Consider the following 55,704-nt stretch of genomic DNA (forward strand, 5'->3'; position numbering starts at 1 on the left):
ATTCTTTCCACTTCATGACCTCCTTCATGCAGTTTCTGGAGAGAGATAAAAAAAATAATACGATTTTTAGAGATTTTTTTATCCTTTTTATATATTCCATAGCAACAGATGTGCTCTTGTTTAATAATGCAATCCCTCTCTGACCCATAGCAACCAATACAAAGTCATTAGTCACTTCCTCACATACAATTATTTCATTGGCTTATTAAACCTGCCTGTCTATAAATAGAAAGGACATTGCACTCCGGCATACTGTACATGTCACCGACACAATTCACTTACGTCAGTGACAAATTCGCAATCACAATCTAACAGGTGAGATTAAATGTTGCAATAGCAGCGCGTCAGCGCATAATTTAAAACCTGCTTCTAAAAACAGACTCTGACCCTGTAAAGGCATGCAAATATTTCTTTAGGGACTTAGCAATTTTAACAGCGAACATAAAACATTTTTTTTTTCTCTTTTTCAATGTTTGATTTTTGACTCACCCCAAATGCATCTATGGAGGAGATTTACTAAAACTGGTGCAGCTGTGCATCGTAACCAATCAGCTTCTAACTTCAGCTTGTTCAGTTAAGCTTTGACAATAAAACCTGGAAGCTGATAGGTTACAATGCACAGCAGCACCAGTTTTCGTAAATCTAGGTTTGCATGATATTTGAACACAATAGGCAAGCGATCTCCGAATGGGCGACCTCTTGGCTTACCTGTGACCGTCTTTCTTTTTGTAAAAGCTGGATGGGACCAGCTTGTGCCCAACGTCCACTTTGTGAATTAGGGTGCTGATCGATGATCGCAGGTCCTTGGCTTTGTCACACAAAAAGGCGTCAGTATTGAGGGAATTCAGATACATCATTGTTTTTGCGCGGAGTCCTATGCTGTCCGGCGTGCCTGCCCAGTTGGTAAGCGGCGAAAGTTTTTCAATAGGTTTCCTTGCCGAGCGGACGGCTTTATCGTTCCAAGAGAGAACAATGGAAGTCTGCTAGTCCTTTGTGCAGGCTTTTTGAAACTGGTTCCAGAATCTGGCAGCCTGCCTTTTATCTGAGAGCGTGGAGATTAGTTCAGCCTCCCTAGGAGGAGGATCATAACGTGACATCCATGGGAGGAAAAAAAAGGGACAAGAGGAGTAAACCTCCTCCAAAGCCAGCTGTGCCAGTGCAGACTGTGCCGCGTTATTATGTGACCAGCTGACATTCAACTCTTCTCACATGTTGTAGATCTATTGTGTGCGCATAATAAGAGGAGCACAGCGAAACCGAATGGAGCCCACTGCTGACAAATAAAGATATGTAGACGCAATCACCTTACCGCTCAACAAAGAGGGACATTCATCCAAGGAGCAGAACAATCCCGAAAACTCAAATGTCATTATACAGTATAGACTCTGATAACAGGGAGTTAATGTGGCTGATTGCTCAGCTTTCTGCATTTTAACTCTTTGATCTTTAAAGGGAAACTATTTAATAATTGATTTGTTTGTTTTTTAGTTTGGTTTTTATTTTTTGTTTGTTTTTTTCATTGTTTTTTTTTTTTTAGCTCTACATCTGAAAAATCCCTGCAACTCAAATGTCATTATACAGTATTTCTATTTACCTGCTGAGACTCAGAATAATCAGCTACATTAAAGGGGTTGTAAAGGTTTGTTTTTTATTTTCTAAATAGGTTCCTTTAAGCTAGTGCATTGTTGGTTCACTTACCTTTTCCTTCAATTTCCCTTCTAAGGGGTAGATTCACGTACATCGGCGCATTAATCCGCCGGGCGTAGCGTATATAAGATACACTACACCGCCGTAACTTATCTTTTTTTTTTTCGAATCCTCAAAGAATTCGCGCCGTAAGTTACGGCGGCGTAGTGTATCTTTGGCGGCGTAATGGCGCGGCATTCAAATCTCTGTGATGGGGGCGTGTTTTATGTAAATGCGTCGTGACCCGACGTAAACAACGTTTTTTTTTTAACTGCGCATGCGCCGTCCGTGGGGGTATCCCAGTGCGCATGCTCGAAATGAATCCGGAACAAGCCAATGTTTACGACGAGTGACGTCATTCTACGCAAGTCCCTATTCGCGAACGACTTACGCAAACGACGTAAAAAATTCAAAATGCGAGGCGGGAACGACGGCCATACTTAACATTGAGTACGCCTCATAATAGCAGGTTTAACTATACGCCGGAAAAAGCCGAACGCAAACGACGTAAAAAATTGCGCCGGACGTACGTTTCTTGGATCGCCGTAACTAGCTAATTTGCATACTCAAAGCGGAATTCAACGGAAACGGCACCTAGCGGCCGCCGAAAAATTGCACCTAAGATCCGACGGCGTACGAACACGTACGCCTGTCGGATCCATCCGAGATGCCGTCGTATCTTGTTTTGTAGATACAAAACAAAGATACGACGCGCAAAATTTGAAATTACGCGGCGTATCAAGAGATACGCCGGCGTAATTCTTTTGTGGATCTGGCCCTAAATGTTTTTTCTCTTTGTCTGAATTTCTCACTTCCTGTTTCTCCTCAGTAAGCTGTTCTGTCTGACTAACCCCCAGCCAGATGATGGGGGCAAGCTTACAGGAAGTGAGAAATTCAGACAAATAAAAAAAACATTTAGAAGGGAAATTGAAGGAAAAGATAAGTGAACCAACAATGCATTAGCTTAAAGGAACCTATTTAGAAAATAAAAAACGAACCTTTACAACCCCTTTAACTTCCTACTATCATTTAGCTTTCTGCTTTTTTTTTAACAGAGAAGAGAAAGATTTCTGCTTTTTAACTATTTTATCTTTAAAGGGAAAATATTTAGAAATTGATTTGTTTATTTTTTATTATTATTTTTATTGTCTTTTAGCTCTACAGCTGAACAATCCTTACAACTCAAATTATACAGAATTTCTCTTTAACCTGCTCAGACTCTGATAACATTTAGTTAATAGAGCTGATTATTTGATCAGCTTTCTCCATTTTAACTGTTTTATCTTTAAAGTGAAACTATTTAATAATTGATTTGTTTGTTTTTTACATTGTTTTTTTTTTCTAGCTCTACATCTGAACAATCCCTACAACCCAAATGTCATTATACAGCATTTCTCTTTACCTGCTGAGACTCTGATAACAGGACTTTAATGTGTCTGATTATTCTATGAGCTTTCTGCATTTTAACTCTTTGATCTTTAAAGGGAAACTATTTGTTTGTTTTTTAGCTTTTTTTTTTCTTTTTTTAGATCTCCACGTGAACCGTCTTAACTTGATAGAAATAATTGGATCATTGGGGGTGATTTCATTTACTAAAATTGGAGTACTCAGAATCGGATGCAGCTCTGTATGGCAATCAATCAGTTACCAGTCAGCCTCTTCAATTAAGCTTTGACAATGAAGACTGGACGCTGATTGGTTTCTATGCAGAGCGGCATCAGATTTTTTCACGCTCCAGTTTTAGTAAATATCCCATGTGTACTTGTGTTTTAAAACCTATTTTCTATATACTGTTTGTAATTATAAAAGTACAGGAGAGCATCTATAGTTACTCTTTATACATACTGGCTTTTCTTCTTTGTTAAAGTGAAATGTAGGCTAGGTTCACATCTATGCGTTTTTTTTTCAGTAATACAATTCATTCATCCTTCTTTCTTATGGGTCTCGCTGAAATCTGTGCAGTTTCCTGCAATGTGTTTTTTTGGAAAGATGCCGGGACTTTTTTTACACGCAGCATGGTGCGTTTTTGGATCCTTTGATATCAATAGAATCACAGCAAAAATGCATGTATATCCATTTTTTATGCATTTTTACTGTTTTTTTTTTCATGACAACAGACTTCTCTTAGCAACACAAACACATAGGGGTTGATTTACTAACTGGAGAGTGCAAAATATGGTGCAGCTGTGCATAGTAACCAATCAGCTTCTAACTTTAAGGCTGGGTTCACACTACTACACTACTTTCATCCTACTTTGCGCTGTGTTCAATGTTTCCCTATGAGAGCGTCTTGTAGCGTCCTACACAAGTCGGTCCGACTTTGAAAATGCTCCCTGTACTACTTTTGGTCCTACATTGATCCTACTTCAGGCCCATTGAATAGCATTGAAGTCGGACTAAAGTAGTATCCTGTTCATGAAAGTAGGATGGATGTAGGTCCAATGTAGGATAAATGTAGGACCAATGTAGCAGAGCAAAGTAGGATGAAAGTAGTGTAGTAGTGTGAACCCAGCCTAAAGGGGTTGTAAAGGTACAATTTTTTTTTCCTGAGAAATCCTCACTTCCTGTTCTTCTGTCTGCAACTCCACACCATAATGCAAGGCTTTCTCCCTGGTGTGGAGTGTCGTGCTCGCCCCCTCCCTTGCACTACAGGAGAGTCAGGACGCTCTACGTTGCAGATAGGGAAAGGAGCTGTGTGTTAGTGGGCGTCCTGACTACTCTGTAGTCCAAGGGTGGGGGCGAGCACGACACTCCACACCAGGGAGAAAGCCTCGCATTACTGTGTGGAGTTACAGACAGAAGAACAGGAAGTGAGGATTTCTCACAAGAAATAAGGACATTTAAAAGCAAAATGGAAGGATGAGGTAAGTGAAGGAGGACTAGTACAGTGATGTACGTGATGGGTCACTATAGAAACAGCTCTTGTGAACATATGTACTAGCGTGATGCTATGTGCATATGCTGTGCCATCAAAAATAAATAAATGAATAAATAAATAAATAGATAAATATGGCTACCCCAAAGCCATATTTATCTATTTATTTATTTATTCATTTATTTATTTTTGATGGCACAGCATATGCACATAGCATCACGCTAGTACATATGTTCACAAGAGCTGTTTCTATAGTGACCCATCACGTACATCACTGTACTGGATCTAGCACTATATCACTATAGGGGTCAAATAGAAAAATTTTTTTTTGGGGTAAACTAAAAAAAAAAAAAATTTCTAAAAAAAATTTTTTTTTTTGATATCACATTATTATACCAGCGCAGTACCAACACCTTTTTAATTTTTTCACCTAAACCTCATAGAAGCACTGCAGCAGGTCAATATAGTATTATTTAGAACTTATTTTTGCGCCGGTGACAATCACTTTTCCTAAGTGAAGGAGGACTGCACTAAGGTAAAGGAAGCTATTTAGGAAAAAAATTGTACCTTTACAACCCCTTTAAGTGATATTAAAGCTTTTGTTTCCCCAACACTTCACATTCCTGATACGTGTCTGCTGTACCATGTACTTCTATGAGAAAATATACATTTTTTTTGTATTGCTTCCATTGTGTGAAATCTCTGGTTCTGCCAGTCCCTCTGCTTTCCTTCAAAACTGACCACACTAAGCAGGATAACACACTGTGGTCAGTTCTCTAGCTATGCTGGGAACTCAGTGTACTCTCCTCCAATAACACGCCCCTGCTGCATAGCTATACACTGGGAAGCTCAGTGTACTGCTGGTTCTCCTCCCCCTAGCTCTTATACAGCTGCGAACAGAGGGAATGTGATCACTTATATAAAAAGGGAAAAAAGATATTTATATATTTTTGTTATATCTATACAAAAATATTTTGCCTTTCATTTCTATTTTAAACTGAATGGGTTGTTTTACAAGGTGATCATTTACAATCTCTTTAAAGTGGTTGTAAACACTTTTGGACTACTACTACCTATAGGTAAGCCTAGAATAAGGCTTACCTATAGGTAGTGGAAATATCTCCTAAACGTGTGCCGTTTAGGAGATATTTCACTTGTAGTCCGCCGAAAATCCCCACGGCGCATGCGCGGGGAAGAAACAAAACTAAGTGCCGTTTCTTCCCCAGCCTGTGCCGTGTATTACGGCTCTCGTACGCATGCGCGGGAGTGACGTCACGCAGCTCCGGCGAATCACAGCGCTGGAGTCCACAGCCCGGAAAGAAGAGAAGACAGAAGATGGACGGTTCCTGCAGCTGGGACATCGCTGGATTCTTTTGCAGGTAAGTGTCACATAATGGGCTAATATGCGATGCATACTAGCCCTTTATGATTTACATTTGCAGGCTGTTCATGGGGCAAAAGAGGAAGTAAAATCCATCAGGGTTTACTTCCTCTTTAAAGCTCCATGCATGCTCCATGCGTTTTTTTAAAGGAGAAGTCCAGCCTGAGCTTGTTTGGCTGTACTTCTCCTTTGGGTCATAGTAGTGAAATTTGTTTTGCACTCCTGTGACCCGTTTTCTGCTGACGTCACACAGATCAGTCCAGGAACCGCGTCATCCCGACTCTGGAAGTCTGGATCCGTCAGGTGCCTGGACTGATAGCTGTCTCGGCCTCTCAGCGAGCCACTGAGATTCCGCTCCCCGCCCCTCCACAGCTCAGCTCTCCAATGAGCTTGGAGGAGCAGAGCAGGAAAGCTGCCGATTGACAGTCAGCAGCTCTCTGTTGGGGAGGTGAAAGAACCGAGTCATCGGTGATGTTCGGTGGCTCGATCCTCAGTGCAGAGGCGGCGGGGGACAGATGCTGCATCCACCTAGGTAAGTATGAATATGGGGGGAAAAAAATCTGATACTTCTCTTTTAGGCTCCTAGAAGCTGTTATTTGCATTTTTTTTCTAATCCTAGAAGCTAAATAGTGTTATCCTATCTGTCCATGCACACTACTTTGGGCTATTAGCAGTAGAGTTTATGGAGTGTTTTTCCACCAGAAAAAAATGCTGCAAAGTTATTCTAAACACTACTAAACACTACTATAAAATCCAGTATCATTCTACTACAAAAAAAAGCATCAGCATGAAAAATGTGTCAAAAATGCTCAAAGTTGCACTATAAAACATACGGAAAAACGCATCACCATGCAGCAGCTCTAGTGTAAACCTAAGCTAAACTACAGTATATACTCGAGTATAAGCCGAGGCACCAAATTTTTTCACAAAAAAAGGGAAAAATTATTGACTCGAGTATAAGCCTAGAGTGTCCATCTGCTTGCCTCACTGTGCCTCACTTTGCCTCACTGTGACCATGTGCATGCCTCACTGTGTCCATGCCTCACTGTGCCCATGCCTCACTGTGCCCATTTCTCACTGTGCCCATGCCTCACTGTGCCCATGCCTCACTGTGTCCATGCCTCACTGTGTCCATGCCTCACTGTGTCCATGCCTCACTGTGTCAATGCCTCACTGTGTCAATGCCTCACTGTGCCTATCCCTCACTGTGTCCATGCCTCACTGTGTCCATGTGCATGCCTCACTGTGTCCATGCCTCACTTTGCCCATGCCTCACTGTGCCCATTCCTCACTGTGCCCATGCCTCACTGTGCCCATGCCTCACTGTGCCCATGCCTCACTGTGCCCATGCCTCACTGTGTCCATGCCTCACTGTGTCAATGCCTCACTGTGTCAATGCCTCACTGTGCCTATCCCTCACTGTGTCCATGCCTCACTGTGCCCATCCCTCACTGTGTCCGTGCCTCACTGTGCCCATGCCTCACTGTGTCCATGACTACTAGACTGACGTTTAACATAGGAGTCTATAGAAGGGGTGCCCGGATTTGAAAAATCGGAGCTCCCCAGCCATAGGTCCCCCAGACAACAAACTTTGAATGGGGCTACTTGTGTGCCAAGTTCCTGGTCCAGGGGACCTACGACTGGCCGGTACCGGGTCCCCAAATTCACCAGAGAAATGACCGTTTAACATGGGAGTCTAACATGGGAGCCCGGCTTTGAAAAAACGGTTGTAGGTTCCCCAGATAACAAATTTTGCACATTTGTAGAGGAAGAGTGGGGCTACATGTGTGCCAAGTTTACCAGGTGTACCGTGTCCCCAAGTCCGGAAGATCAGACGCAAAAAGGTGACTCGAATATAAATATGAGGGGGGCATTTTCAGCACAAAAAAATGTGCTGCAAAACTCGACGTATACTCGAGTATATACGGTATATCTATATTTTCCACAAATAGTCCATACACATCCACTACTTAAAAAAGTATGGGAATACGTTTTTTTTTTTTTCACACTTACCTAGCTAGATGCAGCATCAGTCCTATGCTGCATCTGTCCCCCACCAGCTCTCAAGCCTCGTACACACGGCCGAGGAACTCGACGTGCCAAACACATCGAGTTCCTCGGCCAGTTCAGCACTGAAGCCGCCGAGGAGCTCGGCGGGACGAGAGCTCCCATAGAACAACGAGGAAATAGAGAACATGAGAACATGAGAACATTTCCTCGCCGAGGTCCTCGTCGGCTTCCTCGGCCGAAAGTGTACACACGACCAGTTTCCTCGGCAGAATTCAGCCAGAAACTCGGTCGGAAGCTGAATTCTGCCGAGGAAACTGGTCGTGTGTACGAGGCCTAAGGCTCGATTCACACCTATGCATGTTGCTTTTGAGTGTTTTTGCAGTGCTTTTTGCGGTGCTTGCTGCGTTTTTTGACTTGCGTTTTTACCGCAATTTTCCCACGATTTGCGTTTTAATTTTTTTTTTTACATCAATTAGAATTTTTTTACATTTCATTTAACAACCAGCTATAAACAGGTAAAAAAAATACGCAAATCGCGGTAAAAACGGGGCATTTGCGTTTTGGATGCGGGTCCATTGACTTCTATTACATGCAAAACGCTGCTTTTTGCAGGAAAAAAGTCACTGACCCTTTCCAAAAACGCAGAGGCACAAAAAAGCATTGATGTGAACATGTTCAATAGGAAGCCATGTTAAAAGATTTCCCTGCATTTATGCAAAATGCATCAAAAAAAGCATTAGTGTGAATGGAGCCTAACACTCAGAACCGAGCGATCGAACATAGCCAATTGCTCAGTTCTTACAGCTCCCTGAGCAGAGAGCTGGTGACTGTCAGTGTAGATTTCTCTTGTTCAGTGCCCCTTGGCAATAAAAATCTATTGATAATGATGGGTGAATTTCTGCTGCTGGCTATCGTATTCAGTGGCCGTTGCTCCAACGGTTGCTAAATCCCCAGCAGTGACCATTTCTGATTGGACGCAGGCGCTGTTCAGCTGAAAAGCTTCTGACCAATCCTTCAATTAAATTCAATGGAAAGGTCAACTTCTGTTGAGTGGGAGGGGGTGCCAACAGGCACACACACAGCTCAAATTTTGGTCAATACAGGTGAATATCAAACCATGTATGGCGCCCCTTGAGTTATTTATATATTGCAGCTATTTATAGAGCACCGACAATTTACGTCACACTTTACATACTGTACATTCATACCATTCTCTGCCCTCGGGGAGTTTTTACAGTATTGTGTCCCTACCCTCATATACAGTACATAAACATTCCTAGGGCCAATTTATACAGGAGACAACTAACCTACCACCATGTCTTTGTAGTGTGGGAGGAAACCGGGATACCTGGAGGATACTTACGTAAGCACAGGGATAACATTCAAATTCCATAATCATACGGCCAGATTCTTGTAGAATCTGCGGCGGTGTAGCATAAGCCATTTACACTACGCCGCCGCAAATTACTGGAGCAAGTGCCGTATCCAAGCACTTGCTCCGTAATTTGCGTCGGCGTAGTGTAATTGGCCCGGCGTAAGGCCGTGTAATTCAAAGGGGGCGGCTTGTATTTAAATTAAGCGCGCCCCCGCGCCGATCGAACTGCGCATGCGCCGGGCGGAAAAAAGCCCAGTGCGCATGCTCCAGCTCACGACGGAAAACGTCAATGACGCTCACGTCGGCGTCATTGACGTTTTCCGTCGTGAGCTGGAGCATGCGCACTGTCGTATTCACGAACGACTTACGAAAACGACGTAAACAACGGAAAAAGCCGACGCTGACCCGACACCATACTTAACATGGCATACGACGGACCTACGTAAAGTTGCCCCTCATTATAGCAGGCGCAAGTTTACGCTTACGGAAACGTCGTAAAATCACTGCGTCGTGCGCGCGTACGTTCGGGAATCTCGCGTAACTAGCTAATTTGCATAGACGACGGGGAAAACGACGATGCGACACCTAGCGGCGGGAAAAAAAATTGCATTTAAGATCTGACAGCGTAAGAGCCTTACGCCTGTCAGATCTAATGGGTATCTATGCGTAACTGATTCTAAGGCCTCGTACACACGGCCGAGGAACTCGACGTGCCAAACACGTCGAGTTCCTCGGCGAGTTCAGCCCTGAAGCCGCCGAGGAGCTCGGCGGGCCGAGTTCTCCCATAGAACAACGAGAAAATAGAGAACATGTTCTCTATTTTCTCGACGAGTTCCTCGGCGGCTCCATCGGGCCGAAAGTGTACAGACGACAGAGTTTCTCGGCAGAATCCGGCTCTGACCGAGTTTCTCGCTGAATTCTGCCGAGAAACTCTGTCGTGTGTACGGGGCCTGAGAATTAGTCGCATTGATACCCTGGGCCAGATTAGGACTTACGACGGCGCAAATGGTGTTGCGCCGTCGTAACGCCTTTGAGAATCTGGCCCATAGTGTCTTGAGTGGTATTTGAACCAGAGACCCCAGTGCTGCAGGGCAGGAGTTGATTGAACCAATTAGGGGGTCATTCAGACCGCCAAATATGGGCAGCTAGACTGAAGCATTCAATTGCAGTTGAACTCTGCAACTGGATGCAGCAACATTTGTGCACCCCAAAGCCCAAACACACACTACCGATTGCTCACGGTGTTCATTCACAAAGGGAAGGGGCCTGGTAAATTACATATTTACTGGCCCCTTCCCCACTCCTGAAAATTAGCGTTAAATCGCCGCTAAAGATAGCAGCGCTTTACCGCCATCGCACCTCCCGCCCCCAGTGTGAAAGGGGCCTAAACAAAATTATACTCTGTTATCAATAAAGAAAATGCAACATGGCTGTAATAAAAATGCAAATGAATTTTCTCACCTGTGATCTTTTGGGCGCGGTGCTTTTGTTACATTCCCTTGAATATCGCTCTGGAAATAGATTAATGCTGGCCATACATTAATTACTTTATTTTGTTCAACGAAAATAAAAATGACCCAATTCCCCCATCCACACACTCAATGTGACTGGGAGAATCACTCTCGCTGAGCTATTGTGCTCTGATAGCAGGGAGCCCAGTTCCCCGCCTTCAGAATACAAGGATTATAGCCAGGCCCAGGACACTGACCATTCGGGAAAAGCCGGATAGGCCGGTCTTACAGAAGTCAATGAATAGAAGCAGCCATCAGCCATACATGGATCAACATTTCCACAAGCGGCTGAATTTCCATCCATGTATGGCCACCTTTACAGACTGGGGCTCAGGAATTATGGGGCCCCTTACACAGCTTACACAGGCATGGGCAGACCGGGGAGGGGGGGGGGGGGGGGTGCTGCCGCCTGGGTCTGCCATGCCACGGTTTGAGAAGCGGGGGGGGGGGGGCCTTTACAAGAAAAATAATAAATAAAGAATAATACATATAAAAAAAGGGGGGTAGCCTTGGGGACCTCTGGACCCTTTAATATATATATATATATATATATATATATAAAATAATAAAAAATTAAAGAAATAAAAAAATATATAAAACAAAGATTTATTTTTTTATAAAAAAAAAGGGGGTTGTCATCCGGGGCCCTGGGGATGTCTGGACCCCTAAAAAAAAAAAAAAATGGCCCTTTAATAAAAAAATAAAAAAATAAAAATATATTAAAAAAAATATATATTTTTTTATAAAAAAAAAAGGGGGGGGGGGGTTGCCGTCTGGGGCCATGGGGGCCCCCGGGCCCCTGGGGACCTCCGGACCCCTAAAAAAAAAAAAAAATGGCCCTTTAATAAAAAAATAAAAATATATTAAAAAAAATATATATTTTTTTATAAAAAAAAAAGGGGGGGGGGTTGCCGTCTGGGGCCATGGGGGCCACCGGGCCCCTGGGGACCTCCGGACCTCTAAAAAAAAAAAAAAAAAAAAAATTGGCCATTTAATAAAAATATATTGAAAAAAATATTTTTTTTTATAAAAAATAAATAAAATAAGGGGGGTTGCCATCCAGGCCCCTGGGGACCTCCAGACCCCTTACAGGTGTACTGCTTGTACCCCCCTGATGGCGGCCCTCCTGGGGCTGTCCGCACACACCTGGGCTCCCAGACAAAGGGGTTAATTTATTAAAGGCAAATAGACTCCAGAGCTTAGTAAATGAGCTGAAGCTCTGCTGACTTCCATCATCCAATCATGTGCAAGCAAAAATGCAGTTTTTTTTCCTTCTTGCACATGATTGGGTATTCTTTGCAAAGTGAAGCTTTAGCTAGTTTACTAAGCTCTGGAGCAGCTGCACTTGTAGAATTAAATTGCACTTTGCAAAGTGCACAGTCTATTTCGACCCCAATGTCTTCTGTATTCACAGTCAACATCTACTGCAGTGAGATACTAGGGGGGGGGGGGGGGGTATTTACGAAAGGCAAATCCACTTTGCACTACAAGTGCACTGCAAGTACACTTGGAAGTGCAGTCGCTGTAGATCGGAGGGGGACATGCAAGGAAAAGAAAAAACAGCATTTTCGCTTGCACATGATTCTATGATAAAATCAGCAGAGCTTCCCCTCATTTCTGATCTTCCCCTCAGCTCTACAGCGACTGCACTTCCAAGTGCACTTGTAGTGCAAAGTGGATTTTTACCTTTTGTAAATAACCCCCACTGGCTCAGAGAGGGCATTATCATTTAAATGATGTTGCCTGTGCTGTTCACAAATGTCTGACACAGATCGGCCCCCATGCTGCAACCTCTCGCCTGACAATTTCTACAGTTACAATGTTGCAGTCTACTGTATATTGAACATGTTAGTAATTTATTTATTCAGGCTTGGAAATGTACTGAGAAGTCTACATTAAGGTACACTTGACAATAACTATGTAAAATATGTGCGCCTTCATGTTCTAGGTGGAGAGACAAACAGGACTACATTCTGAGATGACAGATGTCACCTTTCACTGAGTTCTCTGGATTCCAGGTAGACAAAAGTTCTCACTGAATGTATAATAAAATGTCTTTAGCTACACAATATTACCATAAGTATTGGGACGCCTGCATTTACACGCACATGAACTTTAACCACTTCAATACCGGGCTTTTATACACACCTCATTACCGGGCCTATTCTGGCACTTCTCTCCTACATGTAAAAATCATCATACTTTTGCTAGAAAATTACGCAGAACCTCCAAACATTATATATGTTTTTTTAGCAGACACCCTAGGGAATAAAACGACGGTCATTGCAACGTTTTATCTTGCACAGTATTCGCGCAATAATTTTTCAAACGCCCTTTTTTTGGAAAAAAATTGTTCCATGAATTAAAAAAATAACAAAACAGTAAAGTTAGCCCAATTTTTTTGTATAATGTGAAAGATTATGTTACACCGAGTAAATAGATACCTAACATGTCACGCTTTAAAATTGCGCATACTCATGGAATGGCGCCAAACTTCGGTACTTAAAAATCTCCATAGGCAACGCTTTAATTTTTTTTTACAGGTTACCAGTTTAGATTTACAGAGGAGATCTAGAGTTCTAGATTCGTTGCTGGCACTCTAACGCACGCGGCGATACCTCACATATGTGGTTTAAACGGCGTTCACATATGTCGGCGGGACTTACATGTGCGTTCGCTACTGCGCACGAGCTACCGGGGACAGGGGCGTTTTAATTTAATTTTTTATTCTTTTATTTATTTTTTTACTTATTTTTTTCTTTTTTTACACTTCTTTTCTATTTTTTTTTTACTTTTATTCCTATTACAAGGAATGTAAACATCCCTTGTAATAGGAAATGTGTGTGACAGGTCCTCTTTATGGAGAGATGCGGGGTCAATAAGACCCTGCATCTCTCCTCCAGGCTGGAAACCATGAGATCGGGGAAGAAAAAATTCACTGATCTCATGAATACTGTTGCTTGCTAGCCGCAATTGCGGCTTTGTTTACTTACGGGGACCCGGGCGTGACGTCATCACATCGCGCCCGGGTCCTCCAACGGTCATAGAGATGACTGGTGACCATCTGGTCACCAGTCATCTCTATGCTTCCTGCCAGCGCCGGACGATTCGTTCTCCGGGCCCCCGATGGCACGGGAGAGCCCGTAGAAGCACCGGATGGCGGCGGGAGGGGGGGGGGATTTCCCCTCCCGCCGCCTGTAAGAACGATCAAGCGGTGGAACCGCCGCTATGATCGTTCTTATGTTGCGCAGAATCGCAGACAGAACAAAAGGATATCTGGATGATGGCTCTAGCTGCAGGCATCATTCAGATATCCACCTGCAAAGCCCAGGACGTAATTTGACGTCCACCCAGGATGGGAGTTCCCATCTGTGGACGTCAAATGACAATGGGCGGGTATTGAAGTGGTTAATGGCATCCCAGTGTTATGCCGCGTACACACGACCGTTATTCATGTCAAGTTTTTCTCGACGTGATTTGTCGTGATTCCTCTCAAGCCTGCCTGTTCGTGAAAAAAAATGCGTGAGGAAAGCGCGGTGACGTACAACGCGTACTTTAATGCCATCCCAGTCTTATGCCGCATGTCATCTATAATGGGGAAGTTCCATTCGAATCGCGCCACCCTTTGGGCTGTTCTTGCTAATTTCCCTGTCTAATAACTTGCTTCTGAGCATGTACGTTTTTTTCCCCCTCGTTAAAGCCTACAAACGACCGTTTTTCACGACGAGAAAAAATAGAGCAGGTTACATTTTTAATGGCCCTTTTTCTCATCGAGAAAAATGCTCTGAGCCTACACACAGTGCCGATCCTGACCTCCCTGGGGCCCTAAGCAAAATGACATGTCACATCAGGCCCCGTACACACGACCGAGCTTCTCGGCAGAATTCAGCCAGAAACTCGGTCAGAGCGGAATTCCGCCGAGAAACCCGGGCGGGTGTACACTTTTGGCCGAGGAAGCCGACGAGGATCTCGGCGAGGAAATAGAGAACATGTTCTCTATTTCCTTGTTGTTCAATGAGAAATTTCAGCTCGCCGAGATCCTCGACGGCTTCACAAGGTACTCGACGAGCAAAACGATGTGTTTTGCCCGTCGAGTTCCCCGGACGTGTGTACAAGGCCTTAGAGTTGAGAAGCGAGGGGGGGGGGGGTGACCATACCTCTTCTCCCATGCAGCCAGGGAGTTGAGAAGCGGGGTGAGGGGCCGAAAATGACTTCTCACCAGGTGGGGCCTCTAGTAATTTGGGGGGCCCTCCACAGCTTTGCGGGGCCCTAAGTGGCTTGCATAGTGAGCCTATAGGGCGGATCGGCCCTGCCTACACACAATCATTTTTCACGACCAATTAAAACATTTGCATTTTTAGCGTCATGAAAAACGGTCGTGTGTACGCAGAATTAGACTGTAGGGTTTGAAAGTGAGTTGGTCCACCCTTTGCAGCTATAACAGCTTCAACTCTTCTGGGAAGGCCGTCCACAAGGTTTAGGAGTGTGTCTATGGGAATGTTTCACCATTCTTCCAGAAGAACATTTGTGAAGTTAGGCACTGATGTGGACGAGAAGGCCTGGCTTGCAATTCCGCTCTGGTCTTCTATCTGGTTGAGGTCAGGACCCTGTGCAGGCCAGTCAAGTTCCTCCACCTCAAACTCGCTCATCCATGTCTTTATGGACCTTGCTTTATGACATTGTTTGTTGCCATTGTGCTATGTGTGACATGTTTGGTACTCAGTGTGACATCATTTATATTTTACAAAAAAATTGGGATATGCATTGCGTATTTTTGCATTAAAAATTTAAAAAGTGTATTTTTTTCTGAAAACTGTTTAAAAAAAACGCTGCACAAATACCATGTGACATAAAAAATTGCAAAGCCCACCAATGTATTCTCTAGGTCCTCTGCCTTAAAAAAAAAAAAAAATATATATATATATATATATATATATAATATTTGGGGGTTCTAATTAATTATCTTGAAAAAAAAAAGATTTTCGCATGTAAACAAAAAATGCCAGAAAAGTCCTGGTGTTCGAGGGGTTAATGCATGACATGTTAAGACATGTACTTTGATCCATCCACAAAAACGGATCTATAAAGACTGTTTAGGCCATCCATCTCATTACCTAGGTGTATATCTTTGGTAAATCTAAAGGAGATTACACAGCGATTGGATAATCAGATTTTAAAATGGCATTAAACGGTTTAAAAAAAATTCTATTCAAGTTTGTATTCCCGCGCATTCCATTTTTGGTAGCCTATTAATTTGATTGGGCCGCCAAATGAGCAGAAATGCACAAAGAGTACGGCAAAAGCAGCTTTTAAAATTGTGGGGTACCGTGCGTTTTGGTGGCCGCAAATACATACTGGGGCAGATCCACAAAGATCTGCCCCGGCGCATCGTATCTGAGATACACTACGCCGCCGTACCTTACCTGGCTTTGGTTCGAATCCATAAAGATTTTGCACCGTAAGTTACGGCGGCGTAGTGTATCTCAAGCGGTGTAACGGCGCGGAATTCAAATTGGGCGGGTAGGGGGCGTGTTTCATTTAAATGAATCGCTTCCCCGCGCCGAACGAACTGCGAATGCGCCGTCCCTAAATTTCCGCCGTGCATTGCGCGAAATGACGTCGGAAGGACGTCATTGGTTTTGACCTGGGCGTAAATTACGTCCATCCCGATTCACGAACGACTTACGCTAAAAAAATTTGAAATTATACGCGGGAACGACGGCCATACTTAACATTGAGTACACCACGAAATAGCAACTTAACTATACGCCGAAAAAAGCCAACTAGAGACGACGTAAAGGAATGCGCCGGCCGCTCGTACGTTCGTGGATCGTCGGAAATAGCTAATTTGCATACTCGACGCGGAAAACGAAGGTAACGCCACCCAGCGGACGCCGAAGAATTGCATCTTAGATCCGAAGGCGTACGAAGACGTACGCCTGTCGGATCTAACCCAGATGCCGTCGTATCTTGTTTTGAGGATTCAAAACAACGATACGACTCGGGAAATTTGAAAGTACGCCGGCGTATCAGTAGATACGCCGGCGTACTCTCTCTGTGGATCTGCCCCACTGTGTTTGGGGTGACATTAACAATTATTGGCACCTGCGTGCATCCAATAAGGGCAGCATGTTACCATGCTGCCCTTAGTCTACAGGAGAGTCAGGACGCTCTCTACGTTGCAGATAGAGAAAGGAGCTGTGTGTTAGTGGGCGTTGTGACTCTCCTGTAGTCCAAGGGAGGGGGCGAGAACGACACTCCACACCAGGGAGAAAGCCTTGCATTACTGTGCGTAGTTACAGACAGAAGAACAGGAAGTGAGGATTTCTCAGAAGAAATAAGGACATTTAAAAGCAAAATCTAAGGATGAGGTAAGTGAAGGAGGATTGCACTAAGGTAAAGGAAGCTATTTAGGGGAAAAAAATTGTACCTTTACAACCCCTTTACTAAACCCAGGACCCTGCATTCACTATATCCGGTCTCCCACAGTACACAGAACAAGGAAATGCAGTTATTTTAGTAAATATAAACGAAATACCTTTTCTCATCAGCAGTATATAGCAGTCTTGTGATTTCTGTCAGTTCCTGGTGAAGCTTGTAGGAGTTTTCATACAGCACTGAGCTGTCCTATGAGGCTGCAGGGATCCTGACCTTCTGCTTGGATATGCCTGAACAGTACTGATTGGCCCTGTGCTGACTTCAAAACCTCACACCAAACTGAGCATGTGCAGTTTGACTACAAAGGCTCTGTCTTGTCCAGACTTGTCCAGGGGGACAGTGCAGGGAGGGGAGAATCTGTGCATACAAGATTAAACAGTACACAATGCAGAGGATTAACCCCTTAGGATCCACAGTGAGTATAACAAGCATGCAAAGAGGAAGTAAACCCTCATGGGTTTTACTTTCTATTTGTTTCCCTGCAAAGGTAAAACATAACGGGCTACTAGGCATTGCATAATAGCCCATTATGTAACACTTACCTGCAGGAGAATGTCCCCGTCTTCCTCGCTGGCAGCGAGCGTCCATTCTTCACCCCTCTTCCTTCCGGGGCTGCGAACTCCGGCTCTGTGACTGGCTGCATGCGCACAGGAGCCACCAGTCACGGCATGACCCGAGCTAGAAACGACACAGCGTGCCCTTTCTAACTCTGGCACATGCACAGGAGAAATCGCTGTACGGCGATTTGTAAATATCGCTTAAACCGTGTAAGTTTAGGAGATGATACTTACAGCACCTACAGGTAAGCCTTAATTGCTGCTGACTTCCTCTATGGCCTCCAGACTACAATCCCCAGAATGCAGCGCGGCCGGGAACAGACAATTGGCGGCCGCCGCTGCCGACTTCCTCCACTAGGGAAAAAAAAAGTCAGGCAGCGGCCGTTTAAAATAGACGGTGAGCGGCCGGGGGGAGGGGGGGTGTTTTTACACCCAGCACACCCCTGCCTCAGATCTCCAACAGTTGGCCTTTTTTTAGATAATAATCGGCCGATGCCGATTTCTTTAAAAAGGCCAAATATCGGTCGACCTCTAGTGTTAACCCCTTCTCTGCCAGTGCCATTTATACAGTAATCAGTGCATATTTGTAGCACTGATCGCTGTATACCGTATTTATCAGTGTATAACACGCACAGGCGTATAACACGCACCCTAACTTTAAGTGGGAAGTTTCAGGGAAAAAACTTTCCACAGCCCCCTGCGTATAACACGCAGGCACAGCTTACCCTCTATTTTCAGAGTAAACAAGTGAGTTGTTATACGCCAATAAATACAGTAATCGTCAATGGTCCCAAAATAGTGTCAAAAGTGTCCGATCTGTCCGCCGCAATATCACAGTCCTGACAAAAATCGCAGATCGCCGCCATTACTAGTAAAAAAAATCTAATAATAAAAATGACATAAATCTATCCCCTATTTTGTAGGTGCTATAACTTTTGCGCAAAACAATCAATATACGATTTTTGAGATTTTTTTTAACCAAAATTATGTAGAAGAATACATATCGGCCTAAACTGGGGAAATTAGTTTTTTGTTTATTTAACTGCTTAAAGATCGCCGTACGCAGATATACGTCGACAGAATGGCACTGACAGGCAAATGGGCGTACAGGTACGTCCCCTTTAATTTGCCGCCGTGTCTATGCGTGCGCACCGCCGCCGGTGTTCCACAATCGTGTCACAGAGCTGAAGAACGGAGAGATGTCAGTGTAAACACAACATCTCCCCATTCTTCCTAGTGTCATGTCACTGATCGCATGCTCCCTCTCATCGGGAGCAGCGATCAGTGACGTGTCACTCGTAGACACGCCCCCTAACAGTTAGAATCACTCCCTAGGACACACTTAACCCCTTTAGCGCCCCCTACAGGTAAACCCCTTCACTGCCAGTGTAATTATTACAGTAATCAGTGCATTTTGATAGCACTGTTCGCTGTAAAAATCACAATGGTGTCAAAAGTGTCCGATGTGTCCACCATAATGTCACAGTCACGATAAAAATCGCTGATCGCCGCCATTACTAAAAAAAATAAATAAAAATGCCATAAATCTATCCCCTATTTTGTAGACACTATAACTTTTGCGCAAGCCAATCAACAAACGCTTATTGTGATTTTTTTTACCAAAAATATGTAGAAAAATGCCTATCAGCCTAAACTGAGGAAAAAATAGTTTTTATATATATATATATATATATATATATATATATATATATATATATATATATATATATATATATATTTTGCATATTTATTATAGCAAAAAGTGAAAAATATAGAATTTTTTTCAAAATTGCCGCTCTATCTTTGTTTATAGAGCAAAAAAAAAACAAAAAAAAAAACGCATAGATGATCAAATACCACCAAAATAAATCTCTATTTGTGGGAAAAAAAGATCGTCAATTTTGTTCGGGAGCCACGTCGCATGACCGCGCAATTGTCAGTTAAGGCAACGCAGTGCTGAATCGCAAAAAGTGGCATGGTCTTTGACCAGCCAAATGGCCCGGGGCTTAAGTGGTTAAATTGGGATTTTTAATTTAGCAAAAAAAATTTAAATATTGGGGCAGATTCTCGTACAGCCGCGCAAAATTGTGCGGGGGTAACATATCTCATTTACGTTATGCCTCCGCAACTTACACGGGCAAGTGTTGTTTTCTCAAAGCACTTGCTCCGTAAGTTGCTGCGGCGTAACGTAAATCACCTGGCGGAATTCAAATTTGGGGGGTAGGGGGCGTGTATCATTTAAATGAAGCGCGTCCCCGTGCCGAACGAACTGCGCATGTGCCGTCCGTAAAATATCCCAGTGTGCATTGCTCCAAATGACGTCACAAGGACGTCATTGGTTTCGACCTGAACGTAAATGACGCCCAGCCCCATTCAAGGACGACTTACACGAACAACGTAACTTTTTCAAATTTCGACGCAGGAACGACGGCCATACTTAACATTGGCTGCGCCTCATATAGCAGAAGCAAATTTACGCCGGGAAAAGCCTAACGTAAACGTCGTAACTTTACTGCGTCGGCCGTGCGTACGTTCGGGAATTCGCGTATCTAGCTAATTTGCATATTCGACGCGCATTTCGATGGAAGCGCCGCCTAGCGGTCCAAAAAAAAATGCACTTAAGATCCGACGGCGTAAGAGACTTAGGCCCCGTACACACGTCCGAGGAACTCGACGTGCCAAACACATCGAGTTCCTCGTCGAGTTCAGTGTTGAAGCCGCCGAGGATCTCGGCGGGCCGACTTTCCTCATTGAACAACGAGGAAATAGAGAACATGTTCTCTATTCGGCCCGACGAGTTCCTCGTCGGCTTCCTTGCTGAAAAGTGTACACACGACCGAGTTTCTCGGCAGAATCCAGCTCCGATCGAGTTTCTGGCTGAATTCTGCCGAGAAACTCGGTCGTGTGTACGGGGCCTGATGCCTGTCGGATCTAATGGATATCTATGCGTAACTGATTCTAAGAATCAGTCGCATAGATACTACAGCTCAACGCAGAGATACGACGGCATATCTGGAGATACGCCGTCGTATCTCGGTTGAGAATCTGGGCCATTGTGTTTTTATCAAAATTGTTGCTCTTTTTTTGTTTATAAAATAAAAACCAGGTGATCATACCACCAAAAGAAATCTCCATTTATGGTGAAAAAAATAATCATATGGGTACAGTGTTGCATGACCGCACAATTGTCATTCAAAAGGTGACAGCGCTGAGAGATGAAAATTGGCCTGGGCAGGAAGGGGGTGAAAATGCCCGGTATTGAAGTGGTTAATATTTCATCTGTTTCCCAGAATAAAGTGGCATCCTGCGTACTTGTGATCCCCCTGCGATTTCCTATGGCTTCACCTTTCTCAGCGCTCCCCATGTTGATAAAAAATAATGGGGGAGTAATATTTCTGTAGCCAGTGTATTAGAAGGTGTCAGCTTTAGCACTTCGTTTTCTTTCCATCTGTCATATTTCACAGCCACCCACACACCTCCACACACACAGCGCTCTGATCAGCCGCCATTCCAGTGACGGATAGCTGGGACAGACGCCGGGTAATGTAAGTCACCTTCCTGGAACCATTGTATGATTGTGACAGGAAAGGGACAGGAAACATTCTCCATCATCTCTTACTAGACCACTTCATGGCGAGAACTGACTGGAACACCCTCCTTATCCAGTGGCTAGAAATAATAATGTGCCTAACAGTCTTTCCAAATGAATTCAGGCGCACCTGTCACTTAGGGGACCGGTAAACAGCTGGCTGTCACTGAACGCCCTAACAATGCAATGCAATATGATCATTAGTGCTTCTCGAAAAGGCTGCATCCACATCATAGAAACTAATGTTAACTGTCTGTCACCATGCCAACTGGAAAAAAGGTGGTATAAGAAATCAGATTTCTGATAAAGAACATAAACCGACGCATACTGCAGTAAAACATTCAGATCGTTTTCTATTTTTTTAATACAAAAAAAATTCTGCACCTATAGTCACATCACTGATATCTATGATAAGATAAAACAAAGGGGTCAACGTTCTCACCATGGGGTTAATTACAAAAGATGCCACTTCAAGCAGAGCAATCACAGACTCACCCTAAAGCCTCATACGCACGCTCTGCGGACAAAGCATAGGACTTTTGTGTGAAGGGCGTTGGCCAGGAACTTGTGGCCAGATTCACGTAGCCCAGGCGCAGCGTAACGTAACTGATTTAGGTTACACCGCCGCAAATTTTCTGTCTAAGTGCCCGATCCACAAAGCAATTACCTGGAAATTTGCGGCGGTGTATTCTAAATCCGTCCGGCGCAAGGCGGGCCAATTCAAATGGGGCGGGTACCATTTAAATTAGGCGCGCTCCCGCGCCGGACGTACTGCGCATGCTCCCGACGCAAATTTCCCGACGTGCTTTGCACGAAATTACGACGCGCCGATGTTTTGTGAATCGCGACGTGAAAAAAAGACTTGCGCCGGGAATTTTTTTTTTTAAAAAAGAAATTAAAAAGCGACGCGGGAAAGACGGGTATACTTTTACATGGTGTAGTAATTTTACACTTTGTAAAAGGTGCCCTATCTTTGCGACGGCAAACTAACACTTGCGGCAACGTAACGACGGGAAAAAGTTTTGTGGATCGCCGTAACTGCTAATTTGCATACCCGACGCTGGTTTACGACGCGAACTCCCCCCAGCGGAGGCCGCGGTACTGCATCCTAAGATCCGACAGTGTAAAACTATTACACCTGTCGGATCTTAGGGATATCTATACGTAACTGATTCTATGAATCAGTCGCATAGATAGAAACAGGGATACGACGGCGTATCAGCAGATACGCCGTCGTATCCCTTTTGTGAATCTGGCCCTTGGATTCCATACAAACGGCAAAGAATTGTCAACCAACATACACAAAACTACGTGTTTTTTCAGCTCTTTAGCGCCGCCCTTTGGGAAACTTCTGCTAATGTTGTGTTATGGTTAGCATTGCTTCTGAGCATGCGTGTTTGTACTTTGGAGTTTTGTCAGAAGGACTTGCGTACGCAAACGATCGGATAATCCGACAACACACATTTGTTGTGGGGAAATTTTAAAGCATGCTATCCAACATTTGTTGGCAGAAAATCCAACAACAATTGTCCGATGGAGCATACAAACGGTCAGATATTCCGACAACAGCCTTCCATCACACAATGCCCGTCAGAAAATCCGATCGTGTGTAAGAGGCTTTAGGGTGGGTTCCCTCATCAACTAATCTTAACCACTTCCATACCAGGCACTTACGCACCTTCCTGCCCAAGCCAATTTTCAGCTTTCAGCGCTGTCGCATTTTGAATGACAATTGCGCGGTCATGCTACACTGTACCCAAACTATTTTTTTATCATTTTGTTCCCACAAATAGAGCTTTCTTTTGGTGGTATTTGATGACCTCTGTGATTTTTATTGTTTTGCGCAACAACTATAAAAAACGAAAATGTTGAAAAAATTTTTTTTTACATTTTTTTTCTGTTAATTTTTTTGGTAAATAAGTATATTTTCTACTTCGATTACGGGCACTGATGAGGTGGCACTGATGAGCACTGATGAGGTGGCACTGATGGGCACTGGTCAGACGGCACTGATGGACACCGGTGAGGCAGCACTGTTGGACACTGATAGGCGGCACTGATGGGCACTGATAGGCAGCGCTGGTATGGGGCACTGATGGGCACTTATAGGCGGCACTGATGGGCACTCATAGGTGGCACAGATGGGCACTCATGAGCGGCACTTATGGGTGACACTGATGGGTACTTATGGGTGGCACAGATGGACACTGATAGGTGGGCACTGGGCAATGGATGGGCACTGAGGGGTGGCACTGATGGACACTGTGGGGTGGCACTGATGGACACTGAGGGGTGGCACTGATGGACACGAGGGGTCCATGTTGCCAGTCAGTGCCCATTTGTGGGCACTGATTGGCATCTATTCTTCTTTTTTTTTTGCTGCCCTTTTTTTATTTTTTTACTGCCTTTTTTTTTTTGTCCTTCTATGGTGGTTCATTGTGGGCTTCCCTGGTGGTCCAGTGTGGGCATCCGAGGGGGGGCTGCGCTGATAAACAATCAGCGCGAAACCCCCCTGTCAGTAGAGCCGCCGATCGGCTCTCCTCTACTCGCGTCTGTCAGACGCGAGTGAGGAAGAACCATCAACGGCTCTTCCTGTTTACATCGTGATCAGCCGTGATTGAACACGGCTGATCACGTGGTAAAAAGCCTCCGCCGGAGGCTCTTTACCAAGATCGGAGATGCAGGGTGTCAGACTGACACCCCGCATCACCGATCGCCGCGCTGCGCGCCCCTACGGGCGTGCACCGGCATGAAATCCTGCAGGACGTCAATGGACGTCCAGGATTTCACAACCACTTCCCGGATGTCAATTGTCCATTGACCGGGCGGGAAGTGGTTAAAGGGGTTGTAAAGGTTTGTTTTTTATTTTGTTTTTTATTTTCTAAATAGGTTCCTTTAAGCTAGTGCATTGTTGGTTCACTTACCTTTTCCTTTGATTTTCCTTTCAAATGTTTTTTTTCTTTGTCTGAATTTCTCACTTCCTGTTCCTCCTCAGTAAGCTTGCCCCCATCATCTGAGCCATTCTGGCTGGGGGTTAGTCAGCGTGCTCGCCCCCTCCCTTGGGACTACATCCCTGCGGGGAGACGCTGAGAACATTCACAGCGTCTTAAGTAGTCCCAAAAGAGGGGGCAAGCACGCTGACTAACCTCCAGCCAGAACGGCTCAAATGATGGGGACAAGCTTACAGAAAGTGAAAAATTCAGACAAAGAATAAAAACCTTTAGAAGGGAAATCAAAGGAAAAGGTAAGTGAACCAACAATGCACTAGCTTAAAGGAACCAATTTAGAAAATAAAAAATGAACCTTTACAACCTCTTTAGGGAACCAAAAAGCAAAAGAGGGTCGACAGACGTCCACCCAACAAGTAGTTGTGAATGAGGACCAACTGCGGTATTTTAGAAATGTAGAAAAAACTTTATTGAATTGCAATAAAGTGACAAAAGTGACAAAGACAGCCAGCCGAATTGCTCTCCAGGTCAGTGATGTGATGTGACTAAGCAACAGAAGGTCAACAGATGACCACCTAACAAGTAGTTGAGGACCAACCGCGGTATTTTAGAAATTTAGAAAAAACTTTATTGAATTACAAAAATGACAGACAACTGGCCGAATGGCTGCCAACCATCCAAATACCAAATATAAAACAATTGGACAATGTTGTCACAGATAAAAATACACACAACAGGGCCCAAAACTGCACACATGCATACCCACACAGCAATGACAGGACAAGTAGATGAACAAGGCTAGACGGTCCCAGCAGGTGGATCAAGACCTAATGCCCGGTCCGGGCTTGATAGGCTTCACAAGCATGAATGGACAATCTGTAGCGAGTCGGAGTGGTAAGAGCCTTTGGGCAGAATCAATGTTTTCTACCACATTAGTGCCAGAGGACACTGCATATATTGCTTGCTTGGGTGACTGCTGGTATGCATGTGTGCAGTTTTGGGCCCTGTTGTGTGTATTTTTTATCGGTGACAACGTTGTCCAATTGTTTTATATTTGGTATTTGGAGACTTGGTGGCCATTCAGCTGGTTGTCTTTGTCATTTTTGTAATTCAATAAAGTTTTTTCAAAATTTCTAAAATACAGTGGTTGGTCCTCATTCACAACTACTTGTTGGGTGGTCCAACCCCCACCACTAGTTCAGTCCCCATCACTAGAAGACCCCCCATTTACTAGTACAGTCCCCCCTCCCCATGAAGATCTCCCTCCCCTAATGCAGCCTCCCCCAGTACAGTGCTCTTATTCCTCCATGAAATCCACTTATGAGACTAGGAAAGTCAGGGTGAGCTTGGTGGGGGGGAAGTCCTTCCTTCCTTGGACCTTCCTATCACCTTCTAGTCTACACCCCTAGATCCAGGTTCTTGTTAACAGTCTAGAGTCTCCCTCTCTAAAGCCAGATACCTTCTAGAAGGAGAAAAGAATGAAAGTAGTGAACTGAAAGAGAAAAGGTTCCCCTGGGGCACCGCCAACCAGCCCGTCTGTTCTTTGGCATCAACAACACAGATCTGTGTCTCACTTTTGCAACACAGTATAACTTATAATGAGTATCAAAAAGTGAGAACGGGTACAATTCACTAAGCAATATTTTACCGCATCCGAGTAAGCGTGAAAATAACGCACAACAGTCCGAAAAAAAAAAACAATTCACGAAGAAGGTCTCCTTAAAATCTTGCATGCATTATCTTTCCGAAGTATGCCCTAAATATCGCAAGTTATCGCAAGCATCTGATTTTCCAAAAAAGTATAAGGCAGCCAGCAATTTAGTCATGGCTGGTATGGCACGGCTTCTCTGGGTTGAGGGCTCAAGGTACCCTATGAGTGGGGAATAAAGCTCCATGATAAGTGGCTAGTATAACCTGAACTTCTTCAGGGTATCAGTATCCTATACGTACATTTACGTTGGCAGAATGGCACGGCAGGCAAAGCAACGTACCTGTACGTTGCTTTGAATCTGCCGCCTAGCGGACACGCGTGCGCCGCTCGCAAGCTCCGTGATCCTGCCCGTGGGACTTGCGGACTTGATGTCCACCGTTGTCCTGCGGTCGTGTCACAGAGCAGCAGAACAGTAAGATGCCTGTGTAAACAAGGCATTTCCCTGTTCTGCCTAGTGACAGGACAGTGATCTAATGCTCCCTGTCATTGGGAGCAGTGATCACTGTAGTGTCACTTGTAGCCCAGCCCCCTCACAGTTAGAATTACTCCCTAGGACACACTTAACCCCTTCTATTATAATAAAAATGCCATAAAACGATCCCATATTTTGTAGACCCTATAACTTTTGTGCAAACCAATCAATATACGCTTATTGCATTTTTTTGCCATTTGCGTATTTGCCAGCGTATAAGACGACCCCCTAATTTTCCAGCTAAAATGTTGGTTTTGGGATATACTCACCTTATAAGACGACCCCCTTCCTACTAGTCATGCCACGCATCACCTCACTGTGCCATTACATGCCTCACTGTGCCGTTACATGCCAGACTGTGCCACCATTACATGCCAGACTGTGCCACCGTTACATTGCCTCACTGTGCCATTACATGCCAGACTGTGCCACCATTACATGCCTCACTGTGCTACCATTACATGCCTCAATGTGCCACCATTAAATGCCTCACTGTGCCTCCATTACATGCCTCACTGTGCCTCCATTACATGCCTCACTGTGCACGTTACATGCCTCACTACATACCTCACTGTGTCATTGCATGTCTCAACGATCCCTTACCTTATCCCTGACATGCAGAATCTGTCAGACCGCGGCCGTACATTTTTCAAAAGCCGCGCCTCCTCCTCGTGTTGTTCCATGATAGGCGGAGCACTCAGCTTCCCAGGAGACACTGTGTTCAGTGTTCCGCCTATCACGGATGCCCTCTCGTCCAAGACCGAGGACAAGAGGGCATCCGTGATAGGGGGAACACTGAACAGAGGCTCTGCTGGGAAGCTAAGTGTTCCCCCTATCACGGAACAGCAGAAGGAGGAGGCACGGCTTTTGAAAAATGGACGGCCGCGGTCTGCATGTTAGGTTACTGGCGTATAAGATGACCCCTGACATTTAAGAAGAATTTCAGGGGTTGAAAAGTCGTCTTATACGCCGGAAAATACGGTATGTAGAATACATATCGGCCTAAACCGAGGAAAAAAATATTTTTTATATATTTTTGGGAGATATTTATTATATTAAAAAATATTGCTTTTTTTTCAAAATTGAAAATTGTCGTCTTTTTTGGTTTATAGCGCAACAAATTTAAACCGCAGAGGTGATCAAATTGCGCAATTGTCAGTTAAAGCACCGCAGTGCCGAATCGCAAAAAAAGGCCTGGTCATTGGGAAGCCAATTCTTCCGGGGCTGAAGTGGTTAATTAAAATTTTACAAAGGAAATGATATAACCTAGATCTGCATGGTTCATACAATGGTTAAGAGGATGCTGATAGGTGTTATACAAGGCTTTGGCATGTTCAGTATTATTGAAAGTATAAAAAGATGGCCAAAAAAGTGAAGCACTTACCGCCTTCTTTTATGAAGGAAGTAATAAGTTTGTTCATTATATAACACATCACAACGTTATATTTATAACCTTAGTTTGTTTAAGGCAAAATTCAAATCCATTGTTTGCTTTTGCTAGTTATTCCTCATTACATTATTATATTTACTCAGCCAGTTATAACACAACTTGCCAAGATGAACATAACAATTTCATCTGTTAGCCCATTGGTCAAATTTTGTTAATTACAATTTCATTTATATGCCATGTGATTGTATAACAGTGATGCAAGAGTATATTTAATCTACAAAAGAAGGAATAAGGAAATATGCTCTTCTCTATATAACTAACTTCCTTACCTTCAAACCAATAGACAGGATTTACGTAATAAAGACTATGCAGCGCTATCAAAGAGAACCTGCCTGGACATAATGGCCCAGATTCTCAAAGGGCTTACGACGGCGCAACGCCATGTACGCCGTCGTAAGTCCTAATCTGGGCCGTCGTATCTATGCGACTGATTCTTAGATAACCATTAGATCCAACAGGCATAAGGCTCTTACGCCGTCGGATCTTAAATGCAATTTTTTTTTGTCCGCTAGGTGTCGCCTCCGTCGTTTTCCCCGTCGAGTATGCAAATTAGCTAGATACGCAAACGTACGCGCAGTGAAGTTACGACGTTTACGTTAGGTTTGCCCGGCGTAAAGTTGCCCCTGCTATATGAGGGGCAACCAATGTTAAGTATGGCCGTCGTTCCCGCGTCAAAATTAAAAAATCTACGTAGTTTGCGTAAGTCGTCCGTGAATGGGGCTGGACGCCATTTAGGTTCACGTCAAAACCAATGACGTCCAATGACGTCGAAACCAATGACGTCGAAACCAATGACGTCGACCAATGACGCGCTTAATTTAAATACTACACACCCCCTACCTGCCTAATTTGAATTAGGCAGGGTTGCGCCGGGTGATTTACGCTACGCCGCCGCGACTTTACACGCAAGTGCTTTGTGAATAAAGCACTTGCCTGTAAAACTTGCGGCGGCGTAACGTAAATGATATACGTTACGCCCGCACAGTCTTGCGCGATTCTACGAGAATCTGGGCCAATATTTTTCTTCTATACAGGGAGTGCAGAATTATTAGGCAAATGAGTATTTTGACCACATCATCCTCTTTATGCATGTTGTCTTACTCCAAGCTGTATAGGCTCGAAAGCCTACTACAGATTAGGCATATTAGGTGATGTGCAACTCTGTAATGAGAAGGTGTGTGGTCTAATGACATCAACACCCTATATCAGGTGTGCAGAATTATTAGTCAACTTCCTTTCCTTTGGCAAAATGGGTCAAAAGAAGGACTTGACAGGCTCAGAAAATTCAAAAATAGTGAGATATCTTGCAGAGGGATGCAGCACTCTTAAAATTGCAAAGCTTGATCATCGAACAATCAAGCGTTTCATTCAAAATAGTCAACAGGGTCACAAGAAGCGTGTGGAAAAACCAAGGCGCAAAATAACTGCCCATGAACTGAGAAAAGTCAAGCGTGCAGCTGCCAAGATGCCACTTGCCACCAGTTTGGCCATATTTCAGAGCTGCAACATCACTGGAGTGCCCAAAAGCACAAGGTGTGGAATACTCAGAGACATGGCCAAGGTAAGAAAGGCTTAAGACGACCACCACTGAACAAGACACACAAGCTGTAACGTCAAGACTGGGCCAAGAAATATCTCAAGACTGATTTTTCTAAGGTTTTATGGACTGATGAAATGAGAGTGAGTCTTGATGGGCCAGATGGATGGGCCCGTGGCTGGATTGGTAAAGGGCAGAGAGCTCCAGTCCGACTCAGACGCCAGCAAGGTGGAGGTGGAGTACTGGTTTGGGCTTGTATCATCAAAGATGAGCTTGTGGGGCCTTTTCGGGTTGAGGATGGAGTCAAGCTCAACTCCCAGTCCTACTGCCAGTTTCTGGAAGACACCTTCTTCAAGCAGTGGTACAGGAAGAAGTCTGCATCCTTCAAGAAAAACATGATTTTCATGCAGGACAATGCTCCATCACACGCGTCCAATTACTCCACAGCGTGGCTGGCAAGAAAGGGTATAAAAGAAGAAAAACTAATGACATGGCCTCCTTGTTCACCTGATCTGAACCCCATTGAGAACCTGTGGTCCATCATCAAATGTGAGATTTACAAGGAGGGAAAACAGTACACCTCTCTGAACAGTGTCTGGGAGGCTGTGGTTGCTGTTGCACGCAATGTTGATGGTGAACAGATCAAAACACTGACAGAATCCATGGATGGCAGGCTTTTGAGTGTCCTTGCAAAGAAAGGTGGCTATATTGGTCACTGATTTGTTTTTGTTTTGTTTTTGAATGTCAGAAATGTATATTTGTGAATGTTGAGATGTTATATTGGTTTCACTGGTAAAAATAAATAATTGAAATGGGTATATATTTTTGTTTTGTTAAGTTGCCTAATAATTATGCACAGTAATAGTCACCTGCACACACAGATATCCCCCTAAAATAGCTAAAACTAAAAACAAACTAAAAACTACTTCCAAAAATATTCAGCTTTGATATTAATGAGTTTTTTGGGTTCATTGAGAACATGGTTGTTGTTCAATAATAAAATTAATCCTCAAAAATACAACTTGCCTAATAATTCTGCACTCCCTGTACAGTCACTGGCACTCAAATCCTCTTTTGCTGGCACTCGACTCCCTCCCCAGCAGGCAGGGAGATGTCAGTGAGACACTAATGCATTTCATTTTCAGAGTTCCCCACGCCGCACTTGCACTGAGGGGGAGGCACTGTGCCCCCACACATTGTAAAAGATGGGAAACATTGTTTGGTTCTCTAACCTTGCTGTAGCTGCAATTCTCAGCTTTTGTGATGGGGAAGAGATTGGGTGTAGTTCTGCTAGGGGGGCAGGCAGTTCCTGTTTCTAGGAGGAGGATGACTGTCATTGGCCACTGCTAAAGCCAATCACAGTCCTCCTAGCCCCGTCCACCATCTAGGAGGAAGATGACTCGCTCGGTAGGGTGACCATGTGTCCCGTATTGCCCGGGACAGTCCCGCATTTTGCAGGTCTGTCCCGGGCACATTCATTCCAGGAGAATACAGTGTCCCAGAATGAAACTGACACAGCCACCCCCGGGCCAATCTGATTCCCCCAAAAAAGGCCGCCACATCACCGCTTTACTCACTGACAGTACTTGTCCTGGCCGGGAATGCCTGGAGGAGCACAATCCCGCCCCTTGCTTGTGATTGGAGAAATCATTAATCCTGTCTATTGTGTCCAATCACTGTGCTGTAAATTCGTTACAGCACAACCGGATTTTTGGAAGGGGGGTGTCCCTGAATGGTAATTTGGAAATGTTGAGCTTCTGCAAACTTTTTTTAAATGATTCCTGAACCTTTGGTTCACTTACTTACTACTGTAGAAATATTTACCAGCACACCATGGAACAACGTAAATAGCATCCAAACGGATGATTTATTGTATGATCACAACACAAAGAGAGTGCAAAGTTTCGGGGGCCACGCAGGGCCCTTTCATCAGGCATGTGATCACGCTATTTACGTCGTTCCATGGTGTGCTGGCAAATATTTCTACTGTAACGTGCACCAGTATCCAGTTGGTTGTTGCCACGAGCACCCAAACCCAACAGCGTATCTAGGAATGTGTGCGATGGGAATATGAAGTATTACTTACTACTGAACCCCTGCACCCCATGTCCCTTTAAGCCACAGCTAGTATTCAGCGCAATGAAACACAACCAACTTTTGCTGCGGCGCAGAGCGCCACACTTTTAGCTGTGGGGGCCCAACTTATGATCCTGCACACAGGCCCATTGCTTTCAGAAAATACCCCTGACCGAAGCTCATCATTGCACATCCATTCCATATGCTTGTATGTGACATCACATGCTTGTATGTGACATTACATACAAGCACGTGGGCTGAATGCAAGAGGTGGATCAGCAGGGTGAGTGTCTCATCTCTGCTTTCTTTCACCACTCTGCATATCATAGAAGAGAAAAGGGTACAGCAGTGGGGAAAATGAGCAGGAGGGTACAACGGTGGGGAAATTGAGCAGAAGGTGTTCAGAGGTGGGACAGAAGAGCAGGCAGGTACAGTGGTGGAAGAGATGAGAAGGGGCTTTTGCAGTGGCACAGAAGAGCAGGGGGGTTACAGTGGTGGGGCAGATGTGCAGGAGGTTACAGTGGTGGGGCAGATGTGCAGAAGGTTACAGTGGTGGGGCAGATGTGCAGGGGGTTACAGTAGTGGGGCAGATGTGCAGGGGGGTTACAGTGGTGGGGCAGATGTGCAGGGGGGTACAGTGGTGGGGCAGATGTACAGGGGGGTTACAGTGGTGGGGCAGATGTGCAGGGGGTTACAGTGGTGGGGCAGATGTGCAGGGGGTTACAGTGGTGGGGCAGATGTGCAGGGGGGTTACAGTGGTGGGGCAGATGCGCAGGGGGTTACAGTGGTGGGGCAGATGTGCAGGGGGTTACAGTGGTAGGGCAGATGTGCAGGGGGTTACAGTGGTGGGGCAGATGTGCAGGAGGTTACAGTGGTGGGGCAGATGTGCAGGGGGTTACAGTGGTGGGGCAGATGTGCAGGGGTTTACAGTGGTGGGGGAGATGTGCAGGGGGGTTACAGTGGTGGGGGAGATGTGCAGGGGGTTACAGTGGTGGGACAGATGTGCAGGGGGTTACAGTGGTGGGGGAGATGTGCAGGGGGGTTACAGTGGTGGGGCAGATGTGCAGGGGGTTACAGTGGTGGGGCAGATGTGCAGGGGGTTACAATGGTGGGGCAGATGTGCAGGGGGTTACAGTGGTGGTGCAGATGTGCAGGGGGTTACAATGGTGGGGCAGATGTGCAGGGGGGTTACAGTGGTGGGGCAGATGTGCAGGAAAAAAAATCTTGTTTCTGTCATATTAGCAGGTATTGCGGGGTATTGCGGAGTATTGGGGGTATTGCAGAGTATTGGGGGGTTATTGCAGAGTATGGGGGGGTTATTGCAGAGTATGGGGGGGGTTATTGCAGAGTATGGGGGGTTATTGCAGAGTATGGGGGGTTATTGCAGAGTATGGGGGGGTTATTGCAGAGTATGGGGAGGTTATTGCAGAGTATTGCACAGGGAGGGATGGATGGCTGGATCTGTGACTGCATTTGTCACAGATCCAGCCACAGCAGCTGCTGCTGCTTCCGCTCTCCCCCCTCTCCTCTTACACTGTACCGATCGGTACAGAGAGGAGAGGGAGGAACCGGCGTCACATGACGCCGGTTTGTTTACAAGTGATCGCTCCCTCATTTGACGGAGCGATCACGTGGTAAACGGCCGCTATCAGCGGCAATTTACCGCGATCTGTGATGCGCCGGGTCTTCTAGGGGGGTGGCGCGCGCGAGAGGAGGATTCTGGAGGGACGTCCCAGGGACGTGCGAGAGGAGGATTCTGGAGGGACGTCCCAGGGACGCGCGAGAGGAGGATTCTGGAGGGACGTCCCAGGGACGCGCGAGAGGAGGATTCTGGAGGGACGTCCCAGGGACGCGCGAGAGGAGGATTCTGGAGGGACGTCCCAGGGACGCGCGAGAGGAGGATTCTGGGAGGACGTCCCAGGGACGCGCAAGAGGAGGATTCTGGAGGGACGTCCTCCCAGAACAACTCCACCGCGCTGTAGACGTGTTTTGTCTATAGTGCGGTGGTAAAGAGGTTAATCAGCTTGCTGTTTTTTTTTTTTTTATCAAGCTGAAGTTAGAAGCTGATTGGTTTCTATTCACAGCTGCAACCGGTTTTTGCACTCTCCAGTTTTAGTAAATTAACCCCTAAGTATCTTCTGAATGCCTAAAGAGTTCCCACTTCCAGGGGATATCATATCACTATGAGATGTAGTTCATTATTTATACTCCATGCTACTATTTAGAAGCAATACAAAAAAATCTGTTAAAACAATCAATGATCTCCTAATGCTATCAATTATATAATTACTGCCTTTATGCTCACTTAATTTGTCCTAATCTGAGATCTTTGTGTAGTGGATGGTTGCTACTAGTTACTATCATCCACCATATCACCCTGCTGCCAGACCTATATATATCACTCTCAGGGACAATGAACAGTCATTTGCTTTGTTTTGTTTTTGTTTATTCGGGGATATAACTTGGTTGGGGAAGGAGATATGGGATGCCCATAGATACGATCACTTTGCCATCATAGTTACAGTATTGATTAAGGCCCCGTTCACACTTGTGCGACTTCAAACTTGCGCAATTTTACCATGATGTCACGGCTGCGATTTTGCCGCGATTCGCGGCCACAATTTTGCCGAGATTTCAAGGAATGCCTGAGTAATTGGCATCAAAATCGGACCAAAGTAGTGCAGGGACTACTTTAAAGTCGAAACGACTTGAAGTCATACTAATATGAATGGTTGTCATTGGAAATCATGGGGAACGACTTGTCATGCTACTTTGCAGTCCCAAATCATGGGACAAGTCGTACAAGTGTGAAAGGGGCCTACATGAATTGAGCCTTGAAGAACTGATGAACCCTAATACGGTATTCACAGTCACTTTCCCTGCATCAACTCCTGCAGACCATTGCTCCTCCTCTGCATCAACTCTCGCAGACTGTTACTCCCAGGACTTCTCTCCCCCTGCACAGATCTTCCACTGTAGTCCTCATTTCCCATCATCCTCATTTCACACAAGGATTCACTCTGAATAATCCCATATGCTGGCTGAACGGTTAATAGGCCAGGGGCCTGCAGTACCCCTTATTGCAGCCTAGCCATTTAGCAGCTTGCTTTAGTTGGTGGACTACTGATCCCAGCTAGCCCAATTTGCAAATCCTGCGACCGCAGGCCACATCAATTTGACATAAAACCCCACAGTCTCTCCTCTGGCCTTGTACCCAGCTCCCCTGGCATGTCTCTTCCAGAAATCCACTGTGTCACACTCACCGACCTTCTCCTGCCCCGAGTCCATGGTAAAAAACCTAACTGGACATGCGTTCCAATCACTTCTCCAGCCCCTCTGTTCCAGGACACCTCTTCCATGATCGTGTAAGGATGATGCTCCCCCTCCCAGCTCCTGGGCTCCTCCACAGAGGCGCACACCCCACCACAGATGGGTATGGGCCTCCTGCTGTGATCTAGCATGCCATTCTTTACTTTTCCCAGCTGACAACAACTCTCCAGTGGGCTGGACCCGAGCTTAAAAAGGAGGTCTGCCCCCTGCAAATTCCAGTTGGGGATTGGTCAGGGCTCCTCACATGAGCTCCCTGTCACTCCAGTCCTCAGCCCTGCCCCTCATCCAGAACATTCTCCCTGGAAGCAGGGGAGGCGCCCAAGAGACTAAAGTACAGGTGGTCACACTCACTGCTACACTAACCACTCCCTGCCCCCAGATCAAAACAAGCAGGCCTAGCATGCAGCATGGACCTGCCTAAATTTACCTGCCTGGCAGCTACCACTAAAATCCTTACCTAGCACCTACCTATGGTAGAGGGTGCTACATTTGTAATCCACTGCATACAGATTTCACCAACCATCTAACAAGGTCAGTAGGAGGTAACTAAGGAAAATTTGCTTTTTTTTATATACAAAGGGAGCTAAAAGAAAATAATATTTTTTATAATGAATCCATCATGTAAAAGAAAATCAAACTGGTTGTAAACCCTTACATATATCCAGTGAAGTGACTGGCCTCAGGTAATACACAGCGATGAATAAAATCCTCCTACATAAATTGTACTTGTTTCGCTGCAGTCTTCTGCTCTCTACATCCATTCAAAGTACAGAATTTATAAAGCTTGTCTGAGCTGTCACAAAAAAAGAAGGTGGAGGGCTGAAGTTACACTCTGCAGAGCTCAGTGAGGAGAGCTCTAAGAGCTGATTGGACCCCACCCCCCTCCTTTACACAGCACACAGAAACAAAAATGAGACTGTGAATCTGCTGGAGGTCCCTTTCCCGTCACCTTTTTTCTCTTGGTCTCAGGAAAACACATCAGAATTGATTCATGCTGATAGCAGAGGAACAAGGCAGCAGACAGAAAAGAAAATTGAAAACAGTGCTCCTAACTGAGACAAGTATATACTATAAAGCAGTGATCGCCAAACTGCAACCCTGGGGCCGCATGTGGCCCTTTGCTTGCCTATATCTGGCCCTTGGGGCACTATTGCATCCAGAGCTGTCACTTATGATGGTGCACTATTCCTTCCACACACACCAATAACAGGGCGCTATTGCTCCCACTAAAATCAATAATGGGGCATCTAAAGCTGGGGCATTTTCTACTCCCACTGGCCACAGTCTGGTCCCCCTAAACTCTGAAAGACAGTAAACTGGCCCTTTGTTTATGTAGCGGGGTATCGCCCTTTCTGATGTGATACAAAAGACTACCTTTGCTGATCGTGAAGGATCTCAGCTCCCTCCTGTGGCCGAGTTGGGCTAGAGACGCCTGTTGTTTCATCCTGGTATCGCAGTGAATGTTGGGGAATTGAGTTCAGAAGGAGAAGAGACTCCATTTGCCCTGGCCTGTAATGAACTACATTACCCAGAGAGCAGCTGGGCCACCCCAAGATGCTTTGCCTTCCGCACCGCCTGCTAAGGGAGGTAATTTAAGGGAGAGGACGTGTTTGGCGCGGTCACTCAGGACCACCTCTTCAACCCAGGAGGACACTGCGAGGAGTGTCTCCACGGGGAGTAGTCCCCAGTTGAGGCCTACATACGCCTGGGCGGAGCGGCTTTGAGTTCCTGCCGGAGTCATCGGACGAGATCTCAGTAACCCTGCGACCTGTCTGAGGACCGGAGACTGCTGACCGACCGTACGGTGTGCCGTAGAAGCATAAGGCCTGAACCGGTTGGGTGAGACGGGCACTTGCCTGAAAGTACACATTGGCTTGCAGAAGGGCAGGTTGTTGACATCCATCTTTATGGTTTGACTATCCAGGAAACTTTTAACAGTTTACTATTACCCTTTTGGATTATAAATTGTTCTTTGCGTGCCACGCATGCCAACGAACAAGTGCACTAGGGATGACCTTCGTATTCGAGTCGAACTCATGTTCGATTCGAACATCGTATGTTCGATCGTTCGTCGAAATACGGACAAAACAGGTGGTTCGCGCCAAATTCGAGTTACGTTTCACAGACCATAATTCACTGCGAGATCGCTAGCTGATGATTGGCCAAGCATGCACTATGACCCGCATGCTTGGCCAATCACAGCGCGCAAAAAACGGGGGGCCATAATTGGCCAAAGCCAGGGTGGCTTTGGCCAATTATGGCTCAGGGGGTTTAGTACACGCCCCACACTATAAAAGGCCGCCTGCAGGGCGGCAGTTAACAGAGAACAGAGAGAGACAGAGAGAGAGTGTCATATTTTGCAGGTAGATAAAGCAGGCAGGCTAGTCAGTTAATGTTACAGTGTGTAGAGGATATATATACATCCCAGGTGTTGTACATATATTTATACACTGTATAGTTTAGCTAGATCAGTTCTTCCTAATTTACTGGCAGGCAGGTGATTGTGCTATTTAAAGACATTATCACAGGCATACTATAGACACCCAGCTATATTCTTTTTTTATTTAAGCATCAAGGTGCAGTGATTTTAATGATGCTTAAATAAAAAAAAAAAAAATTCCTTTAAATATTGTACCTGCTGGGTGTCTATAGTATGCCTGTGAAAACGTCTTTGAGAACCCGGGTCTTGCCCGAGGGAACATGTATCAATGGAAAAAAAAGTTTTAAAACGGTCGTTTTTAAAACTTTTTTCCATTGATACATGTTCCCTGGGGCAAGACCCGGTTTCTCAAAGACGTTTTCACAGGCATACTATAGACACCCAGCAGGTACAATATTTAACCACTTCCTTACCACGTCATTGTGAAATGACGGCGGCAGGAACCCCTCCTCGATCCAGGAGGACGTCATGTGACGTCCTGGGCTTTCCGGGTGGATATCTGAATGATGCCTGCAGCTAGAGGCATCATTCAGATATCCTTCTCTCCTGCCGGCGATTCTGCACAACGTAAGAATGATCATAGCGGCGATTCCGCCGCTAGATCGTTCTTACAGGCGGCGGGAGGGGACATCCCCCCCTCCCGCCGCCATCCGGTGCTTCTCCGGGCTCTCCCGTGCCATCGGGGGCCCGGAGAACGAATCGTCCGGCGCTGGCAGGAAGCATAGAGATGACTGGTGACCAGATGGTCACCAGTCATCTTTATGACCGTCGGAGGACCCGGGCGCGATGTGATGACGTCACGCCCGGGTCCCCGTAAGTAAACAAAGCCGCAATTGCGGCTGCTAAGCAACAGCAAGCATGAGATCGGTGAATTTTTTTTCACCGATTTTTATGCTTTCCAGCCTGGAGGAGAGATGTGGGGTCTTATTGACCCCGCATCTCTCCATAAAGAGTACCTGTCACACACATTCCTATTACAAGGGATGTTTACATTCCTTGTAATAGGAATAAAAGTGATAATAAAAAAAATAAAATAAAAAAAAAAAGTGTAAAAAAATAAATAAATATGTAAAAAAAAAAAAGAAATAAAAAATATTTTTTTAACGCCCCTGTCCCCAGTAGCTCGCGCGCAGAAGCGAACGCACACGCAAGTCCCGCCGACATATGTAAACGCCGTTAAAACCACATATGTGAGGTATCGCGCGTGCGTTAGAGTGCCAGCAACAATTCTAGCACTAGATCTCCTCTGTAAATCTAAACTGGTAACCTGTAAAAAATTTCAAAGTGTTGCCTATGGAGATTTTTAAGTACTGAAGTTTGGCGCCATTCCATGAGTGTGCGCAATTTTAAAGCGTGACATGTTAGGTATCTATTTACTCGGTGTAACATCATCTTTCATATTTTACAAAAAAATTGGGATAACTTTTCTGTTTTGTTATTTTTTTAATTCATGAAACAATTTTTTTCCAAAAAAAAGGCGTTTGAAAAATTATTGCGCAAATGGCGTCGTTTTATTCCCTAGGGTGTCTGCTAAAAAAAAATATATAATGTTTGGGGGTTCTGTGTAATTTTCTAGCAAAAAAAATATGATTTGTACATGTAGGAAAGAAGTGCCAGAATAGGCCCGGTATGGAAGTGTGTATAACTGCCCTGTATGGAAGTGGTTAAAGGAATTATTCATTTTTTTATTTTTTTTTATTTAAGCATCATTAAAATTACTGCTCCTGAAAAAACTACTGTTTTTAAAACTTTTTTTTCATTGATACATGTTCCCTGGGGCAAGACCCGGGTTCTCAAAGACGTTTTACGACAATAACTTGCATATTAGGCTTTAAAATGAGCACTTTTGAATTCGACCATTCGAGTCCCATAGACGTCAATGGGGTTCTAAATGTTCGTCTGAACGTTCGGTCCGTTCAAAGGTTCTGGTGTAAACCGAACGGGGGGGGGGGTGTTCGGCTCATCCCTAAAGTGCACGAACTGTTAGCAGGAGACTGTGTTGAAATTTGGCCTAGGACGCTAGGCCATCCTAATTAGCTACAGCTATAATACCCAAGGGTTATCTATTTAGAGTTGTACATTCACTATATTCGTTGCATTGCTCGTTGACCGAGCAATCAGTTCTACTACTTTAATCAGTTCTACTACTTTAATCAGTTCCACTACTTTATATTGTATTGTATAGAGGCCAAGAGCTGGGTGAGGTTTGGCAAGAGGGCGTTTCAATGTATATGTTTTGTTGAAGGAGTCCCCCTTGCTGTGTGCTCACACAGGTCTATTTGACGTTGCAGCCTAACTTTCCCTAAAGCCTTAATATTGTTGATGATACCACAGAGATCTGCGAATAGAGTGTCACTGTTTTGCTTATGTTCTTTGTTCTTCCTTAAAGTGGGGGTTCACCCTAAAAAAAAAATTCTAACATTATATCCAGCTCTCTACCGACATTGTCAGTATGTCGATTTATTTTTTGTGTTGCTGTACATACCTTGTAAAGCTATTTTCTTAGCCGGCTTCTGGGTAGTGCCTCACGTGGGAGTGGGCGTTTCTTTGCCGCAGTTAGTGATTGATATGATGACAAACACTACCCCCCCCCCCGTCTCATAAGGAGCGTCACGAGTTGCCGAATGAAGCCGAACGTCGAGTTCGGCTTCTTTCGGCAACTATTGACGCTCCTTATGCGACGGGGGGTAGTGTTTGTCATCTTGTCAATCACTAACTGCTGCATAGGAACGCCCACTCCCGCGGGATTCACTACCTGGAAGCCGGCTAAGAAAATAGCTTTTTCAAGGTATGTACAGCAAAAAAATAATTAAAAAAATCGGCATACTGACAATGTCGGTAGTGAGCTGGATGTAATGTTAGAAATGTGTTTTTAGGGTGAACCCCCGCTTTAAGTAAAGCATTAATTTGGTTATCTTGAAGTCTGAGTGCAGCCTATCTTTCGTATTGCAAGATCCTTCCATTTAAGGTAACCCCTTTTATTTGCCTAATCTGTTGCTGTGTAATGAGATATTGTGTTTCCTCACAAGCTACTGGGGTCCACAACTCTCATATTACCAGGTGTGTCACGGGAGAGTTTTGAGCCACTTTAAGGGGTTAGTCATCGAGCGTAGACCCAAAAACAACCAGCAGCTCCTCCGGGGGTAATGCTAAATTTAGAAGGTTTGGAGACCCCCCCCCCCCATAGAGGGATGTGCTTCATTCATACTTCTTGTCTGAGGTTTACAATCACTTTAATTAAAACCAAAACATCTTTATTATGCTAGAAATATATATATATATGTGAAAGCAGTGACGACTGGTGCTCCGTTTCTTTGGGGAGGGTCTACACAAATAAACTTCCAAAGCCGGTATAAAACAATTTTGTGGCAATAGAGATATAGGGCCAGATTCACATAGAATTGCCCTGGCGCAGCGTATCAGAGATACGCTACGCCGCCGTATCTTACCTGGCGCATTTTCGAATCCAGGAAGATTTTGCGCCGTAAGTTACAGCGGCGTAGTGTATTTCTCGGCGCGTATTTCAAATTGGGCGGGTAGGGGGCGTGATTCATTTAAATGAAGCGCGTCCCCACGCCGATTGAAATGCGCATGCTCCGTTTCGAAATTTCCCGCCGTGCTTTGCGCAAAATGACGTCGCACCGACGTCATTTTTTGAACTTAGACTTGAGTTATGTCCTTTTCTATTCACGGACGACTTACGCAAACAAAACAATTTCAAAATTCGACGCGGGAACGACGGCCATACTTTAACATGGCAAGTCTATCTATACGCCACGAAATAGCAGCTTTAACTATACGCCGAAAAAAGCCGACTAGTGACGACGTAAGAGAATGCGACGGCCGCGCGTACCTTCGTAGATCGACGGAAAAAACGAATTAGCATACCCGACGCGGAAAACGACGCAAACTCCACCCAGCGGGCGCGGAAGTATTGCACCTACGATCCGAAGGCGTACAAAGCCGTACGCCTGTCGGATCGAAGCCAGAAGCCGTCGTATCTTGGTTTGAGGATTCAAACTAAAGATACGACGCGGCAAATTTGAAAGTACGCCGGTGTATCAGTAGATACGCCGGCGTACTTGCTCTGAGAATCTGGCCCATAGTATAGACTTTCCTTTTACATGTGGCTTCCTGTATGTGAGAGGCAGCAAAGAACAAGTCCAGCATAACTAGCAGCTGTATTGCAAGATCACATCATTACCAACAATAATGAGTGGGTTGACTGGTACTCTGCAGCAATGCCTGGATGAAAAACTAAAGTGCTGAACAGGAAGGCGGTGTGGTCTGTATGTAATCAGTCATTTACAATTACAGGTTCCCGTTAAATTGTAGCATTGTATAATTATCTTTTGCTCATGCAGATAGTTAGTGTATCTATAGTGTCTTTTTTTTTTTACGTTGCAATGTGTGGTGTAATTATCATTTACTCATTCAAATGGGTAGTGTATCTAAAGTGCCTTTTTTCTTTGCTTCGCAGTGTGTTGTGCTATCAGACAAGAGTATTGATGGATTGTGTTTTTCTTTTTTTTTTTTTCAACAGGCTTTTCGCAGCCTCTCATTAAATGGTTCTGTGATATGAACGCCCCCTCCCAAGACCTACAAAGCAATGTGGAAGATGAACAAATGATGTGCTGAATTTTCCCTGACTTGGAATCGGGGTCATTCAATAAATAAGGATAGTAGAAGATGGATACAAATTAGAGTTACTCTGTAATTTACACGTTTCAAGGGAGTTTGATGGTAGGCTTAAAGTGGTTGTAAAGGCAGAAGATTTTTTTTATCCTAATGCATTCTTTGCCCTTAAAGGGCCAGCTGTATCTGTAAGAATATATCCAGGAGTAAGTGTGGTAAAGTTGCATTAACAGTGGGAGGAGCTTAAAGGGGCAATAAATACCAAAAGTGCATTATTTGTAGAGTTCCGGTATGAACTATGCGCAGAGTGCAGGTGTCAAGGTTATCCTTTGGACAGAGTTAAGGGGTGCACTATGTACATATTGCAGAGTTCAGGGGTGTGCTACATACTTATTGCAGTTTCAGGGGTGTCCTATGCACAGTTCAGAGTTCAGGGGAGCGCTAAGTAGAGAGTACAGGGTTAAGGAGTGGGCTATATGCAGTGTGCAGGGTTTAGAGGTGTTCCATGGACAGTGTGCAGGGTTCAGCTGTCTTTTACAGGCTGTCCACATTCTCCTTACACCCCTCCTTGGCTCTGACATCTCCCCCATCTCTCACATCTCAGCACACATTTTCCTCCACAGTCTTCATCCCCTCACCCTCAAAAAAGCTTCCTTGCATCTTACCCACCCGGCCTGGCTGTAGTACCTCCCAGCAGTGTAGGTGACTCTGCTTTTCTCACTTGCATGGATATTAGACCCCTTTCACACTGGGGCGTCAGCGGCGTCGGCAGTAAAGCGCTGCTATTTTTGGCAGTGCTAACCGTCGTATTTGCGGGGCAATTTTAACCCCCGAAAGTGGCCAAAAAAGGGGTTAAACCCTCTGCAAAGCGCCACTGCAGCAGCGCTTTTCCGGCGGTATAGCCGCGGTGACCATTCATTTCAATGGGCAGGAGCGGTGGAGGAGCAGTAAACACACCGCTCCAAAGATGCTGCTAGCAGGACTTTTTTTTACCGTCCTGCTAGTGCACCACCCCAGTGTGAAAGCCCTTGGGGCTTTCACATTGGAGAGACAGCAGCGGCTCTTTCAGGGCGCTTTGCAGGCGATATTTTTAGCACTATAACGCCTGCAAAGCGTGAAAGGGGTCTAAGTGACAGTGTTGTGCGGGGAGCAGAGGGAGAGAGCTGGAGGTGGTGGAACAGAGTTCTGCCACGTTACGCAAGAAAAAATGCCCTGGGTGAGAGGGCCACATGAAATGACCTGGTGGATCGGATTTAGCTCACAGACCTTGGGTTTGACAAATGTGTTCTAAGGAGAATTGAGTTCTTTTATCAGTATGGATTATAAATGATGGAACAATTTACAATCCGGAGACCTCAGATTATTTTGTAATTGTTGTTTCAAGTTCCATGTATACTGTACGCCACGGTAGAAGCTGCGTTTTTGCATGCGCATTTATGCGCGTTCATATGTTTGGCTTTAATGCATTCTATTGGCCAGAATATTCTTTCTAGTTATTAGAATGTAATAATGTGCAAATGCGCATAAACATGTACATAAACACACGTTTATGCTCATCTTTTCAGCCCAAACACTCCTCTTCAGAATACACAAGTGATGGTTTTTTTTCTGCCTCTAAACACCCCTACTTCTAAATGCCTGTAAACTGCTATGTGTGCATGAACACATAAGCTATAATGGAGGGGCATTTAGAGGCAGAGAAAAAAAAAAGGAAAATGCCTCTAAAACAGGCGTTTTTCAGCTGCAAAGTGTATGAGGCCTCAAACCACATGATGCAGCACAAGGTGCTGTAGTATACATGTCAACACTTTGAAAAGTAAACAAAGTTTGCCACACACTGAGCAAATGTTATCCAGTTACTAATGAAAACAGGCGAAATTCAATCAGTGGGTGGCCCTGTTGGCTTCACTCCACCTGACATCCTGCAATTACAAAAAAATTAAAGGAACCAGGTTGAAAAATGTTGACTGAACATCATATGTGAAATAATCATAAAAGTCCATCCATCTCCTCTCCAATAGTATTAACCGGCAAAGGAAACAGCCTCCTGAAGTGTAAAACTGCAATGTTTTTTGGTTGATCCCCTTGAAAACATATTTTCCGACGAAACTTACCTTGGGCGGATCCTGTGCTGACATCGTCGCTGGAGCCGGTACTAGCGGGGCTGTTTACCAACTTAATATGCGCATTATACTGGATAAAAAAGATCACAAAGTGCTGCGCTAAGTAAACATTACATAAGGTAATCATACATATATGCAAATATCATAACCCAAGCGAAAAAATGTATAGAATGAAAATAAAGATAAATGTATAAACAGGTGCCAAGAACCTAGTGTGAAAAAAGATCATAACATGAAAAGTTATTAAATTGCGCATTAAGATTGATAGACGATTTATGGAGAGACGATTTGAGAAACAAAGATCTGACGTCTTTATTTCCTCATTTAATCGTCAACCAATGGCTAACACACGACCGAGTAACTCGTCGGGCGAGACACATCATTTTCCTCGACGAGTTCCTTGTTAGGCTTGTCGAGGAACTCGACAAGCTTGCTTTGCGTACACACTGTCAAGACAAAATCTCCTCATTCTCAAACGCGGTGACGTACAACACATACAATGGCAGGGGAAGTTCGATTCCACTGGCACAACCCTTGGGGCTGCTTTTACTAATCTCATGTTACTGCGTGTTAAGTAAAAGTTTGGTCGGAGACGATTTGCACTTTTCAGTCTGTTACAGCGTGAAAAATGTGTTATCTCCATTACAAATGCTACTTTTACTCCCCTCTCATACTTTATTCTGAGCATGCAAGGGTTTCTTAGCATACACACCATCGTGTTTCTCGTCGAAAACCAGCCCGACGAGGAACACGACGAGGTAATTGAGACTCCCATCGAGGAAAAAGAGAACAAGTTCTCTTTTTTTTCTCGTCGAGTTCCTCGACGGTTTCCTTGATGAAAAATGTATACACGACCGGTTTCCTCGGCAAAAAAGCTCTCCCACCAAGTTTCTTGATGGATTCTGTCGAGGAAACCGGTCGTGTGTACGAGGCCTCTATCGTTTGCCAGCTATAAACCTGAACCTGAACCTATGCAGGTTGGAGCTCTCAGCTTTGCTGAAAAGAAACGCAAACGTGAACTGGATCTTTGCCTCTATTGTGGTCAGTCAGATCAAGTGTCCAAATAAATCAAAATGACCAAGACAAACCATTGCAGCGGCCGGTCAAAGAGAATTGTCCACATCTAGGGAACAAGTGGGATCCATAACACAACCCTTGACTTCCGTAACACAAGGAGAAAATTAGAATGTCTCTCATCACCCATATTTTACTTTAGGCGTCACTCTTAAAGAGAAGGAACAGTTATTCTCCACCTCAATGAATTGAAAGGGCTCTTGCGCTATCGGTGCTAAATGCTATGGGGTGGGGGGCACTGCTGCAGTTACCCGGAACCGGTCCTTGCCAGAAGTGTGTGAATGAAATAAATGATGGTGACTGCGCTGTGTGGGGGAAGGGAAAAGCAGATGCACAGGGAAGTGAATAGCAAAAACCCACCACTGAGTAATCGCTAAACCAGTAAGGGTGGGAGGTGTATGAGTCAATAATGGTGAACAATAGTAAACATAAATTAAATATTGGCATACACTATAATTAAATTAAATAGTGAACATCACAAACATGAGAAGCATGTAAATCCAAACAGCTTGGTAAATGTGAATGGTGCCAAAGAGTTCAAATATAACACAATCCAGGTGAAGTCCCAGAAGAGGGAAGATGTGGGACCGTAATAGAGTAAAAATGTCAAATAACACAAATAAAGTCTTAAGGTGCACTGTGAACGATGATAAAGGCCCAAGGAGGTATCCCGTGGTTGAAGAGCAGACTTCGGTGCGCACACCTCTAATGGTGTAAAAGGCTCACCTCCAGGCCATAGCACGGACAGCCTAAAACCAATTAAACACTGTATGTTCACAGGCTCAGCAGAGTAGAAGTGACATCAAAGTCTCCACATCAAATGGTCATGTTGAAAGTGAAAGACAAGGGCAGATATGGCATAATACTGTGACTGCAGGTATGAAAGATAATATATCACATGCATGTGCACTCACATGGAGGCCTATAGCAGTGGGCCTATCTCCTACGAACGGCGAGTTCGTGCGATCCGTCATGATAGGTGCACTTCCTCTATCTTTCGTTACCACCTAGGCATCCACTGAGTGTCGGGTGCTCGGAGGGGTATGTAAACAAAAAACAAGAGGAAGGCAATGGTGCAGCTCCGCATAAAAGGTTTAATATAAAAGAAAGGTAAAAAACTCACATTTCCAGTGGTAAGGTGTTTCCAAACAAAACGAGCGCCGTGCTCGTGTTCCTCCCGTTAGGATGTGTGGGGTCTGGTACTTCCTGTCCCTACGCGTGGCGTCACGTCACGTGACTTCATCATCCCCTGATGAAGTCACGTGACGTCATGTGACGTGACGCCGCGCGTAGGGACAGGAACTACCAGACCCCACACATCCTAACGGGAGGAACACGAGCACGTCGCTCGTTTTGTTTGGAAACACCTTACCACTGGAAATGTGAGTTTTTTTACCTTTCTTTTATATTAAACCTTTTATGCGGAGCTGCACCATTGCCTTCCTCTTGTTTTTTGTTTACATACCCCTCCGAGCACTCGACACTCAGTGGATGCCTAGGTGGTAACGAAAGATAGAGGAATTGCACCTATCAAGACGGATCGCACGAACTCGCCGTTCGTAGGAGATAGGCCCACTGCTATAGGCCTCCATGTGAGTGCACATGCATGTGATATATTATCTTTCATACCTGCAGTCACAGTATTATGCCATATCTGCCCTTGTCTTTCACTTTCAACATGACCATTTGATGTGGAGACTTTGATGTCACTTCTACTCTGCTGAGCCTGTGAACATACAGTGTTTAATTGGTTTTAGGCTGTCCGTGCTATGGCCTGGAGGTGAGCCTTTTACACCATTAGAGGTGTGAGCACCGAAGTCTGCTCTTCAACCACGGGATACCTCCTTGGGCCTTTATCATCGTTCACAGTGCACCTTAAGACTTTATTTGTGTTATTTGACATTTTTACTCTATTACGGTCCCACATCTTCCCTCTTCTGGGACTTCTGGGACTTCACCTGGATTGTGTTATATTTGAACTCTTTGGCACCATTCACATTTACCAAGCTGTTTGGATTTACATGCTTCTCATGTTTGTGATGTTCACTATTTAATTTAATTATAGTGTATGCCAATATTTAATTTATGTTTACTATTGTTCACCATTATTGACTCATACACCTCCCACCCTTACTGGTTTAGCGATTACTCAGTGGTGGGTTTTTGCTATTCACTTCCCTGTGCATCTGCTTTTCCCCTTCCCCCACACAGCGCAGTCACCATCATTTATTTTATTCTCCACCTCAGCAATGCTGGTTTCCAGGGCTGGTGGTAACTTTATGGATTTGAAGTTTGCTGAGGAAAATTGCATCACCCAAATACCTTGGCCCGTGTTAAGGTTTTGAACGGCCCACCGGGTTATTTAGACATATATATCTTTTGTGGCCCCCGACTGTGACGGTATTGGTATGATATCCCCGTCAAAGATTCCCTTCTTCCATAAGAACATCACCCAATATTCCACTAGGCAAATGCATCACACCGACGATCTCCCGATCTGCCTTGGAACGGGACAGGGAGGAGGCGGGACGAGCGCCACTGGCGTATACACACAGAAGAATTTCCTGTTTATGGGCGGCCTCTGTAATAGAAAGTCCCGCGCTGCCATTGGACAACTGTTCTGTCCATCAAAGGAGGCGGGACTTTCTATTAAAGAAGCTGCTGTGTAAACAGGAGATTCTCCTGTAATACATTTTTGGCGCTTGTGAGTGCATTCCTGGCAAATGATGCTGCATTAGTGGCAATGGCGGATGCATTTCTGGCAATGGCGGGTGCATTCCTGGCAATGGTGGGTGCATTCATGGCAATGGTGGGTCTGCAGATGGGCACTTGTGAGGCTGCAGATGGGCACTGACCCTTATTTTTCTTAACAGTACATTTTTGATTTTTTTTGCCCTGAAACTTCCCTCTTATCATCTCTTTACTCAAACACAGCCACAAAGGCAAGAGAATTCTTGCTGGGCAGTGTATTAGTGCTCGGAGGAACACACTTAGACCAAATTTTAATGGTTCAAAGAATGTCAGGCAAAATGGTCGGCCCTCACTTATGTTCACTTCATCAAATCTGGCCCTCTTTGAAAAAAGTTTGGACACCCCTGACCTAAACCATCCCCAGTACATAAGGAAACAGTGGATGGCTCTCTACTCACCTCCGGATTAATCACTCATGAGACTGTTCCTATGCAGTTAAGTATCAAACCTGGATATCAAGAGTTAATGTCTTTCAACCTGATTTCTTCTCTTTAATTTCCTGTTATTTTAGGAATACCATGGCTATCAGTTCATAACCCCACTGTTGACTGGCAGGCCAGAAAACGTGCCTTTCTTCTGAACATTGTCAGTTACACTGTCTAAAGAAGGACATCTCACCCCCTGTTATCGGAGTGACATTGACTAACCTGGAAAGTTGCCCCCCAGACTTTAATAAGAAAAATGCAGACCAATTGCCACAGCACCGAGCCTATGATTGCCCAGGTGCCTCGATTCCCTTGGTCACCTATACAACCTTTCTGAGCCAGAACTGAAAGCATTAAAGGGACTTTCTACAAGAAAATCTGGAGAAGGGGTTTATCCACCCTTCAACTTCCCCTGCTGGAGCCCCGCTATTCTTTGTTGAAAATAAAGATGGAACCCTGCGCCCATGCATTGATTATAGAGAATTAAATAAAATGCCATTAATTCCACAACTATTCGAGAGACTAAGAACAGCAAAGATTTTTTACCAAGCTTGATCTGCGGGGTGCATATAATCTTGTTTGCATGGAGATGAATGGAAGATGGCCTTTTAGACAAGATATGGGCATCATGAATCTCTAGTAATGCCCTTTGGACTCTGTAATACACCAGCTACCTTTCAACATTTCATAAATTATGTTTTCAGAGACTTGTTAGACCAATTCGTGGTGACTTATCTGGATGATATACTTATCTTTTCCATCAATTTACAGGAGCACCAGGATCATGTCTGTACTGTCTTAGAACGACTATGACAAAATAAATTATATATTAAATTGGGAAAATTTGATTTCGAACAGACCCGCATACAGTTCTTGGGCTACATAATTTCTCCTAAAGGGCTGAACATGGATTCCAGCAAGATCCAAGCCATCCTAGACTGGCCTACCCCCAAGAACATAAAGGATGTGCAATGGTTCATGGGGTTCACAAACTTTTACCAGAGATTTATTAAAAAAGTTTTTAAATTTGTATCTCCCATTGCTCATGGGACAAGGGAGGAGGCACGCTTCCAGTGGTCCACAGAGGCAGAAATGCACCTGTACTGGTCACCACTGCACCTGCAATGATACATGCTAACCCAGAACTTCCCTTTATAGTAGAAGTAGATGCCTCCAATATAGCCATTCTTTCTGAGAGAATTGGTGAAATTTTTTTATTGTGCATTTTATTCCGGCCAAATGACAACTGCAGAACAGAACTACCGGTAACAAGGAACTTTTAGCAATAAAAGAAGCCTTCTCTGAATAGAGAACATTTCTGGAGGGCACCAAACATCCCGTAACTTTCCTTACTGACCACAAAATTCTTGAACTAATTAAATCCGCAAAGAGACTCAATGCAAGGCAGGCAAGATGGACTTTTTTTCAAGATTCAATTTTGTAATTTCTTACAGACCAGGATGTAAAAATGGAAAATCAGATTCTTTATTGAGAATGTCTGGTGACTCTTCTACCGAATTGGAACCAGTAAGTACTATTTTACATGGACTTTCATGAGGGCCACTGGACCTTTGAAAAAAAGAATGTATGTCCCCGAAGAGGCACGAATTAAGGTCCTTCAGCTAAAACATGATTCAAAATCTGCTGATCACCCTGGAATTAGGAAAATGGTAGACCTCCTTGCTCATACCTTTTGGTGGCCTTCCTATCGGAAAGATGCAAAGGAGTATGTTCTCTCATGTGAAACCTGTAACCCGACACAAAGTGCCACTTTCCCTCCCAGTAGGTCTGCTACAGCCTCTCCCTGTGCCATCACGACCATAGAGATCAATTTCCATTGATCTTATTGTGGACCTACCCCTTACCCCCTTACAACTGTCATGGTGGTGGTGGACAGTTTAAATAAGATGGCTCATTTTGTGCCCATCACTACAGCTAAAGACACTGCTGAAATATTAATGCAAGAAATTATATCAGATGTAGGAGTTCACATCACGACTATGGAAAACATTCTGTTCTACTCTGGGAATTTAAGTTAACCTATCAACTGCTTTTCATCCACAATCAAAGGGACAAACTGAAAGAATAAATCAAACTTTAGAGCAATATCTTCGTTGTTTCATCGGCCATCTTCAGGATAACTGGACCAAATATCTACCGTTGCTTACAATAACTCCTGCCATAGTTCCATCTCTCAAAGCCCATTCTTTGCCAATTATGGTTGTCATCCATCTTTTATCCCCAGAATTCCCATAGAGTCATCTTTATCAACTGTAAATGAAAGGGTGTCTGCTTTATAAAATAATCAGGAATTACTGAAGAAGACTTTACACGAAGTTCAAGAATCCTATAAGGAAATTGCAAATAGACACAGATCAGCCTTTCCTCACTATTCAATAGGTGATAAGGTCTGGCTATCCACTAAACACTTACAACTTAAACTTCCTTATCAGAAACTTGTTCCTACGTTCATTGGACCCTTAGAAGTAATTGCACAAATTAATCCTGTCTGGCATTGATTCTTCTCGCTGAGTTATCTGGGGTGCTGGTCAGCTCCCTGCCCGATCTATTGGACAATCCTGCCTGATCCATTGTACAACACTGCCTTGATTGCTGTTGAACCTTGAACTTCCTATATAAGCCTTGCTTCTGCACTTCCTGATGCCAGATTATTGTGGTCTGATCCTGCTTACTACTTCTGCTACCTCTATTGCTGTTTGGAAACGACTTTGGCTTGTGACCCCGACTACGAAACTCTCCCACTGCATCGACCTTGGCTTGTGACCTTGATTACAAAACTCTCTCCTGCCCCAACCTTGGCTTGTAACCCCAACAATGATCATTGGTCTCCACTCATTACAGGTATTCTCCCAACAGTCTCTCTCAGATCAACCACATATGTGAAAAAAAACAAGCAGTCGCACATAGTGTAAAACCATCGAAAACAAATGTATTTAAAAGTAAAAAACACTTACAAGAATATGATGTATACAGCACTGGTTAAATTGTGTGCAATGATCTCAGTAGTAGCTGAAACCTGACGTGTTTTGTCAAATATGACATCTTCATAGGGGTAAAATAAGAGGGAGCTTTTATCCCCATGAGGATGTCATATTTGACAAAGCTGTTTTTGCACTTTCATTATGACATATGCAAATACAGTATGTATAAACACCTTATGTAATATTTATTTAGCCAAGCACTATGTGATTTTTTTTATTTTATGCAATATTTGTCAATTGTGGTGCTAGCAGCTTTGTTTAATTATCAGCGTGGTAATCCTCTCTATTTAATAAAGCCTTATACTGGATGCATTATGAGTAGATACACAATTTTATTACCAAATAAACACACACACACCTCTGAGTTTTTCATAGACCACCTAAAGCTTGGGGTCTTCGGTTCCGGTAAGAGGCTGTGTGTAACATGATGGAGAGATTCACGGGTGGCATTCCAGACATATTATGGATTATTTCACATGTTGTTGTTGATGTTATCAATATTTGCACATATTGTATGTGGTTCACTTTATCATATTAAACATCTTAAAAGTGATTATTTGATATTCTCAGCACAACAGTTTTAGGATGCAAATGCAGACACTGTTCAGTAATTCGGAGAGTCAGTGGCAGTGGTTGTCAGAATACAATTGCTGCAGCATTGCACGGCTGTTTGAAATGGCTGTTTGAAAACACTGTTCCATTACTTCTACCTTACTTCCTGGACAGACTTTAGGCCATGACACAGGAAGCAGTTGACTCCTTCCTGTGTCATGACCTAAAGTCTGTCCAGGAAGTAAGGCAGAAGTAATGGAGCAGTGTTTTCAAACAGCCATGAGGACAGTGAGGTTAGAATAAATGGAAAGATTTTTTTTATTTTTGCAAAAGAAGTATAATAATGCTATATTGGTAAATAGGGGAGCTGGGATTTAGAAAAATAAAAAAGGTGAACACAGGTGAACTTAGCTTTTAAAGCGGGGGTTCACCCCCAAAAAATTTTTTAACATTACATTCAGCCGAGTTGTCAGAATGACAATCGGCTGTTTTTTTTTATTTTATCCCTGTACATACCGTATTTTCACCGCCACTTCCGGGTATGTCTTCTGCGGGACTGGGCATTCCTAATTGATTGACAGGCTTCCGACCGTCGCATACAGCGCGTCATGAGTTGCCGAAAGAAGCCTGACTGCGAGTCAGCTTTATACGGCGCCTGCGCACCGACGTTTCGGCTTCTTTCGGCAACTCGTGACGCGCAGTATGCGACGGTCGGAAGCCTGTCAATCAATTAGGAATGCCCAGTCCCGCAGAAGACATACCTGGAAGCGGCGGTGAAAATACTGTATGTACAGGGATAAAATAAAAAAAACCTGCCGATTGTCATTCTGACAACTCGGCTGAATGTAATGTTAAATTTTTTTTTTGGGGTGAACCCCCGCTTTAAGTTATAACAAGAAGGGAACTAAGAACTGAGTTGACTCTGACTGTCTTGATATGCATACTTGCTTCAGGTCAGTAAAGCCTAGTACACACAGCGGGTTGAAAAAAAACTGACAGCTCAGAGCTGCAGTACTAACAATCTGATGTTAGTACAGCGATCTCCCCTGCTGGGCTATTGTGTTTTGATAGGGGACCAGCCCCCCACCAGAACATTCTGGTTAGTGCTCTCAGCCATTGGTCGAGCACTGATCGTCAGCTGGACGGCTTTCAAGCATGCTCGTCGGACAGAAGCCGTCCAAAAGGCTGGCTTCTGTCAGACTGGCTGCCATACACACGGGACGAATGGCGGACGGTTTTTATTGAACTGGCTGATGTTGCCTGACTTTCGGCCCATGTGTACTGGGCTTAACTCAGAAAGTAGTGAAGACAGAGAGTCAGCTAACTCCCAGGCAGCTGTATTTCCAGAAGGAGCTCAGAAATGGAAATACACCATTTGTATCCCAAAGGCCAATATGTAGGTGAGTGCAACTAATATTTAAAATGTAAAATACATTTTGATTATTTGAAAAAACTCTCAGCTGATGATGGGCCATAAATATGTGTCAGAGCATTCTATTACTAATGTAGAGCATCACACAAATGATTGTGCGTTATTGGATTGAATTTTGTGCAACCACTTCTGTTTTATTGTTGGGTCACTCTAGCCTGGAGCTTTTTAATGTAATTAAACTTTCAAATGAAAGTTTATAGTGTTCAACAATAATCAGTGGTTTTGCAGAGAAGTTCTGTGCGTGCTAAGAAAATGCTAAACTGAAAACAATTTAGTCTATGTAATCCCATGCTACCCCTTCCTTGGAATTGAGATGTAAGATAACATTTTAATTTGTGTAATTTTACGTTTTCGCAGAACTTTCCATTTTTGTTTTTTTAGAAACAGGAATTCATGTAACAACACCATCATCTGATATCCAACCTCTGTTATTTGTAACCTGCTGAAACCATGAAGAACAGCAATGGTGTAACTACAAACTACTGATTCATTATTAGTTATGTAGCACCTGTGTACTTTTCAGTTCAGGTGCTATGTCAAATTTTGTGGGATGAGAGGGTTATTTTACTCTCATCCATGTTGATTTGTTTAAATTCGGCTGTTGCCAGCCCTGGACTGTCCTTTGGGTCATTCTGTGCTCCAGAGATGTAGTTCCATCTCTGGATGGCAGGTGGCACCAGAGGGGTCCAGGCGGAGGCGCCCTTTCCCCAGCAGCCAATCAGAGGAGTGTTTCCCTCGCGGGGCATGCTGGGGGAGGGTATTTCTGTGGCAGACGCCATTTCTCTGGATTCTTCGCGGGGTTCCTGGTTCCAGGTGCAGCACCCACCTTTAGGGTGTGCGCACATCACGAGCCCCGACGATATGGCCTACCAGGCCGGGGCGCACGTGCTACGTGGAGTTCCTGACTCTGGGCCCTCATGGCCCGGAGCAACTGATGCTGCCAAGGGGCCCCAGTGACTTACTGGCTCCCCCACTTCTTATTAAGAAGATCTCAAGCGAGTTGTGCTGTTCGGTGGGGAGTCGGTCTGAGGTGAACACGGAGGCAGGTGATTCAACAGGGCTTAGACAATCCATCGGGGATCTGGGCGACCGGACACTGGCAGGTTGTATGCTGCAAACTGTCAGTCGGTGGCACCAAGCTAGCAAGTCTACCTGAGGAAGATTCAGGCAAAACTGTGTTTACTGGGAGGATTCACTCTATCATCCACGTTCACGAGTATTGGGCCTGTGGCAGAGGTCTCACTACAAATCTAAATCCTACTAGAGCCAAGTCGGTGGCAGAGACTTGTTCCTTCCCAGCAGTTCTAAATGACACCCTGGCTGCCAGGTCTGTGAGAGGGACCTGTCCAGGGGCACTATACCCACTCCGGCTGGAGTGGCGACAAAGCAAGATTAATCATTGGAGGCAGGACTGCTTCTTTTATCCATAGCCTGAATTTGCAAAGTTCTCTCCTTTTCACCAACCTATACTATCTACCTCAAGTTGACTGTTGGTCATGTTTGACCCAAAATAAAGGCACAGAAAACGTCAACCAATTGTCTGGACATTCCGTCATTGCTCTCCTCATCGTCATTACCCCTAGACACATCAAGAGGTAACGTAATTATGCCAATCCCAAATCTAACCAGTGGCTCCTGAGGGGGTAGCGCTACAGTTAAATAAGGTACCTCAGGAGATTATAAATCCATTGCTCCATTGATGGGCTGATAAAGGGTAGAGAATAGCATCAATGTTGATTAGACCAGTTCATTCAATGATCTGGTTAACTGTTCAATAGTATTGGACAATTTATTACTTTGTTGTCTTTATAAGAGAGACAACAGGACCTCCCAAGTAGTACTCCAGTAGAAATTTTAAAAGAGTTTATGGTCCATGATATGCAAATGGTATCAGACAGTGGCACCACTTTCACTTAGAGGGCTAATAGTGCTAAGAGGAAATTGGAGAGGCATGTACAGTGCTGATTAGGTTGGCAGTGAAGGAGTTGATTGTGGCTTGACGGGGCATCATGATGAATGAATCCCACTTTTCACTTGCCCTAGAGCCAGTGTCTAGTTGTTGTGTAAATGAGCCCTCAAGTTCCATGGGGTCCTTGCGCAGCTACACAGTTTGCCTCTGACTTTAAAGAATGACCCTGAAAGTAGTGTGTCATTTATGATTGCTGCTAGGGATGAGCCGAACACCCCCCCCCCTCCGTTCGGTTCACACCAGAACCTTCGAACGGACCGAACGTTCGCGCAAACATTTAGAACCCCATTGACGTCTATGGGACTCGAATGTTTGAATTCAAAAGTGCTCATTTTAAAGCCTAATATGCAAGTTA

At 44.6% G+C, this 55,704-nt stretch overlaps 1 protein-coding gene and 1 long non-coding RNA gene across 2 annotated transcripts in view; one reads left to right on the top strand and one right to left on the bottom strand.

The window, feature by feature from the left end:
* The window catches only part of RGS16 (regulator of G protein signaling 16), a 6,540-nt gene extending 5,510 nt beyond the window's left edge, over nucleotides 1-1,030 (bottom strand). The window contains exons 1-2 of the mRNA XM_040360251.1: nucleotides 709-1,030; nucleotides 1-35 (exon numbers count right to left, since the gene is read on the bottom strand). The exon at nucleotides 1-35 is cut by the window's left edge and continues 27 nt beyond it. Coding sequence (XP_040216185.1) covers nucleotides 1-35; nucleotides 709-857 — 184 coding nt within the window. The 5' untranslated portion in view covers nucleotides 858-1,030. The remainder of the gene's footprint in view (nucleotides 36-708) is intronic.
* An 11,655-nt stretch (nucleotides 1,031-12,685) lies between these two features.
* Nucleotides 12,686-42,078, top strand: LOC120944858. The gene is made up of 2 exons (XR_005750514.1): nucleotides 12,686-12,856; nucleotides 41,930-42,078. It is a non-coding gene; the product is annotated as an uncharacterized LOC120944858 (long non-coding RNA).
* Nucleotides 42,079-55,704: the final 13,626 nt, after the last annotated feature.

This window comes from Rana temporaria, chromosome 7 (assembly GCF_905171775.1).
Source record: "Rana temporaria chromosome 7, aRanTem1.1, whole genome shotgun sequence".
Lineage (NCBI taxonomy): Eukaryota > Metazoa > Chordata > Amphibia > Anura > Ranidae > Rana > Rana temporaria.